General features: G+C 32.8%; 2 protein-coding genes and 1 pseudogene across 3 annotated transcripts; 1 reads left to right on the top strand and 2 right to left on the bottom strand.

Annotated features, from left to right (window-relative positions):
• Positions 1-4,279: 4,279 nt before the first annotated feature.
• Positions 4,280-14,188, bottom strand: LOC111401191 (protein EMSY-LIKE 3-like). Of its 2 annotated transcripts, XM_023028815.1 has the most exons (10): positions 13,876-14,188; positions 10,879-11,090; positions 10,676-10,785; positions 10,349-10,598; positions 10,051-10,266; positions 9,902-9,970; positions 6,394-6,630; positions 6,235-6,303; positions 6,082-6,145; positions 4,461-4,855 (listed from the first exon to the last, which is right to left on the bottom strand). In XM_023028815.1, the coding sequence occupies exons 1-10, from the start codon at positions 13,901-13,903 to the stop codon at positions 4,809-4,811; spliced, it is 1,302 nt and encodes a 433-aa protein (XP_022884583.1). In that variant the 5' UTR covers positions 13,904-14,188; the 3' UTR covers positions 4,461-4,808. The 2 variants fall into 2 exon arrangements, with proteins under 2 accessions (XP_022884584.1, XP_022884583.1); XM_023028816.1 differs by lacking the exon at positions 13,876-14,188 and having other exon boundaries at positions 4,280-4,855; positions 6,069-6,145.
• A 42,047-nt stretch (positions 14,189-56,235) lies between these two features.
• LOC111400272 (protein FAR1-RELATED SEQUENCE 5-like) lies at positions 56,236-57,136 on the top strand. The gene is made up of 2 exons (XM_023027690.1): positions 56,236-56,433; positions 56,516-57,136. Exons 1-2 carry the CDS (start codon positions 56,236-56,238, stop codon positions 57,134-57,136), a joined length of 819 nt encoding a protein of 272 aa, XP_022883458.1.
• A 2,630-nt stretch (positions 57,137-59,766) lies between these two features.
• LOC111400271 overlaps positions 59,767-60,040 on the bottom strand; it is a 15,422-nt pseudogene continuing 15,148 nt past the window's right edge.

Below are 60,040 nucleotides of genomic sequence, written 5' to 3'. Positions count from 1 at the left end.
TTTTTTTTTTCATTTCATTTATTTTTGTTTTATTTGAATAGAGAGGGTAAAATCTTCAAAAATAGATGAAAATGACCTTCTGCATAATAAAAGGTGAAAATAGGGGTAAAAATGTCTAAAAATGAAAGATAGAGACTTTTTTTACGATGACATTGAAATATATGGAAGTTTTGTGCTATTTACCCTTTTGAATTAACTATTTTAAAGTTTGTATTATAGAATATGTAAATTCACTATTTTAACCCTTATTGAATTTGTCAATTTGAGACAAAGTTCCAATTTAAGCATTAGACTAATGGAATTTTGGACGAAATTTATCATTTAGACTTTAGTTGCAATCAAAGTGAAAGGTTTGGAACTGCGATCGTAAAAATGAAAGATTAAGGTATATTTTGCAATAAAATAAAAGGTTTGGAACTCTATTACAATTTTTCTTAATTAATTTTTCATGTAAGGTTTCTTGCATTTATTCATAATTGCATTTTATGATCTATACATAATACCATATGAGCAAATAAGTCATTCAATTCAAAAAAATTAAATACAAACAATTTGGAATGTAAATTGAACCGACATTTTTTAGCAAATAGGCATGTATATTGCTCGTTCGAAATCCACAAGTATACGAGAACGTTGACAAGTAATAGATTAAACGAGTTGAGTTATCGTCCCACAAAAATTAATGATTAATTATGATTTACTAGTTATAATCAAATTCGATAAAGAGTAAGACAAAAGAGGTTGTTTCAATTTTTATACCAAGTTTAACTTTGAACGAAATAAAAGTGGTTTTATTAAATATGAGATGAATGTATTGAATTTCTGAAGCCCCTTATTAATGTTATTTTCAATTTTCGACCCATATAAGATATTATTTTTGTTAGTGTTAATGACAATCAATAATCCAATTTTATTTAATATTCTTTTCTAAGATATATTAAACATATGTTTGACATGACTTGATCATATTTCTAGTTGAAATTCATATGAAAATAGACATTAATTCATAAGATTTTATCATACACGATTGCATATGTTATAAATATTATTCTTAATACTTATTGTCTGTATGTTAAATATGCAGTGTTCTACCTAAGATGAGTCTTCCAGCACTATGAATAAGTAATAAGTTATCTAATGGTGGCAAATTATTTAAACAACACAATATGAATGCATGAGTAATAAAAAATCTCAAGAGAATCACTAATAAACAAATCTTGAATTGAAATGAACAACTAATAAGATTCATCATCCATCCAATACAAGAAGAATTTAGCCTAACATTCTTATAATTAAATTAAACAAGAATAATTGAAAAAATCAACCGAAAATAAAAAAGATGAAAAGAAGTAGGAGAAATTTATGTTTTTGGCTCAAATCTTGAAATCGAGCTATGAATCTTGAAAATTATTGTATGATTTGGATTGAATTGATGTATACACTTGTTATTCACTTCAAAATATGTAGAATATGATGAAATTTAAATCGAATGGAGGTTTCCACATTTTGGTCCTTTTTTTGTATTTAAAGGACAATAATAATAATAATAATAATAATAATAATAATAATAATAATAATAATAATAATAATAATAATAATAATAATAATAATAANGTTTCCAAACTTTGGATGTCTTACAATTGATCCATTTTCATCGTTTTCTCCAATTTCGTCGTTGTTCTCTATAATTTATCCGACGTAAGTTCCCCTCCATGTGAGGGGGAGAACATCACTATAGACATTGCATTATGTACAAGTAGTATATTCCAAATGGTAATTATCCTTTTTTAGTTTGTATTAACATAAACTTATTAATATATTACTAATTACTATCAATAAATATTTGATTTATGAAAATATAAGTTTCAGACCTGGTTTTCGTTAAAATAAGGATTTGTTTAATTTTCCAAACAAAATTGACACATATTTTTCAAATTGAAATCTTAGCAACTATTTCTTGATGGGAAGGAGTATATACGAAGATTTATGAACCGATGACAATGTTTCTTTATCTAGTTCTAGTTATATGAAGCACACGCTTGTCGTAACTAGAGATGTCAACATGAGTGGATCGAACTAGATAAATTATGTCTGCATATAGACCCAATTCAAGCTCAATGTCAACATGAAAAATCTTTATAAAAATATGGTCTGGGCCTGATTTGAATTATTTTATGAATTTAATGATCAGACCGACCCCTAGACCGTCAATATTACAATTGTCCAACCCTCAGTGTTTTCTATTTTTCGTTTTTCAAAAATTTATTACAATTGAAAATTTAAATCTTGATAAGAAAATGAATATCTTATTGATGTGTATACATTACAGTTTATGTATGTTCCAAGTTGGTGTGAGACACTGTGTGACAAACATAAAAGACAAATGAGTGTCCATAGTCACAACGATTCTTTAATTTGTATTTTACATTTTTTTTTAATTTAAATAGAGCTAGCAAAGTTGTCCTCTTGGATCATCGGACTATACAATCAAGTCCAAAATGATCATGTTCATTATGACAGACCGACCGATGAACTAGCATCGGCTAGGTTCACTTGTTTTCGATCGAAATTTTTTAATTGGACAAGTTTGAGTCTTGACTGTATGACCTATATTCACACCAATTATACCTTGTACTATACATTAGAAAGGAAGTTTTCCCACCTCAATTTGACCGCATTCTAGGAGAATTTAAAGATTGTCAAAAAATAAAAATAAAAAATTGCAAACTAGTAATAGTTGAGAAAGCTCAACCTTGAAAGTAGACGGGGGACAATTGAAATTTGACACAGTTGGACGTGAAAGTTTCTTGTCCTCTAGCTTGGAAAGATTAACATTTCTAATTTGTTAATCTAATTGAAGTTTATGCAAAATAAATAAATAAAAAATTCAATTGCTACAAAAATATGATTGATTTATCATATCCTGACTAGTTCTTTAGATCCAAATAATATGAAGTGATGAGAGACCAATCGAAAAATAATTCATAATTACAATCCACTTTGGAGTTCTCAATAAATAGAACTAGATTAACCTCGAACATCATCAATGTTAAAAGTAAACGAGCTAAAATTCAATCTATTCTATATTTTCTTAGGATTAAAATATTTGTATACACAAAGTTATATACCTTGATTGACACCCACACGTGTCAAAAATCTAGCAGTTGATTAAAAAAGATATTGTCAAGATCAATATACTAAAATCTACCAACTCACATGGATGTAAACCAATGTGTCAACCTTTATATACCATGTAACACGATCCATTTCCTTATAACTAGTCATACTAATGACTAGGAAATCACCCACAATGTTGAGATTGTCTTTAGAACATTCAAGAACAACCACTTTTGAAAAATAAGAAATCGGTCACGAAACGAAGCATCCAAACTTCAACAATCACTGTGCTAAGCCATTTGATGGAGCCTAAGAAACACATTGAGAGAATATGATAACACTTTACTAATAAAAAGAAATATGTCATTGAATCCTAGCAAAGGGAAAAAGATAGAGTTGTAGGGACCTAGTTCACAGGTCCTTGCCAGATGAGAGATGAAGTGGGAGAGATTAAGCGGGTGCGGGCCCCACCTTTTTGAAAAAGGGAAATGCTGAAAAACCTGAGATTATATCCCAAGTTCCGTTCCAGGGAGCAGATGTAGCAGAGCCTCTGCCCTTGATTTCGATGGCGAACCCCCCAAGTGCAGAAGATCAATGGCCGAGGTGGAAACACCTCGACCCTAGATTTTCCACCTTGACCCTAGATTGGAGCCCGAGATTTAAACTTTAGCTCTGTAGCACAGTCCTTTTTTTACTTCTTGTGGGACCTGCCCCCCTATAGCGAAGAGGCCTGTGTAGCCCCTGTGAACCGAACTCTTTAGCAAAGAAAGTATGTCCCACTCTAACTCCACTTTTTACAATATTAAAATCAATTTTTACGTTGTTGTCAAGAGCAAGTGGGTCCTGCTTTTATTGAAAAGGAGGTCAAAATGATGACAACACCAATACAATAATTGATTAAAATTCGGATGAAAATTTCCCCTACACAGGCGCTTAATATCTAAACCATATAATTTAAATGTGCAATGTAATTGTGCGTGGAACGTTGTGTTTGTGTGAGAGAGAGATCTAAAGGTAATTTGCAAGAACATAAACAAAAGAAATAGGCCAAAATAAATAAATAAATAAATAAAAAATCAGAGGGTAAATCAAAAAAGGAGGGGGAAAAGTACCAGCAAAACTGTAAAAGATCATGAAAAAATAAATGCACAGTATTACAATATTTACATGAAAGCTGAAAGTATTAAACTGCAATTGCAATATGTACTGTTCTAGTAGAGTAACAATGATGTGATAGGATCACTAGTTTAAATGAATATGGCCTATTAGGACACCATTGTATGCCTAAACTTTCCTGATAGATTTCAATTATTAACAAGCCGAGCATGATGAACACGGTAAAATGTAAATAAATTACCAGCGATCTAAAAGGGAAAAAAAGAAAGAAAAAAGACGAACTTTTACATGATCAGTTCACGGCAACTGTAACAATTCTAGAGACGCACTGCCTGTTAATGAACGACAAAAACACCATCTCAGCTATGAGGTGGCATAAGTTAAATAACTAAACACTAGCTAATATTGCTGAAAAATGGCATTATACAACAGACCCACCCCAGGATCAAATCTGGCTATTACCATACTGGCAATCATTAGATACAAAACCATGCCACCTGCCCTAAATGGCCACTATCTAAGTCTCCTTTGCTATCCATTTTGCTGGATAGAATTACCATCACTGTTCAATTCTATCATTCTCGGCCCATTGGTTGCTCATTCAAGTAACGTTCCTCTTCATCTGTTGAAAAGGAGAACAGGAATCACCAAAAACAATGTCGTCAAGAAATTTTATACGACTTGGTCCATCAATTACACTAACAAGAGCAATTTACTGTCAAAGTAAAGTTGAAAGCCAAATAACAAAAATTCAGAATAGTAATTATGGGATTAACAGAACCGCATCGTTAATATGGTTCCTGTTCATGATTAGCATACAAAGATGGACAATGCTCCATCAGAATAATGTTTTGTGACTTGCTTGTGGTGATAACTGCAGTAGTATTGACAACGATGACGACAATAATAGAAATAATGAAAACAGCTTGCTTGCCTCAATTGGGTTTCAATACGGGATACTTTTACATACACTATTAGTATTTGATATGTAAGCAGTTTACCACCAGTAACATACACATTCCACTTAAGAGATAACACCATTAGAAATCATATTACGTAACAAGGTTTTCCCATAATCTTAAAAAACTTTTCTATTTCTTGTAAAATAAATGGCCTTCCTATGGTTTTAAAAAGTTTTGCCATTTATTCCCTGGACATCATGGTTTTGTTTGAGCTCCATTTATGGGAAATATGAGTTTTTGTAATGGTGAATTTTCTGGAGAATATGTGTTTGTGGTTAAAAATTAGATAAAAGTTTAGGATTTGCATGTAAAGTTATTTTATTGGGAGAATACGTGGTTGAAAAAGAATTTGGAGAAAAATAGATTATTAGAGAAATGGGCTCAAACAGGAGCTATGTCAAACTAACTACAAAAAGACGGCTACTGGTTAAACATCCGAACTAGGTTTTTCATATTGTACCATATAGGAGATTGAGCTTTGCTGTCTGCCAGGGTAATTAATTGTGCACAAGGATTGTGCTAGCTTTGATTTTTTGGGTTTTGGTCGAGGGGGATGACAGGTTATCTTCTGGGCTCTTGGTACAGATACTATAGTTTCTACTCCCTTTCCCTTTGTTCCCAAGGGTCAAGATTCTTCCCTTTCATAAGTGCATGTCATTAAAAAAGTATAAATCCAATTTTAAGCTAGCATTACAGATGGCAGGACAAAAACATGTAAGCATCAAAGAACAAAGTATAATTTTTACCACAATCAACAGATAATAGTGCAAGTAATTTCCGGTCAGTCATCAAAGCAGGCATTGACAATTTGAAGCTACATCCATAAACTGAAGATAACCAATTTAAAAAATCATAGGATCATCATAAATGTACCACAAAGTCATACCACTTTCACCATCAGATATATCTGCAAGCCTTGCAAGGGTCTCGGTAAGCGCTTGTTCATGCTCCTGTTTTGATCAAAAGGAAGAATAATAGTAAACCTACTAGTAAGTGAAGTAAACGTGAAAAGACTAAAAAATTGAAGTGTATTTCGAACCTTCAGTACTTTCTTTGCCTTTTCCATCTCAGCCGGGTCCGGATGGCTGGCCCCAAATACCCTCTCCACCTGCCAAAGTCCACAGTCAGAAAACACCCACATTAAGTAGCACATCTGAGTATAACTATAATATATACATCTCAAGCAACTTTTACCTACCTCCTTAATTAGAGTATCAGTCTGAAGCAACTGAATGATGTCAGATCCCTTCTTTCCAATGCCATTCTGCGATGGTGGAAAATCCTTCCTGAATTTTGTCAAGCCCCTACCTCTTCCTGCACCAGGAGCATTACCTCGCCCAGTAGGTCGACTCATCCCATGGCCCGATCCACCATGACCTCCACGACGGCAAATTCCAGGGTCTTCACCTTCCCACTGTATATCGTCAGGAGAAATCTGCAGATAAGACATAGTACAAGATCAGACTAATACACGAACGTTTTTCACCCACATTATAATTTGTAAATGACCAATCAAACTTTCACCAAAGATTACATAGTTGTAAGACACGCAAGAATAAAAAATAAAAGTAGACGATCCGAAAGAGTAAGATATCTTGCAGAGCCACTAAGTGGGGTAAAACGAGTACTGAGTTTTAAAAACAAAAACTTAAAAGTGCAAGTTTTGGATGGCTTTCTCAAAAATAACTCACTGGAACAGAAGTAAAATTAATGTGGGGGTCGTGGATGATATGCAGTGGTCAAATACTAATTAAACATGGAAATTCTATGGAAACTAAGATTATGTCAAATAGTTAGAAAATCATTGGTGTATCAGTGTACACATAATTATTTTGAAATAAACTTTGACCAACTATTTTTTACATTATCACAAAATTTTAAATTTCACTTTCTCCCATAATCTAAGAGCATTAATTTTTCTGAATCCTTTACCCATGAAGCATAGATACGGACACGTGTCGGACAAACTGACACAATTTTAAAAAAAAAAGTACTGACACCGACACATAGCCGACATATAGATTAAATTCATTAAAATTTTTTCTTTATACAGTATAGATTTAGCTTTATACTTGTTCTTAATTTTTATTGTTGAAATTTTTTAAATATAAGTACCTATTTGTTATTTAGCCCATGCTGGACAACCATTATTTTCAAGTAATTTATTCTACATACTCATTTTCAACTACAAATTCACACAATAAAATATTATATACGTAAACCTAAAACATTTCCCTACCTTTTAACCAAACATTCTCCTAAAAATTACTATTCAAAACATTTTTCTTTTTAAAAATGATGGCCACCAAATATGGGCTTAATAATAACTTTTAGTTTAAAATATATAGTATTTTCGATAAAGAAAAAAATGATTTTGGTAGAGTGTCTGAGTAGTGTCCGTATTCAACACACGTTGGATATGGACATGCCAGCCTAGTTAAAGTGTCCATGTATAGTCCTTTACGATAATTTCAAAAGTTATACCTTGCATTTACCTTACATTACATCTTAATTTGACATCTTGATAAGCCATTCCCACCTAAAACTAGTTCAAGCCAATACAACATCAAATTTGAAATATAGGTAGCAGTATGTGCAATGCACAAAAATTTTTATAGAATAAAATTTAATTGTTTATATGTTATGTTTTGAAAAGTTGGGGACTAAAATGAAAAATGTTTTAAACTCCCATTTTAGTTAGGCCAAATAATTAGATATTGATGGAACAAGATTTAGTATACCAATATTGGACTTGTTTCGTAGGTTGTAATTAATTAGAAATTTTCGACTCAAGAAAAAGCTGATTCGGATATTTTAAGCACAAGAACTTGAGGTTTAAAGAAATTGTTATCTAATGGCATTTTACTACATTGGAGATAGCTACTTGTGCGTTGGATGGGTCCAATCAAAATTCTTATATAACTAGAAAATAGATACAATCCCAACATTTAGGTAGGTACTATGGAATTAATTGGTTTTGGTAGTAGGATGGACATGTACAAAGTCAAATCCTATCCCACTTTTAATAGAAAACTCATTTTATCCAATTTATTTTATTTTATTTTATAAAGTACAACCTATTCCTATCTAAAGTCTACTTTGATATCAATTTTAATTCAATATCTAGCAATATATAGTTCCTTACTCTACACACAACTCTATATAGGCTAAGTCATGATTACCTATATATACAGGACAAGATGGTAGAACTTTTACACACATATTTATTATATGCATACACGGCAATTGAGAAAAAGAAGCACAAGGAAAAAGGGTTTTCACGTTCATTATTTTATAATCCATTACAAGTTTTCAAATCTATCAAGTAAGATACTTTTGTGCGAGTGATTTGGTTTTTTATACTTTTATGTTCAATAATATATGCATGAATTGCCAATGGACCTTCGATTTCGACCTAACGGAATGTGAACTCTATTGGGCTCTTTATTCGAGAATTCAAAGTACTACCGATAAGTGTGTCGCTTGGTCATCAATATACTACATGAGAAATGTGATATGAAGTGTCTAATTTATTGTTATATAATTGTCTATGAAAATTATACGTATCTTACTGGGTATTTTTAAATATTCTCTGACTATAATTTTACAGGTTAATTCGAGTCGATTGGATTTATGGCAAGATGGTCATGTGGGATGCCAAGTGGATCAAGGAAAAGTAAAAATACACATTAAGTTTTTATATCTTTAAATTCTTTGTTAGTTTAAATTTATTCAAATACATGTTATTAAATTAATTAGTTGAACATGTTTTTTTTCTTTTTAAAATACAATTTCCATGTTTAGTTTTAAGTTAATGGATATTTCAGTTATTTATTCTTAAACAAATTTACTTTTATAGTTCTGCCTTCAATATCAAGAAAAGAAAATTTTTAGTAACACTTCAAGATTTATGAAAATTTGGGGTGTTACGCTATGACACATGACCCTTTGACATACAAATACAGCTCAGGTATTCAATCAAAATTATTTTTATCATTGAGATTTTCAATGCCAATTTGAAAACTCATCAATATATTCAGAAAATTGTAAATAACTTTTTGACTCTAGGCCCTTGATTGCGCTCCATTAAACCAAAAATACATTTTTTTTCAAAACTCATTTTCAAACATAATCTTCAATAAAATAACATGACACGTAAGCTCAAAACCTTTTCTTACTTTTTAAACATACATTCTTCAAAAAAATTACTATTCCAAAATACATTTTTCCCAAAACCTAATTAAAATAGAGCCTAAACAAAAGCTATGTCTTACATGAATAGAAGCAACATCTAAATCAAGCTCATTGGCCATCATTTAGATCATACTCCTTTCGTCCCATTAAGATATGTTTGATTTCCTTTTTCGTCTGTCCCAAATTATAAACTACTTTCCTCACTAAAAGTAAATTTTTTTTAGTTTTCTAATATGCGACAATTTAATGAATAATGCTATCAACAAATTGACTAATCATATTTGAACCATTATTTAATGCAGGGGTATATTAGGAAAAATATAATAAAAATTAATATTTCCAATTATATTAATTACATTTTCTTAATCTGTGTGAAAACGGTAAAAGTCTATCTTTATTTGATGGAGATAGTACAAGAACTGAATTTGGAATGCTCTCATATATAAGAAATAAAGCACTTGCCCATGTGTAACAAAAATATTTTTTGAATGTACCAAAAATCATGCACCTACCTCAGCAAGGTTGACCCATTCCCATGTTTCGTTTGGAGTACCATAATCATAAACTAGAGCATGTCGATCCTGGAAAACATTGCAGTGATAGGCCAAAGTATTAAATAAGGCCGACATGAAGTCAATAAATCATCACGAATCAGACCTACCTCAGCTGCATTGTAGTCAGTTATGACAGCTTCATAGAAATTATTGTCATCAGGCCATCTGGTCCTTACTTTCCGTCCGATAAATTGATTAAACGTAGCTCCTTCGCCAGGTTCATTTGGAAGGCCACCAGAAGAAATACGGTTACCAAATTGACCTCTTCCAGCTGGACCAGAAGAGGGATACTGCATTTTCATTGAGGACGAACCAGTAGGAATCTGACCTCATCAACGAAATTATAAATGAAAATTAGAATCAAAATTTGTAAAGGGGGCAAACTTCACAATAAATAATGCTTACAGATTTAGGCTTTTTCCCCTTTGTCCCCATCACTGGTCCACGCTTTGCAGACGATGAAGATGGCTGGTTTGCCGTGGCCATTGCCTGTGGGTGGAAAGGAGATGGCCCACCAAAGGATTGAGAAGGCAAAGAGGGGGCTATTTTCCGTTTCTTGCGAGAAGCTGATACAGAAGGACTGGGCACCGGATCGTTGACAGCTTGACCAGTAACATGCATGCCTGGTTGAAGCCCACCTGACTGTCTCCACTCTCTGATAACATTACTCAATTTTTGATGAATAGAAGAAACAAAATAGCACAATATCATTTCTACTAAATTAGAAGATACCTTATTCTTCGGATCGTTTCATCTGCATTAACTCTACCAAGAAGCTCCCTGTGCTCTTCATTTGACAGTCGTAACTCTTTCCTTAGTTCAGTTATTAAACTTTCCTTCTCCTGAAGAAAATACATTTTATTGGACAGTCATTTAAACCTGATCAAACAAATATGCTAGTCTTAGTTTCAAGGGTTCAACGTGACAAAAAGTACCCAAGTAATGGCATCAGCTTGTGCTTTAAAGGCTCTTAATATTGAACTGTATGCTTCTTGCTCAAGCTGGTGAATTTTGGCTTCCATATCAGTTTCATCAGGCATTCTAGGATATGGAGCAGCACCCATGACAGCAGGCCTTCCATTGCCAGCAATGCGGCCACCTCTTGGAATTCTATTTTGATGTGGTGGAGGAAGATCATCATCAGTTCCTGAAACACAACCGTATCAAAGCTAAAGGAAGGAAAGGAAAGAATATTGTTTTATATAAATAAATAAGCCAGTAAACCCTAAAATGAAATCAAAAGGAAAGCATTCCAGAGTGCAGAAAAATAAAGTTAACATGTCATCCAAAATTACACAATTAGAGAGCAGGGTTTAACTAATGAAGCCTGTTGAACAACTTGTACGTAAATTAGAACCTGCATATCTAAAAACTTAAGATTGGGCAACATGTATATCATTTAATATGATTTTCAACAAAGCCTTGAAAGATCAGGTTCATGGATCTGCTTTAGATAACTTAAAATATCTAGTAAATTTTTCTTTTGTAGTGTGAATTTAAAGTTCCGAGTTGCGACTGATTAATTAAATTCCTAGGGGATCTCTTGCCAACTAGTCCTCCAATTCATGCATCAAAAGACAGCTTTCTATGTTTGAACGAGGCTTATTCTTTTACATCTCCTTGTAGTGAGAATAGCACGTGATCTGACACATACAGCTCATTATGCAGCAATATTCTAGTAATACTTCTAGAAACTAATCATTAACAAAGTTAATCAAAGAATCTGGGGTCTTATTGTCCATGTCTCCATCTTTACATCTTATAAGAAAGTAGGTGTCCAAAAAAAGGACATATTATTGATTACGAGCATTTATTGCTAATGTAAAGGCTAATCGTAATCGTAATCGTAGCCGATAGAATCGAGACACCTGATCCTAAGTTTCTGTCATTATATAGAATAAGGAAGGAGAAAGAGAAATAAATTGCACTATAATGGGCAGGAGTAGACAAGCACATTTTCAATCAATTAAGCTTGAACAGGTTTTGGGTTTGCTTTCCAGTGGTCACCAATTCGAATCTCCTCAAGGCCACTGAGATGAGTACCCTATTGTAAACTTCAGGGCACTATATGATTAGTCGAGGTGCGTGTAAGCTGAACTGGACACCCACGGTCATAAAAAAAAATCAATTAAGCTTGAACACTCTTTCCAATAGCATGACCATAAATGCAAATTTTAGGATATTAGGCATGAGAAATTATTCTATGGCTACAAAGTGATGGAGAAAATATACGTACCCTATATTTCACTCATGTTCAAAAACTATTTATAAACACTCAAGTCATTTTTTATCCACTCATTTTGATGAACCCATAAATATTACCTACTTATCCCTCCCTCATTTCTATCTTTTTATAACTTGACATTTTGTAAACACTCCCAAACATGCTTGTAAATGAAGAGTAAAAGATAGCTTATTTAACTAAGTTCATAGGTTTATATAATTAAAGATGCCATTTGTGAAGATGTCGACATGGACATGCATTTAATTCGGCATTAATTTATGACTTCTTTATAAAGATCATAACAAGTTTGTATGACTATACCTATCAATTTATCTGCTATCAATTTGTATGACTATACCTATCAATTTAGATCCAAAAAGACAGATGCCATAACGCACGCGTGTTTCCATTTTTCTGTAAAAAGCTAAAGCATCCTGACCCAGAAAGGCGAAGACCGGTAGCGGGAATTTGGTATAAACAATTACTCATGCATACCTATTATAACATAAACAGTTCAACATTTCAATACATTTCTATAAATGTTGAAATGGTTCCATTTTAGAGAACATGACAAAAGATTAATCACAAAAAAATATAAGATTTTCATTAAGATAAAATTTTCTCACTTTCTCACAAAATAATTAATACTAATTCTTATATTCTCATTTTATAGTAGCTAAATTGAACCAGTATTGTTAACTCAATGGATTTATTTATACAGAAATGCAACTTTTCAATCGTTTTTATAAGAATTTCCAAAATCTTAACATGTTTTAGTTTTCCTTATTCCAAAACATGAAATGGAAATGAACTTCAAACCATGGCACACACATTCTAACGTTACCATGATAACATGATAAAAAATTCATAATCAGTATTTTACTTCTTACCAATACTAAAATCGTTAATCAAGTCCATCCCACTCCTATTTTCAGATAAGAACAATCCTAGCACTCTTCAACATTTCTACTTCTTAAACAAGTGGTAGAAGAAATTACAATCTAAAGTAAATTTCTAAGCACCTACCTCATGGAAACTTAGAGATATGTAATCATGTACATTCAACGGAGAAAGAGAGTCTTTTTGTCAGAGAGAGTCTGTAAGTTCTCAGAGCTCTCTCTCTTTTGCAAACTGCATCTGTAAACATTGTTACTTTTCCCCCCACACATTCAGTATAACAGAGAATAACCGTTCACAAAATTTGATTTCACAATAATCAATATATTTCTTAGATACTTCAGAAAGTATAACAACCCATCTAATGTGCCATCTTAACCTGGACTACTATCAAATTCTTATGGTAGCGTAACGGCAACAAAATAATTCAAACCCTCGTATGAGTTCAGAATTCTCCAATGTAAAATGAACTGTGAGCTAAAAAGTTTATACCTATTAATACATGAGGATAGATTTTCTAAGCGCTCCATGTCTCTCTTCTATAACAACAAAAAATAATCCAAAGTTTAAACATAAAAGGGGAAAAAAAAATTGACAGTGCAAAACCTGAAAAACCTAGGTAAACAATTCAGTAAATCAATTCTTAAAACAGAAGAAATTCAAGAACTGAAACTAAAAAGGACAAATTTTTTTACTTTCAATAGTGACCCGACTCGCCCCAAATTCACAAACAGCAACAATGCATATCATGATTACACGAAACCCTAACCTCAATTTACAAAATCCATCTGTTATCAGGAGAAATACTCACCGCTGCTATCATACGGCTCGTAGTCCATTGCCAGCTCTCTCTCTCTGCCGAAATTCACAATTTCTTGCAGCTCAAAAATCTCGAACCCTAAAAGAGTATTCTCAAGACAGCTCGAAATTATGCTCTTAAAACCTGAAAAAATCCTGTGAAAAGATTCGAACTTTCTAGAGTTAAATAGTTAATTCGACATGGACATGAAGTTTTTGGGAGTGGCGAATAGATTTGTGTGATTTGCAATTGAAGCAGTATCCCAATGAGTGTGCAAGGATACGCGGATGTGAAAAGTGTTTATAAACTTTGGTTAAGAATATAGAGGTTTGAATTCCGAGCTATGCTTTGTTATACGGAAGTGTTTTGAGTTTGACTACGTGGGACGGGTTTTGGACACGTGCGGATTTATTTCATGAAAAATTCACAATTAAGTGGTTAAAGTTGTTCCAATTATTGATTGGCATCAACCCTAAATATTTGCCCCTTAAAAATGAATTAATCCTTCCCACTGGAGCTCCATATCACAAATTTCAAAATTAAGAATAAAAGTTGAAAATTTTAAAATTCAGATATTTATTAAAATTCATTTATGATTTAATTAGTGAATTATATATTTTATTAATTAAAAGGATAATTACAATAGAAGTCCCAAACATTTGAAACTTTACCAGGCTTTTTCCAAACTTTTCATTTGTTGCAGTCGTTATCCCCAACATTTCCAAACGTTGCATGTGAGGAGGCCCTTTTGGATGGTTTCCGTCAAAGATACCGTTAGTTGACCATCAGAACAAATTTTGACCACCGTTTAATTAACTTTAAAAGGGCAAAATTGGAATTTTCTATTTACTACATTAAACAATTAAAAAACTTAAATAAATAAAAAAAAAGATCTTCTTCTTCTCTTAACCCACCACCCCAGCCTACACCACCCCTCAATCTAAAACCAGTAATAATAAAACAGTGGACTACTTACCAATAAGGTTGGGTGGAAACAACCGAAAAGTCGATGGGTGCTTGAAGTGGAGCTGGAGCCTGGGTGGAAACAACCGATGAATGGCTTACCAGCGTGACGACAAGACAAAATTGAATAGGGTAAGTTTCTCACTATGATACCATAAGCCCCATCAATATCTTGATCTCGTCAGCTTCGTCTAACCTACCTGCTTGAGCGTACATGTTTTTTAGCAGTACATGGTTTTCGGGGTTCGTAGGCTCGATTTGGAAAAGAATTTAGCAACTTCTCCACCAAGTTCAAGATCCTCATATTTCCAGCAAACTCCGAACAATGCTTCCTAGATAGATATATCAGGTTCAATTGGCATTGTTTCAATGAATTTCTTAGCTTTGAGTAATTTAACTGCATAGAATTTGGAGCCGGTACTGAAACATTAGAACTAAAAGTAGTAGGTGTAGTTGCCACATGTATTGTTGACTTCGCCGATGGAGACTGGCAGAAACCATTAGTAACTAGATTGAGGGGGTGGGATGGGGGGTGGAAGAAGATCTATTTTTTTTGTGGGGGGGGGAAAAAAATTTTTTTTTTTTTTTTTTTTTGGTTTTTGATATAAGCTTTTCAATTGTTTAATATAGTAATTAGAAAGTTACCATTTTGCCATTTTAAAATTGATTAAAAAGTGGTCAAAGTTTGTTTTAATGATCATTTTTTTAGGGAAATCATTCAAAAGGGCTTCACATGCAACGTTTGAAAAGGTTATGGGTGATAGTTGTAACAAATGAAAGGTTTGTGAAAAGTCAGCTAATATTTCAAATGTTTGGGGCTTTTGCTGCAATTATCCCTTAATTAAATATATTAATTTCATAGATATATACAATTTGGTTATAAATTAATGATTTAGTTAGTTATATATTATTTTTCGATCACAAATCATAATATTTATATGTCACAAATTATTTTACGGTCACAATTCAAAAAATTTTATAGGTCAAATTTTGTTCATCATTCTCAAATATAAAATGTGTGATACACAATTTATTTATCGATTACAAATCATACATATTATGGATCACAACTTATTATACAATCACAAATTATCAAATTATCGATCACAAATCAACAATTTTCTAGGTCACACTTTATTTCTTAGTCACAATTTATAATTTTTATTGGTCACATATTAACTAATTTAATGGTCACAATCAAACAAGTAATTTGTGACTACTATTAACACTTGTGACCACCTTTTCACCATTGCCTCTAATAGCACCACAACCTTCCCATCTTCGCCATAACCACCATCATCACCTCTGATAGCAACACCACTGCAATGACCACCATCACTAGAACGCACAAAATCACCACCACAAAATATTGACAGCACCACCACAAAACCAACTTTAAAATACTACAAAGCGACCACTAATCACCACAAACCACAACAAAACAATGCAAGATCACTGTCAGATTGCCATTGCAGCGGCACTTAGTTCACCGTCGTTGCAGCGGCGAACTGAGCATCGCGGCTAAGAACAATGACGTTCAACGGTGATCTAAACTTCTTGCTATTGCTTCGACCTCACAATTGCTTCGTTCGAGAAGAAAGAAAAGATGGTGAAGAGACAAAGTATCGCTAATGTCGAAACACTGATGCTCAGATTTGCGCGTCGCTACTTCGGCCCTCATGCATGCACCGCTCCGATGAAGAAGAAAAGAAAAAAATATTAGAGAAACAGAGCACCACAGTAGTGGTGGTGGCGTCATCACAGCGATTGACGACGATGTCGTCTTCATGAGAGGAGATAAATGAGGAATAGAAAGAGAAACGGGATGTGAAAGGAGGGATAAAGAGAGAAAAATGAGAGGGAACATTAATTAGGGTTTGAGATTAAATTTGTATTATAATATTTAACACTTGAATAAGAAATATCTGATTTTTGAATAATAAAACTTTCACCAAGATTTTAGAATATTGATCTTTAAAAGTAGGGTGGGATGTAATTTTCATTTTATTTTATGGAGATCCATTTCAATCATGAGGGAAAATATAGTGATTTTATTTTTATTTTCTTTATTATTGAAAACTTATCAAATATGTTAAAAACATTTATATTTTGAAATAAATAATTAATTTGTTTTTTGTAATGAGACATGCTCATAAGGTCAAAATAAGTCACAATATTCTATTCTTTAGCAAAAGCAGCAAGTACAATCACTAATATAAAATTTGGGAAGTCACAAACGAAGATGTATCCCTAGGACTCGAAACTTTGTATCGTGCTACATCATGGGCTACTTTATTGACATTTCATCCGATAAAGTTAAGTTATAGTGGGGAAAAAAAAAAAGAAAAAAGATGATAGCATAAATTCAAAATTATTATGTACAAGAAAATTCTCTATCTTTGGCTGAAGTTATGGCTTTAAAATTAGGCATGAAGTACTGTTATTTATTAGAGGTAGAAAGGGTGATAGCAGAGACGAACTTGTATATTGTTGCTAATTGTTTTAATAATTGTGGACTTTCTCTTTGGTCCATTCGTAGTCATTGGGAGGAGGTTAAGGTTTCGAGAGACTATTTGGATGTATAGGTTAATCATATTTATAGGGAAGCGAATATGGTAGCTGATTTTCTATCTAGCCTTGGTGCTCGAGGATACTCTTCCCTTTTATGTTTAATCGACCTTAACCATAGGGGTTGTCATTCCATTAGATTTCATAAATTATCGTTTTTACTATTTGTTTGTTTTGATATTGTTCTTTGTCCCTTTTATCTATATTGGACTTGTTCCTTTTATCTAACCACGATATTCTCCCTCCCAAGTAGCAAAATTTTCTGTCAAAACAAAAATCTCCTAGATTGTAAACTGCAAGTACCTTATCCTTATGTTAGACACGCACCATCCACACAGTAAAAATCCTATCCCTCGATAGTTGCATCAACATTAAGCTTCAATTGATTTTTCGATCAACAATATGATGATGCACAATGGCCTTTAACATTCTCAAATACTATGTCCCTACCGTATTACAGCTTATTAGATTTTAGATTTGTAGAATTCAATTTATTTAGTTGCAGAATAATGTTTTTAGCTTATTGCATTGTGAAACGATAGTTTTGCATAGATTTTAAAACAATAGGATGAATAATGTAATACCTTGTCAAGTAAGATATTGGGACATTGAATCCCTTGAATTCATCTCTTATTGGCAAATCCAAAAATATTATAATAAATAACTCTTTCACAGACTTGAACAAAATCCTCAAAGCTGCTCAGCTGCTTACCAAATGACCTGGCGCAAAAAAAAAAAATAAAATAAAATAAAATAAAAAATATATATATATATATATAAACTGACTTCCATATAACCTTTGATTCTGGGTAGCAAAATGAGACGTGTAGAATCTTAATTTCCCTATCGTTTTCTATTGCACAAAGTCTCAATTGGCAAGAACGGAGAGATGGGACAGGCCTATGCTTTACTCCAAGCTTGTCCCAAGCCCAATTGGTTTTCTTAACTAAAATTTCTTTATTAATTTTTTTATATATCAATCTAGTACAAAAAATTTATTGTTCGCCTTGGCTTGTCTCTGTCAAATGGGATAATGTTTGTTAAGTAAAGAATTTCATCTACATGGAATGTTGAGGTTGAAAAGGAAATTCCATAGTTTTTGAAAGGGTTTGAATAAGAATGCGCGTCACAAATTTTTAACTACATTATTAGCCAATAACCAGATGTCTCTATAAAACTTGCATATCTGTTAAATTCCCCACATTGTTAATGTTCTCTAATAAATGTATTTTATATACTTATTTGGACCTAAAAATATAGATATTTAATAATTTTTTTGAGATTATAGCCTAATTTATATTATATTTTGTTTGTTAGGTAAAACTCGATGAATGGAAGTGGAATTGAAAGAAGCGAAAATTGGCAAAAAGAGGGGGCAAAATCCAATGTTTGGAGATTAAAGTGTAAATATTAAAAAGTTGTGTCGAACCTCATGATGAATATTCGAGAATGCTAGGTGTGAGTTGGATATAATTAGAAGTCAAAAGGAATGAAATATGACCAAAATATTTTCACAAATCAATGTTCAACCGTACCAGGACGCTCCAAATTTTTAGCTCAAGATTGAAACTCATTTTTAACCGAGTAAACATTCAAATTGGAAAAAGGTTATTTCAAGAAAAGTTTTAACCCTTTGAGTTATCTTTACAACCCAACTTCAATTGCTTCCATCGAATATCGAGAGAAAAAGTTATAATAAAAATATTAAAGGCAGTGCAGTCATAATTTCCTCCAAAAGGTGGCACCGTAGCACCACCGCTCTATCCTCGCGGTGCCACGACGCTACTACATGGTGCTGAGGCACCGCCTTGTACATCTAGAATGCATTTTTGGCCCATTTTCAAGCCCATAAAAATCTTCCTTTCTACACAGACGAGGTGGCAATTGTATATACAATTTTTCCAAACTTTTGTAGGGGATTCTACACTTTGATAGGAAGAAACACACTTTGAGAGTCAAAGAAGCGATTTAAAGGAGGAAAACAACAATCAATTCACCTTTTGAAGCATTGATTGGAAGATGAAGAAGATTTTGGTGCAAAATTGAATTTTTCTTCTACGTCTATACTAAAAATTCGATGATGTACTCTATGACGATTTATTATTTTTCCTCTTTCATTATAAGTAGCTAAAAGTTTTTGTTAGGACAAATAATGTAACCTTCTTGGGATCCTTTATTCTTTTAATTAAGATTTTTGTTCTTTATTTTTTTCACGTGTTGATTTTACTATAAGTTTAATTAACTTAATGATATTGTGAATCTTTTACGAATTGAGAGGTGAGTTAAGGATTTAGACCGTATGGTAAAATTTGATAAATTGATACAACGTGTGGAGATACTTATACTAATTATTGCAGTCATAATTGAATTTCTAGAAAAGAGAATTCGTTTAACTGAGTTTGATTCACATAGAGATATGAAATTGAATTAGTTAAATAGGTTCAATGAGAACTCAAAAAAGGTAAATTGAATACAATAGGAGAATTCGACTGAACACTACATTAGATGTGAATCTTGATTTAAAATATAAAAGTGATCAATGGTTGAATTTATTATGTCCTAATAGTTGTTCATTATTTAGTTTCTAAACCAATCTTGTATGCATCCACTTGTTTTCACGTATTTAGATTAAAAATCAAACAATACAAGTTTTTATCTGCTTTCATCAAATAGTGATTAGAGAAAAATTAAATTAAATGCTAAAATATAGCCCTCATGGGAACGACAATCTGAATTCTTAGGTCCACTTTATTACTTGATACGATCCGTACACTTGCGAATACAAAATTAACATCATCCTCTAGGAAAAATGGAAAAAAAAAAAAACTATTTCTGTATGGGCATTCAAATCTCTCCATAAGATCCTGCATCCAATAACTATGCAAATGCAATAAATTAGTTGCACTGAGTAATAAATTGTTGGAAGAAAATGGGTCGTTCATGTGGATTGACTCGACCCGATTTGTATGGGATGGTTTATAGAAGGAGGAGTTAAATTTTTAGTTTAAACTTTAACCTTCCACTACTCTCAACCTCTAATATAACCTCGATTATACAATAAACCATAAGGAATACATGCAAAACCTGGTTTTCAAATTGAGAGAAAAATACATAAGTGTGATGGCTTGATTTTGGAGGTTTATCATCTCTAAATTGGTTCTTGAATTGTGGCTCAATCAAATTCCTTCATTTGTGATTGAATTTCTCATTAAGGAGTGAATAAAAAGTAGTGTAGAAGACTAGCAAACCAAAGACAAGTAATTCAACCTCAATTTGGAATTTCAAGTAAGGTCTAAAACTTGAAATTTGGTTAGAAGCATGCAAGCACATTTAACCTTGGTATCAAAGCCTAAATAATTTGTTTTGTTGCTTAATTACATGCTAAAAATGTTTTAATATGATGAAATGCAATTAAATTGTTTTTCTTTCAAAACTTGAAAACCATTAATGGCAACTTTTGATATAGTCCATATAAATTCATGAGATTTACACAATAAGTTCATAATATTATATAGAACATATCTAGAAAATTTCACTTCGTCTGAATATGTATTTTGGGAGAAAAATTGAGCCCTAGTTTAGAAAATCGACACTTCATTGCATAATAATTTATTGCATGTTAAGTTTCATGCTAACCATTAGAAACGGTTGGATAGAACTTCTTATGACCTTTCTAACGGTATAAAGAATAATAATTTTGATCTTGATATGAAGATGTTGTAACCTCCGGAAGCTTGGATAAACTTCTGAAAAATTTTCCCATTTTTTGGACCAAAAACAGTTAAAAAAAAAACATTGAAAATAGAAATTATTTTGTACATGAGGTTGTGTGAATTCCAAATGCAATTTGAAAAATTATATGTTGGTCCCAAATTATATTTGGATGTTGATTATTTCAATACTAATTTGAAAAATTGTATGTTGGTCCCGAAAACTATTTTTAGATGTTGATTATTTCATATGAATTTGAAAAGTTGTAAGTTGGTCCCCAAAACATTCTTTATTTTTTATGTACAATTAAAATTATTTTCAGATAATCAAAAATATTTTTTTATTATTTTATGATTGAAATAAATTCGTAAAAAGCATTCAAAATATTTTTTTGACTTGCTCAAATTTTGATTTTTTTTTATGTAAATCAAGAATATTTATTTAGTGGTATTTGCCTAGTGAGATTTTTTTTTATTAAAATGAAAAATACTTCAAAAGTGTTTAAAATACCTTGTTTTGTATAAGTTTATTAGTTGAGAGGATCTTAATTAGGTTATATCATGCATTGTGACTAACCTCCAATTTTTTGTTAATCAGATATGACTGAGTAATTTAGCATCCTTCGAAGTTGGTAGAGCACAAGCTGTAGAATGTGTTGAAAAATTGCATGCTTATCGAAACTATGAAATGGATCCATGACATGACTTCATACAAAACATAACATATCTAGAAAGAATGTGCCAAGTAGTGATGCATTTGAGACATCCCATATGTGAGATATAAAGTATGTTTCATTTAATAAGGGCTCTTTCTAAACATTGGTATGATAAGGCTATTGAAGTTCTGGATAATTTACCACCTTTATGCTACAATTATTTGATCATAATTTTGATTAGAAAATCGAATTTAGAGAATGAGAATTTTATAATAAATTTAGATATATATTGTTAGATCAAATTGTTGAATATTTACGTTATGTTCTTTTCATATCTAGTAGTTGAATATAGAAGTTTATTCTCTATTCATCTCTATTCAAAATATCTTGCTTACTACATACTTTATTGTTTAATTGAGTGGAAGTTAGAAGGTTGAAAGAGTTTCATTAATTCTAACCTAAAACTTATAAATTTGATTTGTGAAATTAATTTTGTAATAAAGAAATATTAGGATAATGGACGATGATTGGAAAATTAGTGACTTTCGACTCCATTCTAATGTTAATTATCATAAAACTTAATTTGCATGGGTGCGACATGATATGTATGGAAAAAAAAAGAATCCACTGCTCATGCAATTTTGGTTACTTCCATTGTGGACGATCTCATTCACGAGTGTGAGTAGTACTCGACTGCTCTTAACATCTGGATATATTTGAGAGAGAAACATGGTGGTACTAATATGACTAGATTCAGATAGCTAACTATTAAATTTGACACTTTTTAGAAAGTTCTTAATCACAACATTACATAGCATGTGAGGATTATGTCTATTATGATAAGCGAGCTGAAGTAGGTTGGTCACATGTTCTCTAATGAATAGCAAGTTTAGGCTTTGATCAGCTCTTTTCTTGATAATTGGAAATATCTGAAAGTCAATCTGACTCATAATGATAGCATCAAAATATTTGCTGTTGATGCTCGCCTTGTGGAATTAGAAGATAAGTGCTTTGGTGCAGCTAAATCTATGGAACATGTTTTTTTTGGCTAAATCTAGTTTTGGAAAAACTTCATGCTTTAAGTGTAAGAATAACTGGTTTAAGGAAGAGAAAGAAAAGGGAAAAGAAAATATAGAGGAACCTAAAAAGAAAAATTGAAGCACAATAAGAAGGATACATGGTTTGGAAAGAAAGATAAGAGCAAGCTGAAATGCTTCAAATGTCAGACGCCAGGTCGCTTTGCTTGGGAATCCATGAGACGAAGAAGGTAGCTACTATTTATGTTTCAAGCACTGTTATGCTAATCGTATCTTATTCTATGTGGATTGTAAGCTCAAGAGTGATAGATTATGTAACCAGAGATCGAGAAGCTTTTGTGGAGTTTCATCGATTTTTAGTTGGTACAAAGTGGATATACGTTGGCAACGATGATAGAATGGAGGTGAAAGGGATCGGTACATACAAGTTACATTTGCATGGTGGTTGTGGTATTCTCCTTCATGATGTCTTGTTTGTATCAAGCATACGAAGGAACTTAACTTTCATTGTTGTTTTTTTAAGATTAGGTTTCAGTTTGAACTTTTATGATAACTCTTCGTATAAATAATTGTAATGTATTTTATGGATTTGGGCATGTAGAAGGTGATTTTGTAGTGTTAAATTGTGATCCAAACATTTATAATTATTATGTTGATTTTAGTTTTTCTAAAATGTGTGTGTGTGTGTGTATATATATATATATATTGGACAAGAGAGAATGAATAGGTTAGTTAAAGAACGCTTGCTTTGTTTAATCTCCAAGGTTTCGTATAAGAAAACTATTTAGTAAAAGATTAAGAGCCGAACTTCTATTGCAATTAGTGCATTCGGACATCTGTGGCCCCATGAATGTAAGGGTAAGACATGGAGCCTTTTATTTCATTTTTTATAGACGATTTCACGGTTTAGAGTTAGGTTTATTTGATTTTTCATAAGTCAGAAGCATTAGAATACTTTAGACGATATTTAAATATGGTGGAAAATCAAATAAATAGAAAGGTGAAAGCCTTAATAACTGACCTATATGAACCGTTCAAAGAACTATTTAAGGATAAGGGAATTATTAAGCAATTAATTATTCCCAATACACCCAAACAAAATGATGCTGTTGAGATGATGAATTTCGTTGCTAGAAATGGTGAAGTCCATGATGACATATGCTAACTTACCTATTTTCTACTGCGGAGTTACTTTGTTAACTGTAACCTATATTCTGAATAAAGTTCCTTCTAAATCGGTACCTATTACATCGTATCAACTTTGGATAGATAGAACCAGTAATTTGATTTTTCTTAGATCTTGAGGATTAACTACCTATATCCATGATTCCTTATGTAAGTTTGGAAAATTAGATCCACGAGGCAAGAAATGTATCTTTATGAGATACTCAGACCAATCCAAAAGGTATGTGTTCATTGGTAAAAATTAGGATGTGACTATAATTGAGATTCATGAGATGTGATGTAACGCCCTAAACTTTATTGACTTAAACTTTGTGGCGTTATTGATATCATTTCATAATCACACTTGAAGCGGAAATATTTATTTGGAAATTTAAACCCTTTATTTATTTGAGTTATCACGAAATTAAGAATGTTTAATGGAAAAAAAGGAAAAAGAAAACACATAATACCTTAACAAAATTTATTGTTGAATGTTCTCCTGAAAATTTTACTTGGCAACCTGCACACCTCTTAGCCACCATTCACATTTGACCGATCTAACTTGAAACGTTAAAATTTGAAAGAATGAGTAATTTAAACTCAGTAGGATACGAGCGTCCAAAATAATATAATAACTTTTTAAAAATAAATTTATAACATTCCATACCATCATTTCATCGAGAGTAATTGCAGATCAATCAAATGCTCTAACACAGTTCTGTGCAAACAATTGAGAAAACTCGAAGGATATCTCACATTTCATGTCATTAAGGCCCACAGGTCAATTGGCATTTCATAAAATTAAATTTCGTAAAAAAATTATAATATTGCAATGATAGATCAATTTGCACATAGTATCCTAACTTGATTGATAAAAAATTAAAAAAAAAAAATTGTTGTAAGAAAAGTTAGAAATTCACGTTCCCAAAATCTTTTCTCCTTGCTGTGTCTATATGCCTGTTCCTCCTCCCAAAAAAATCATCCATAATATTTATATTATATTCGAAAGTCGTACGTTTTCATTATAAAATGGCTAAATTTGTTGATTGCCTTTTTTAAATTATACACATGCTTGAAAGCCAGGCAATTTACTTAATTATAAGGCAAGGGCAACTGACACGTTGATAGTACACGGTCATGATTTCCATGTATCATGCCAAGAAATTTGTCCAAGAAATATAATATATAATAAATCTTTCCAAACTTCTAAAAATAAAAAAAGAAGCTACTTTATCTTTCCATCAATCAAGTCATAGCCATGTAAGAAAAATAGTCGTCAATTTCAACTTGTATACGTGGTAGCCATCTCTATCCGTTTTGAACTAAATAATTTTAACTTTAATCATAAACTTATTAATAACAACTTCTTAAAGTGCAATAACATAGACGTCGCTTATTCGAATCGAATTTTTCTCTAGCCTAATATGCGTAACTCATTATGAGTTATCCAACGAGTCCAATATTGATATATTTATACTCATCCTCTCAAAATTTAATTATTTGACCCAAAAAAATATGAATTTAAAACGTATTTCATTTTTTAAAAATATAAGAATATAAAACAAATACATTTTTATTCTAAATTTTTCGAGGTGTTACAATTTTCCCTCCTTAAATTAATTTTGTTCGCGAAATTATCTCATCTAGATGAAAAATCTCCAGACTTCTAAAAATTGACCTTTTTCTTAAAGCTTCATATTGTTGCATAAATGTTTCCCAACCAATCTATTCCTAGAATGGCATAAAAAAAATACTTCATTTCTAAAAATCATATGTTAGCTACAAATTCTCACCCATTCATCTTGAATGAGGAAGTCATCGACTGGTATTAAGTGTATTGTCTAATACGGTAGTAACTTCTAGAACATCAACGGCTTCTTCGCAAATAGTATGAGATTTAGTAATAGTATAAGTAAGGAATGAGCAGCCCTGTGTATATAAGAACATAAGCAAGCAGTGCAGATATTGATAGGGTACCTATCATTACGTCTTAATTGTCAGTTGTCTCCTGTTGGGTTAAGGCAAACATTCTGGTTGTTCCCTTTTTGCTTTGCTCATTGTCCCGTTTTGGTGGGGATTCATGGCAATTAGTAGCAATATGTCAATGCTTTCCACATCGATAGCACACGTTATTTCCATACAAACACTCGCTTATATGGGTCTTATTACACTTAGGACATGGAGTAAGAACGTTATTTGGCTTGCTTGATCCTGACCACCTTTCAAAGCTAGTCCTCTTGTTTTGTCCATTTCCTTTACCTTCGTTCGCCCATTTTATTTTCTCTTTCCTAAAAATTCAGTGCTTTCTTGAATTGTCCGATCAATTTCTAGTCAATTTGAAATAACTTGAGCTCACTGTAGAACCTGACTATACATGGTGAATTCATGAGATGCCATGATTCTTCCAATTTCTGGGTGAAGTCCAAGTTCAAACCTTCTAGCTTTCTTTTGCTTTGTATCTACTAGATGTGTCGCATACATAGAAAGTTGTTTGAACTTCCTCTCATAATCAATCAATGCCATCATTCCTTACTTAAATTGTAGAAATTCTGTTTCCTTACGATCTCTCAAAGCTCATGGGAAATATTTTCCCATCACTTCCTCTTTGAAATGTGCCCAAGTAAAGTTGCTTTGTTGTACCTCAGTCCTAGTGCATGAAACAGACTTCCACCAGTAGCTTGCTGCATCGACTAGCATGAACTTCATACATAAAACCTTTTGGGCATCAGTGCAACTGAGTTGCCTGAAGATCCATTCCAAGCTCCTTACCCATTCCTCGACTGCCAAAGGACTAGCCATCCCATTAAAGATAGGGGGCTTATAACGATGAAACTGTTCCACGACTGAGCTCGTGGTGTTGGAGTTAGTTTGTGCATTCTAAGGGGGCACTTGTGTTTGCTGCTTACCAAGATTTTGCACAGCTCTCAACAAATCCTTAAATAGAGTAATTTTTGTTGGTTGACGTGCCATTTCCTTCAAATCAACCAAAGAAATTACGTTTTAGAAATAGTCAACAATGTCTCAATATATTCGAATGAACAACTCAGTTTATAATAGTTTAAATCCTAGAATACATGAGGAATGATTGAAAGGATTAAATCATAGAAGACGAAGAAAAACCTACAGATTATTTCAAATACTGATTACATCCCCCTCTTTTTTTATGGGACGAAATTATTTATTTTAACTAAACTATCTCTCGGTTGCTAATCTTCATCTTCGCTTGTTCAACCATTTTTAATCGTACAAAGCTTAGATGAAGGGGCTTCATCATCCAAAGATATGCATGACTCAGGCTCAGATTCCTGGTTAACCTCTAGCTCAGTGTCTAGTTTGAACCCTAGCTCATGCTATGGTTCTGGTTTTGTTTCAAGCTCTGGTCCTAGTACACACTTCGGGTTGTTCTCTAGCTCTGACATGGATTCATAATTCGGCTCCTCTTCTGGGTTCTCCTCCGCTTCGGGTTCAGGCTCCAGAGTAGAAATTTACCTATCTAGGAAAGTTTCATAGTACAGCTCGAACTCGATTCTTTCTGGGTGCTCTGAAGGGTTACCCTCTAGTATTTCATCCCTAATCACAATGCCCATGTCTCCCCACTGAGGTGGTAGTGTATGGGTAAGGCTATTAACAGCTTTGAGGGGTATAATCTCATGTCCTACACCTCTTGCTGTAGCTCACCCAATGAAGACTTCCGCCACATGTTCAATAAGTGTTTGAGTCGATATGCTTCGTAATTTCGTAGGCTTGGATAACTGTTGCCCTATAGTTTAGAACAACCCCACAAGCCATTGTCTTCCTAGCGGTCTCTTTAATTCCATCCATGTCTGTCACATACACGCCAAGTCTAATTATGCAAAAAATAAAAAAAAATAAAAAAAATAATAGTGATAACACAATGTCTTCTATGCTTGCATAGTTCATTACACAGAAAATATAAAAATATTATACTTCTATCGAAAGTTGGTTAAAATTAAAGGAGAAAATAATTCATAAATGGAAGCAAACATATTCCACATCATGCTCACAATTTATACTAGAATATAACATTTCATTCCTGTATTAAATGTAAGAATGCATATCTCATGCTCAAAATTAAATTTAAATAAAACATATTATGTAATTCCTTCGGTCTGTCGGATGGTAGTTGATTGGTGAATGCTAGGTGCCAAGAACCTTGTTATAATACTTGTTTCTTAAATTGTTTATCGAAATTTTCATTTCTCACTAATGGGCTTGCCGATACTTGAATACAAAATTTGCTGAAGCTTAGTACTTTGATTTATATGTACGGATAATGGATCATACAAGGGGCACCTAGTAAAGTTTAACATATTATATATTAACTTGTGGAATTTAAAATTTAAAGGCTATGTGAATGTATGCATGTCAGTGACTAACCTCCTCATTTTTTTTGGTTGATAGCATATATCATATAATGCACATGGACCCATGCTACATGATAATTTTCCACTTTTCACAGTTCAAATTTATTTATTTACTTATGTTTTTATAATAACATTCTTGATTTGTCCCATCACATTTTATTAGGGAAATCCTAGAAATCTTTGCCATATGTATATAAAATCAACTTTTATTTATTAATTTATTTATTTATACACAAAACATCACTCAAAAGTAGAGCTAAACAAGAAAGGAATAAGCCATTTGTACAATGGATTTGTACAACATGCTTGACAATGATGTAGGTGTCAAAAAAATGTTAATGAAAAAGATAAAGTATTTTTCAAACTGTCCAGTGTTAACCTGCCACGTAGCATGTTGCCAAACTTGTTGTAAAAATCATTGTACAACAAGCATTGTCCAACAAGAAAATATGTTTAGTGTAAAACATGGGCAATGACAAAATAACAATTTAACTTCAAACTGTCATTATTTTAAAAGTATTGTTTAAAACACGAATACATTTAATATCAAACTTTAAAAATAAAATTTGTCTTTTTTATATGCTGAGTTTATTATTATTATTATTATTATTAATTAATTAATTGATTTATTTATTTTTCTAAAAAGATCTACAAGAAAGTAGAATTGTGCTCTAATACCATAATGTAATGCCCCAAACTTTATTGACTTAAATTTTGAGGTGTTGCCGATATTATTTCATAATCATACCTGAAGCAAAAATATTTATTTGAAAATTTAAACCCTTAATTTATTTGAAAATTGATGTACTGAATTAAATAAACGTAGTGTCATGAAATTAAAAACATTTAATGAAAATAAAGAGAATAGATAATATTTTAACAAAAATTAATGTTGAATGTTCTCCTGAAAATTTTACTTGACAACCTGCACATTTCTTAGCCACCATCCATGTTTGACTGATCTAACTTGAAATGTTAAAATTTGAAGGAGAAGTAATTTAAAGTCAGTAGGATACATGCGTCCAAAACAATATGATAACTTTTTAAACATAAATTTATAAAATTCCATAACTTTTCTCGAGCTTAGTAGGCGTAATTAATTATGAGCTATCTAATGAGTCCAATATTAATATTCTTATACTCATCCTATCAAAATTTAATTATTTGACCAAACATATTTCATTTTATTCCTTAGTTTTCAAAATATAAAAATATAATATATAAAGCAAATACAATTTTATTTTAAAATTTTTGGGGCGTTACATGTGACAATTTTTGAAAGTGATTTTCCTAGTGTGGGAGAAATAAAAAAGGGAGAATCTTTATTTGAATTACATGATAGAGTTGTATTTGATGGATTAACTGAGGTGCAAAAGGAAGCACTTCTACCAGTTGATCCAAGTAGAAGCAATTTATTTCCGAGTGATAAGGTCACATTGGAACTTGCTCTTCGTAAGAATAAATGAATAAATTATGCATAAACGTCATTATAAGATTGAAGGGAAGGTTTTTCTAGTATCTCTCGAAGATGAAAAAGAACTAAAATTAGTACAAGTAACTTTATGATGCCCTACAAAGGAAAATTGGAAGAATACTACAAAAGAAAAGATGGAGTCTATGAAATCGAATGAAGTCTAAGACTTGGTTGATCTTCCATCTCGTCGAAAAGCGATTGGGAACAAATGTATTCTCAAGATAAAGTGAATAGCTGATGGGACTATAAAGAGATATAAGGCTCACTTGGTGACAATGGATTATACTTCACAAGAGGGTATAGATTATGAAGAGATATTTTCATTAGTAGTGAGATTTATTTCAATTCGCCACTCGTAGCTATAGTGACACGCTTAAATTTAGAATTACATTAAATGAATGTGAAAACTATCTTTCTCAATGAAAAATTGGATGAAAAAATCTACATATAGCAACCAATTTATTACATTAAAATAGGCCAGGAAAGTAAAGTTTGTAAATTGAATATATCATCTATGGCCTAAAGCAGTCTTCTAGACATTGGTACTTGAGTTTTAAAAAGCAGATATTTCGTGCAACTTTGTCATGATGGATGAAGATAGTATTTATTTAAGCAGGTCCAACGAAAAATTTGTAATTTTATCTCTCTATGTAGATGACATTTTATTGGTTGGAAATGACAAGGAGTATATTAAAACTATTAAATAATTGTCCTCAAATTTCGAAATAAAGGACATGGGTAAAACAGATTATATAATAGGTGTCAAAATCCATAAAGATAATCCGAAAAGACTTCTTGCTCTGTCACAAGAGCCATGTAAAAGAAAATTCTTGAATGTTTGACAATGGAGAATTGCAACTCCATTGATACTCTTGTATCGAAATGTTAAACTTTGATTCTTCACATGTGTCCTAGGACATTTAAGCAAAAAGAAGAAATGTCTAGAGTATCATATTCCAATACTGTTTGGAGCTTGACGTACACTCAGATATGTACTCATCTTGACATTTGTTGTGTCATTGGTCTGATCAACAAATATTAATCTAATCCCAAAAGAGAGCATTGGAAACCTATTAAGAGGATATTGAGATACCTAGAAGATAGTGCTAATTACTCCATCTGTTATCAAGGAAATGATTTGTGCTTAATAGGAGATACAAATGCTGATTGGGATGGAGATCTAGATGAGCACAAATCAACTTCAGGACATGCATTCTTGCTTAATAATGATGCCATCTCTTGGAGTTGCAAGATATCCTTATCTACAATGGAAGTCAAATTTGTAGCATGTGTTTCAGCTGCACATGAAGCACTTTGGTTAAAGAGATTCTTACAGAATCTAAAATTCATTAAAATTGAAATGTGGGACCTACATTATTTACTGTGATATTCAGGCAGTTATTGCATATACAAAAGATTCAAAGTATCACAGCTGAACTAAACATATTGATACAAAATATAATTTTGTAAGAGACATTATATGAACAAGGAACTGAGTTTACATTACATTTCCACACACTAAGTGGTAGCTGATCCATTTACAAAACCTACCACTAGAGATATTTTTATTATTCATGTTAAATCTCTGAGATTGAGTAGAATTTGAATTATGTACTATGTAAACTTTTCATATAAGTCTATTAATAAACAATGCTTTTAGTTCATATGCTAATAGTAAATTTTTGTTGTGATTTTTAATTTCCTATTTAATGTGCACACATAAAGTATGTTAGATTGATTGAGATTGGTTCACTTAGATGAACAAATGCTTCAAATGCTTTGGGGTGCTGAGATGAAAGGCAGTGATCATTTGTGTACACGATCCAGTCATCTTGATGAGATATCAAAAGAGATTACAAGAAGTTATTAGAATGAATTTCGCTATCTATTAGACTTGTTCAATAGCTAGATCGAATTCTAAATTGGGATTGCATAGAGGAATAAACATAAGAATATTTCAGGTTAGATATTGAAGAATATTTGAACTATGATTTGAACGGAGTATTTAATTTGTAAGATAAGATATACATACTAAGAAAGGGAGAAAAATACCTTAATACACGTTTCATACCAAGTGTGCTTTAACAACCAATGAGAAATAAAAGAATATCACCCTATTTCTTTATTGTGTGAGTTTTCGAGGCACATATGACCTCATTTTCATGCACTTACAACTTTTGACTTTTTCACAAAATCTTATTGCCAATAACTTTAGTTGATTTGATTTCATAGAATATGTTTAGAGAAATAGCTGACTTGAAATTAAAGGATTCAAGTAGGAAATGAAGACTATTTTATATAACACCTCATCTTAATTCATCATCAGACAATTGTGTGCCGACAGGTGCACAATGTTGTGTGCTCTTAAATTAACTTGATGGTCACACGATCTATTTACCTATATGAACTTGGAGATTTTGAGATAAATGTAATTGATATTATATTAGGATCAGATCAAACCCACTATGTGTGAATGGGAAATATTTGTAGAAAACAAGTTGCCCATATGGGTCGACTAGGCTAGGTTTGTATGGGATAGTTTTATGGAGAGAGGAGTTAAATTTTGAGTTTAAAATTTAAGCTCCCACCATCCTCAACCTCTAATATAACCTCCATTATACAATAAACCATGAGAAATATATGAAAAATTTGGGCTTCCAAATTGAGAGAAAAGTGCATAAGTGTGTGACTTGATATTAGAAGTATATCATCTCTACATTGGTTCTTGGATTGTGGGTGTCAAATTCCTTCATTTGTGATTGAATTTTTGACCAAAGAGTGAATATAAGGAAGTGTAGAAGACAAGCAAACCAAAGGCAAGTGATTTAAACTCATTTTGGAAATTCAAGTAAGTTCTTCAACTTGGAATTCGATTAGAAGCATGTAAGCACGTTTTACATAAATGACAATGGCTTGGTGTGATTGGAGAAAAGAGTTTGAGTAAGGAAGCCACGGGACACTACATACTGAAAGAAGTTTGCCATTTTCCAAGGACCATTGAATTCAATCTGATAATAGCTCAAGTCCCTATTTAAGACATTGTCATAAGTAGAAATACATCTTGGCAATCAGCGTGTAAAACTGCAGTTTGAATAAAATATTTCTCTTTAGAATACTTGCCTGCAAGGAGTCATTCTATAGAATGCATCTACATTATATTGACAACAATGCCAAGTACAAGGCCTGCGGCCCTAAGCATATAATTATAATGAGCCTTTAAACAAAATCTTTTTACAAGCGTAATAAGGGCTAATGAAAATTATAATGAAAGTTTAAAGACCAAATTGCTATGTAGGCAATAAATTATGAACCTATAGTGCAACTTTATTATTTATTTTTTACCCTAAGAACTTTTTCTCTCTTTCTTGATTAGATGAAAAAGATTCACCGTGGTATTTCCTTTACCTTTCTCCAGACAATCTTTTGCTCTACTAAGTAAGTTTCTCTCTCTATTTCCTTTCTTATAGGTAAAAATTCCATTTTCTTTTTCAATTGCATCCTTCTTATTTAATTGATTATATCTGTTCAATTACTTTGCTGCTATAATAAGGGAAAATGATGAAATGATGTTCCATTTGGACATAACAAATGAAGTTTAGAAAAAATTATTTGTGAGGTATTAATTTTCCATTTTTGGAGAAGCACCATAAGAGTTTCGTTAACACAGCCTTACATTATTGGCTGAAACTTTCAAGATCTATTTTTACTTTGAAAATGGTGAAAAAAATGCTTTTTCTTCTATTCTTTTTCATATCCCTTTTTTTACTTTAGTTTTGTTGTAATTTTTTTTTTTGGGTTTTTATACGTTTTTGACAGTTTTTATCAATCCGCTTTAGATCATTGATTGCTCCATCAACCACCAAGATTTTTTTTGAAGCACCTTAAGATTGGTGGCCCTAGGCCATTGCCTTAGTGGCTATGGTCTAGGGCTAGGGCCGAGTCGGGCCGAATAAAAAGACATTCAAGTCTTTGAACTCCAAGTCTTCCTTAATTTTGGTGTGCAATTTTATGTTTTACGTCGGCCTTACTCCACCAATGCAAAGTAATCAGTTTCTTTATGTCCAGGCGTAATCTCTCCAAAAACAAAACTATAAGTTTCAATGTTTCTATTTATTTAATAAGTAAAATTGATATTTAAAGAAAATATAATGTCAAAATCCACATTGAATTATTTATCTTCAATACATTCTTGTATAGATAATATTGGAAAACACAATTAACGACATTCTACTTATATTTTTCCTTTAATGTTGTCTTAAGTTACTGAGTTTGGACAGGAGCAATGACAGTAGGAGGTGGTGGTTCATGTATAAGGTCGACATCCCGTTGACATGCAATGTATTTTTAAAAAAAATAGACGAAATAGATATTTAAGCATTTTTAAAAGCGTCATCTAAGTGTTCATAAGAGATTTACACAACTGAAAATTTTACTAGAAAGTTAAAAACATTTCAAATCGTCGAGCACTTGCCACTATGCCATGCCTCGAGTTAACCTGAAAACAATTATAGTAGGAATGAGTACCACAAGTTATACTCAGTAGGAAACACTGAAGTAAATGTTGAAAAAAAAAATTCTAGAAATGAAAACTTCGATTATTTGTGTCACCGTCAATTTTTGCAAAGCAAACCAGTAATCAGGCAGTTTGCTTACTTTCAGATTTTAATAACCCCTTTCAAGTAAACCGTCTCTTTATATCTTATTTGAACCATCAAAGGGTGCTTCCATTTTCTCATGAGTAACACAATAACACGTTTAATGCAAATTGAAAACAACAAATTTTTTACTTCACTTACAAAAGTGCCGAAAAAACCTTACCTTAAATGCTTGGACTTTGAATACCCTTTTTGTGTCCAATTTCTAATAAAATGCAACGTCCTCCTAGCTTTTCCTTCAAATAACTTCTAGATTCAAAGGTGCCTTTAGTGTATAGAAAAGGGGTAAGTGGAAATTATGTGTGTATAATTTTGGTTTGTGAGACAAAGGTGGCTAAAAAAGTTGAAATTTGAATTTTCAAATGACGGGTACAATTAGCATTTCAATTTGAATAATAACATGCATTTGAAACAAACTTGTGACTTTTAAAATAAAAGGGACGGTTTCTTGGCAGTTTGCAAATGTGGAAATTAAAATGGTAAGTGGGAGTGCATTTAGTAGGTAGGTTGCCATTGATCAAATAGAAGTTAAAAGCGTAAGTGGGGAGAGGGGGTTAATGTTTTTAAATACAAAATGAAAACGGAAATTGGTAGTTAACAAAAAATGGGAGTTAAAATACTAAGTGGAAATTTTTTGTGTATAATTGGTGAATTTGATTGATGAATGTGCAGGTGGCAGTTTTTTTTTTTTTTTGATAGCTAACAATATGGGTTTTAAATGATAAGGTAATTTGGGATGGTTATGGCATTATGTAATAAGTTATCTAATCTAAATTTTATGGATTTAACACATGTGGTAATTAAACCAAATAAGAAATTTGGGGTTTAAATTAGAATTCGGCATCCGACGACAATTTCTAGACAAATGAGCGCAACATTGCTATCGTGATGAAAACTTTAATTTGGACTCTTAGGAAGTGTCGTAGCGACGTAGTAATATAACCCAAATTATTTTCGAATTCTACTAGAAAATTTCTTCTAAAACGAAATAAAAGATTTTTTTTCTGTCGCTACAACTCTCCCCACTTAAAATAATTTTGTTCTCGAAATTTAACTTACTTCTTTAAAGAGATTGGGATACTTGGCTCAAACGTCTTATTCTCTTTCCCAAATTGTCTCATCCTCACCATGTTTATCCCGTTGGACTTTGACTAGTGGAACCTTTCGATTTCTCAAAACATGGTCCTTTCTCTCTAGAACCATTGAAGGAGCTTCTTTGTATGTCATATCACTTTGGGCATCTCGAACATTCACAACATGGTTAGGATTCAGGATATAATTTCTCAACATAGAAACGTGAAATACATTATGCACTGCCGATAGTTTGGATGGTAATGCTAAATAATATGCTACCTTCGCCAAAATTTTCAAGAATTTCAAATGGATCGATAAATCTAGGACTCAATTTTCCTTTTCTTCCAAATCTTAGTATTCCCTTCATCGGCGCCACTTTGAGAAATACTTTCTCGCCAACCTTGAAGTCAACTCTTTTATCCTTTTGTTGGCATAGCTCTTTTGACGATCTTGTGCAATCTTAATTCTTGATATAATGTTATATATAGCCCATATAGTCTTCTTGACCAATTTTAGACCCAAAACTCTTCTTTCACCAACTTCATCCTAGTATAATGGCAAACGATACAAAGCCTTATATGGTTCCATGCCAATAATGGCTTGAAAGCTATTGTTGTATGCAAATTCAACTAACGGCAAATGATCTACCCACTAACCACCTAAATCTAGGACACAAGCTCTCAATATATCTTCAAGAACTTGGACAGTTCGTTAAGATTGTCCGTCAGTCTGAGGATGGTATGCAGTACTAAACCTTAACTTGGTACCCATACTTTCTAAAGGCCTTTCCAAAACTCCAAAGTAAACCTCGGGTCTCTATCCGATACAATAGAAACTGGAATACCTTGAAGCTGCATAATCTCTCTGACATAAATCTATGCAAGCTATTCCAACTTATAGGTTGTTCGAACTGCCAAGATATGAGCAGATTTCTTGGTCAATCCACAATCACCCAGATTGCATCATGACATCTTACTGATCTAGGAAAACCAACGACAAAATCCATTGCAATCTTTTTCCATTTCCATCAGGTATGTCAATGGGGTTTAATGGACCAGATGGCCTCTGATGGTCAACCTCCACCTGTTGGCAAACAATGCATTTGGATACAAACAGAGCTATCTTTCCTTTCATATTTCTCTACCAAAATGTGTCATACAAATCTTTATACATTTGCAACCACCTGGATAAGTAGCGTAAGGAGCATAGGAGCTTCAACATAATCTCATTCCTTAATACTTCATCCTTTAGCATGCACAGTCAACCCTTAAACATCAGGGTTTTATCTTTGACTATGTTAAATCCTTTTCGCTTCTTAGTACCCACATCAGCCCTGATCTTTTTCAAAAAAGGATCATCTTTTTGAGCAGCCACTATTCTATCCCCGATTGTCATTTTTATAGTAAAGCTTGCTAACATTGACGATTTCTTTACTAGCGACGTTAATACTTCAATTCTTAGGTTTTCAAAATCTCTGATTAAATGATCCTATCTTGTACATAGTGTTGACAATTGTCCCATGTTTTTTCTACTTAGCGCATTAGCGACTACATTGCCTTACCCGGATGGTAAAAGATAGTTTAGTCATAATCCTTCACTAATTCTAACCATAATCAGTGTCTTGTATTCAACTCCTTCTAGGTGAAGAAGTATTTGGGACTCTTATGATCGGTATAGGTCTCACACTTGCTCCCATATAAGTAGTGGCGCCAAATTTTCACGGCATGCACTATCGCTACTAGTTCGAGATCATGTGTAGGGTAATTCTGTTTACATTGTTTCAATTGTCTCGAAGCATAAGCTATCACTTCCCATGTTGCACCAATACACATCCTAAACTAAGTTTGGATGCATCATTATAAGTTACAAAGCCTTCTAAACCATCAGGGATAGTCAACAATGGTACAGATTGAATTTGGCATATATTTTCTCTTTACACAGTGTTTCCATAACTATCCTCAGATGTTCGTCTTTGGTATATCAACCGACTTAATCTTTAGTTGAAGGTAATCCAACTTCGAGAATACAGATGCACCCTTCAACTAATCAAATAGATCCTCAATCCTGGGAAGGGGATACTTGTTTTTGATCATCAACATATTTAGTTCACGATAGTCGATGTACGACCTCATAGTACCATCTTTTTTCTTTACAAAGAGTACTAGAGCTCCCCATGGAGATACACACGATCTAATGAACCCTTTGTCTAGAAGTTCTTCTAACTGCATCTTCAACTCTTGTAATTCTTTTGGTGCCGTTCTATATGGAGCTTTGGACAGAAGAATAGCTCATTGTACCAATTTATCGTGAATTCCATTTGTTTATTAGGCGAAGCCCTCTGTAGATCATCTGGAAAAACGTCGGCGTACTCCCATATTATTAGTACATCATCTAATATTTTCTCTTGAGAAGAGGTGCTAGTAAGATTGACAAGATACCCTTGATAATTAGATTTCCTCAACATGCTCTCTGCCCTTAAAGCGGAGATGACTTGAGGGAGTGAATCATTGATCCATAAAATCTGAACTCCTCTTTTCCCGATTTTTGAAAAATTACATCTTTTTCAAAACATACTATTGTGGCTCGATTTTTACCTAACCAATATATACCTAAAATAATATCAAAATCTTTCATCTCCATAACATACAAGCCGGCCTCTAAAGTTAGTCCATCAAAATTTTTCTGTACCCCTTTTGTTATCCTATCTATACCAATAATTTTCCCTGATGGCATACTAACCTCTAGTATACTATCATTCTTCTAATATGAAGCATGAATCTTAGCTAGGCATGCATTAGATATGAACGAATAAGTCACATCAGAATCAATAAGGACGTAAACAAGAATACTAGAGATAGATGAAATATTTGCGATTACGTTCGAATTTTGGGCAACCTCGTCATGAGTCAAAGCAAACACACGTGCTTTTCCTTTCTTCTCTTGCTCGGGTTTCTTAATTAATGGGCATGAAGAAGCCACATGGCTAGGTTGAATACACTTATAGCAAACATACTTTCCATACAGACATTCACCTCTGTGAAACTTGTTATACTTTGAACATTGGGATAAAGGATTGCTTGGTTGACCCGCACGTGTCTGCTTCTTAAACTATTCAGTATTCTTATTCTTATCCTACTACTTCTTCTTTCCGAAGTCATTACGCTATCTTGATTTACCAACTTTATCGCCGAGTAGGTCACTGTCTGAGCTTTCTTTACCATTGCCTGAAAAGTGCTGAGATCGTGTGTAGGCCCCTCTTATAATGTTTTACTTTCATGAGCTCAGTATTTAAAAGGTATGGGGGCATATTATGACAATTTCTCAAACTTGCTCTCATGCTTAGAAATTTCCATATCTCCCTGTACTAGTCTTAAGAAGTCTGTCTCCTTATGGTCTCACAGAGCTTGTGGGAAAAACTTTTCTGTTAGCTCTATCTTGAACTAAGTTCAAGTTAGATTATGTTGTTCCTCCTTGGTGCGAGTGCATGATGAAGATTCTCACCAATGGCATGCTCTTGGGATTAGCATAAACTTCCACATAATATTTTATGATTTTCTGGATAAGAGATGTGCTGGAAGAACTTCTCAATAGTATGCAACCACTCCTTAGCTGCCAAAGGGTCTTTCCCGCCATTAAAGGTAGGGGGTTGATATTTGTGAAATTGTTCTACCATCGAAATAAGCGGTGTATCCAGATATGTTGGTAGTACCAACAGTGCTTGGGAAACTGGAGGAGCCCAAGGTGTAGCCTAAGCAGCCAAGGCTTGTTTCAATTCATCAATCTCCTGCCTTAACTTTCTAATTGTCCTCAATTGCGCCATATTCCTATATACCAAAATAATTGCAGTCTCATTTAGAGGCATCAACGATATTTGCACAACATAGGAAAAAAAGATTTATAGCTTAGCATCTTTCATTATTATCTCAAAAAATCCTTCTAGAAGAACACAAATAATAAATGAGCTTCTTGTGCTAATCAATAGGAAAGAAAAAGGAATCCTACTAGAAATCAACAATAATTAAACCTAATAAAATCCATTAAAATTACATTCCTCTATTCATCATTGTCATTATCGTCACTAATCCAGCTTCCGTGAACCCTAGATTTCTTAGAAGGCTGTACCTCATTGTCTAAAATAGGTGAAGTTGCATCTTCACGAATGTACATCTCAGCGAGTACACTATCGACCTCGAGGATTGCAAGTCGGGCCAACTCCCACTAATCAATCAGCTCTATGCAAAAGGCTACATAGTCAATCTCTCGAGGCAAGGTAGGCACATCAACTCTCCATAAATAATTGTAAATCGATTCAGCCATCTCTAGCCACTCTTCTGGCAAAGTATCAATAAGAAGGTAGGTGGCTCGATGACCAGTGACCATATGGCCTAGTCGCCTCACCTCCCTCCACTCTACTAACATCTCCCAAATGTGCTGGCCCGTATTATGCATTGGATTCCACTGATACTCTTCATGTTGCTTTACGATCTCATATTGATGGGGCATCAATGCACTCGTCTTCCTACAAGTTTTCTTAGTCTGTAGCATTTGTGTCATACTAATTATTCGAAGTCCAATTTGTGGGCACCTAATAAGTTTCAGTCAATTCTTAAGTACTTAAATAAATATTTAATTTGGTCACGTTTTTAAAATACTTGGTATAATAATGATTATCTACAAAAAGTATTCAAACTCAAGCATATACTGATATTCATACATACATTTCAAATGTTGTATCTAGAATAAACTTTCTCGTACTTATCACATAGATACAAGCATATTTATAAAACTTTCTTTACCTAAAAATTGGCATAGTGCGGCTATGTTAGGCACAATGGTCAGGATCCTCATTAAAAAAAAAAAAAAATGATCAACTTTATATGCATCACTATACACCTAAGATATGATTTCTATTGCAAGTCTACAGAAAATAAACTATGCTCTGATACCAAGTTGTAGCATGCCAAATTCTTGGAACTCAACATGTTAAAAAAAAATCTTAGTTTGAGCCATTTAATGTTAACCAAAACAAATTGTAAATAAGACAAATTTTGGAGTTTGAAATATATATAAAAAAATATATATATATATTAGGTGATATTTGTCCATATAGACTTAGACAATTATTGTATAAATTGATTTTAGAAAACATCAGGCGAAAGTTTAGTAAATATCGATTACGTAGCAGGGAAAAGAAAAATATGTTTGACCTAACAAACGTTGATCAAAATTTATAAATTTTAACAGAGACTATAACATTCCTATATGTATAGTATAACATATAAAAAAAAATTGGGGTCTCGACGATAATATTTGAAGCTCAAGAATATTTTTCAACTATGCTGGACAGAGATTTCGAAACTGACCCAACGCAGTCTACCAAAATTGATATAACATTTTCTCTAGGTAATATTTTAAGGTAATTCCAAAGACCACCATTAGAAGACTCATAAACCTTTCCCACTAGTTTCACTCTAAAACATGCACCATAGCCCAAGTTATTTCATTTTTAAGTAGGAGGATAGAATCTAAAAATTCAATTAAGCAGTAATTAAACTTCATCATAGTTAATCCAACAATTCTAAATTATAGTGGACATGCAATGTATTTAAAAAAAAAAACTAGACGAAATTGACATTTAAGCATTTTTAAAAGCGTCATCTAAATGTTCATAAGAGATTTACACAACTTAAAGTTTTACTAGAAAATAAAGAGCATTTCAAATCGTCGAGCACTTGCCACTATGCCAAACCACTACTATGCCTCGAGATAACCCAAAAACAAGAAATACTCAGTAGGAAACATTTAAGTAAATGATGAAAAAAATATATTTTCTAGAAATGCAAACTTTAGTTATTTGTGTCACCGTCAATTTTTGCAAAGCGAACTGATGATCAGGTAGTCCGTTTACTCTCAGGTTTTAATAACCCCTTTTAAGTTAATCATCTCTTCATATCTTATTTGAATCATCAAAGGGTGCTTTCATTTTCTCATGAGTAACACAATAACACGTTTGATACAAATTGAAAACAATAAATTTTTACTTCACTTAAAAAAGTGCCGAAAACACCGTACCTTAAATGCTTGGAGTTTGAATACCCTTTTTGTGTCCAATTTATAACAAAATGAACGTGCTTCTAGCTTATCCTTCAAATAATTTCCAGATTCAAAGGTTCCTTTAGTCTATGGATAAAGGGTAAGTGGAAATTATTTGTGTATAATTTTGGTTTGTGAGACAAAGGTAGTTAAAGAAGTTGAAATTTGATTTTTCAAATGACGGGTACAATTAGCATTTCAATTTTAATAATAACATGCATTTGAAACAAACTTATGACTCCTAAAATAAAATGGACGGTTACCTGGCAGTTGGCAAATGTGGAAGTTAAAGTGGTCAGTGGGAGTGCATTTAGTTTGTAGGTTGCCATTGATCAAATAGAAGTTAAAATTGTAAGTTGGGAGGGGGGAGGGAAGGGCATTTAATGCTTTTCAATATAAAATGAAAATGTAAATCGGTAGTTAACCAAAAATGGGAGTGAACATACTAAGTGGAAATTTTTTGTGTGTAATTAGTGAATTTGATTAATGAATGTGCAAGTGGCAGAATTATTATTATTATTATTATTATTATTATTATTATTATTATTATTATTAGTATTATTATTTTTGCAATATGGGGTTTAAATGATAAGGTAAGTTGGGATGGTTATGGCACTATGTAATAGGTTATCTAATCTAACATTTATGGATTTAACACATGCGGTAATTAAACCAAATAAGAAATTTGGGGTTTAAATTAGAATTCGATATCCGATGACAATTTTTAGACAAGTGAGCACAACATTATTATCGTGACCGAAACTTTAATCTGGACTCTTAGGAAGTGTCGTATCAACATAATAATATAACCCAAATTATTTTCGAGTTCTACAAGAAAATTTCTTTAAAAACGAAACACAAGATTTTTTTCTGTCGCTATACAGCTAATTAATAACCACCATGTGTCATTAGCATAAAGGACCTAATTATCCTCAGGATCTCATTAGAAATCTATAAATAGATGTGTCTAGGAAAAAATTGAGATATGCAAAATTTAGTAATTTTCTTACAAATAGCCATTTCTCCTCTTCCTCATGCTTGAGCATCAAATTACAGAGTTCATGAGGGGAAAACATCGTATAGATGAGGAAAATATATTGATCTATTTTATGGTCAACATCTTTTTAATGAACTAGGGTTTCTCATGTGCTATTGTGGCAATGACTACATGCAAGACCAAGACTTCTCGGACAATAAACAAGAAGGTTGACACCAATGATTTTGATTTAGAGAAAATCTTCATTGGTACAAGTCATCTTCTAATCTGTCAGAGCTTTTCTATATGTGATTTTGATTATTTGTCTTAATTGGGGTTGAGAAGAACGGATTCAGAAAAAGAGGCTTGGATGGCATGGAGGGGGTTATTCTAGGACATTCATTGATTATATGTCGGGTTAAGGGAAGGGACACAACAATCTACTGATAATGTAGCCAAGAGAGTGAAATTGAGCACGAAATCAACACCACAAGTAGCTTTTCTACTCTTTTCATTTCATTCCTTGCTTCTTCATCATTTTCCTTCATTAATTTGTCTAGTTTCTTTTTGCTGTAGCAGTTGTAGGCTCAATCGGTTATAGCCTCATCTTCTTATCCCATTGCAAATACAGTACTTGGCTTACAGCAAAATGATCTCGAGCAACATTATTCCAAAGCTACAAACGTCGACCTCACCATGATAGAAGCTTTTCTTAACCATTGGGGGTGAAGTAACCTAATGTGACCTAGCTTTGCTCGGCCAACAAAAGTTGTGCTTATCCAAAGTCGACAGTCTTAGGTGTGAAATGCTCATCCAAAAGTATGCTTTGACGCTTTACATCACCGTGGATTCTGTGTGCAGTATTCTTTGTGTAAATAGGTCAGACTTCTTGCGATAACACATAAAATCTGCACCCTTTGGTTCCAAAGAGGACAAGATATCCCCAAGAGAAGGGTAGCTAAAGACCCGCTACTCATTTATTCATAAACTAAAAGCCGATTGTCTCCTCCATCACAATAACCAAGTAGAATAATAAAATTCGTATGATGAGTCCGTCCAATTGCATTTACTTCTTCTTTGAATTCATTAACGCCATCTGGTTCAACTTTATTCAGCATATCAACAGAAATATATCTCTTTGGAATTGATGGATTGACACCTTTATAGACCGTTCCAAAAGCTTCCCGGCCTAGTTGCTGCTTGAAGCACCCACCTAGTTACCTCCATGAGTTCTTTGTATGTTATCGTCAATTTTATATCCTAGTGACAAGAAATAAAGTTCAAGTGAGCTCGAGTATTGATCGCATGAGGAATAAGTAAGCTTGGTTCTCAATTAACTCTCTATAATCAAATGTAAAAGCACAATAGAATAAATAGGTGTGGTGGTGATTATTCCAACTTAAATTGTAAATAATCTAACTAACATAATCCAAGTAGTTGGAAGTGGTTATAATTACTTTATCACTTTATAAAGCATTTGGACCTGTATCTCCCTATATTAATCTTAACATCAATTCCACAATTTCGACAATAATTATTTGATGACCAATGTTCCCACCTTCATAGTTGCCTCAGAAATATTCCTATCCCGAAAACAAATATGCAAAGATGAAGATGCATTAAGAATATAAGAACATCAATCGGATTAGCAGGACTTCGGCAATTATTCCTAACATCTTTTAACTTTACAATGAATGTTATCAAATGATATCTTCTCTATTCCTTCTTTCAAATGTCGACAGGAATCTTACATCGATTCAATTAGTGATAAATTAATTAAAAGTATTAAGAGCATAACAACCATTCAAGCCAAACAAGTATCTTATTGTCAAAAGCTTATAATTGATGTCAAAATAATATTATAAAGTAGGACTCAACATTATCCTAGCTGTTAAACATCTAGCCAAACATCATATAATTACAAGAGCACACACTACAACAAAAACAATTGCCGAAGGTCTTTTGCAATGTTCGGACGCATGTTGCAAATCTCGATATTGCCGTAAAGTAGAAGGATACGACAACGTTTTTTGAATGTTGCGAATAAATTTTTTGCAACATTTTTTAGTATTACTAATAACATTTTTGCAACGTTGCTAATAACCTTTTTGCAACATTTGTTAAGGGTTGCAAATAACCTTTTTATAACATTGTTTAAGCGTTGCGAATAACCTTTTCGCAACATTTTTTCTGTGTTGCAAATAACCTTTTTGCGATGTTTTTTGCCTGATGTCTATGATTACATCCTTATTTTTGGAAACATTTTGTTGATCATTGTCGTAGGTCATTTTGCCCTTTTTAAATTTTTTATTTGTAGAGCGATTTAATACAAAACAATATCAAGCAACTCCAATAATCATTATTAATACTCCAAAATGTAACAATATTCATACAATCCCTGTTGAGTTCTTGTAGTGGTGTTCTTAAATGTTAAAATGAGACAGAACTTTCAATGGTCAAAGATAAAATCACGATGAAATTCATATGATTAATCTGATCAAACCCAATTCATCTAACTTCTCCGCTATCTCCATTTCCTAGTGTTTAAAAACAAAAGAAACATCGTAAATTGTTCAATGGACAAGTTTCCCTTCATCATTTCCTAATTTTAACGCTAAGAATCCATTGAACTTTACCATCCAAATCATACACCCAACTGCAAATCCCATAGCACATAGCAAGAACTTGTTGAATGCATCATCACATATAAAATGATGGCACAGCTACAGTAGGCTGCATCAAGAAAATAAATTAATTGTCAAGTAAAAAACTTAAAACATTCATACAAGATAAAAGGAAAACAAGGGAAAAAAATGGACTTAGATAGTTATCAACAATTATAATTACAGTAACCAAAAGAGCAGCACATATAATCACAGTATATACTTTACACTCTAAATATAGACACTTCGGTAGTTATCAATATCACATTAGCATCATATAATTACATTGTTTACAAGCAAAGGTATCATGTTTCAGTACTGATGAAGGCATGAAGCTATATAAAATTTTAGATAAAAAATGCAAGATTAAAATTGTAAAATATAATGCTCTTATTTTTCCTTTTTCATAAGGGTTAATATTGCAATAAGAAATTAAATAAAGCTATATTTTTCGTAGTAGGTAACTGTAACTCATGTCAACAACAATAGAATCTTTGAATCTTTCAAAATGAACCCAAGTATTCTCATATTTTTAATTTTAACATTAGTAGAAGACTATATAGATGAACACTAATAATTTTCTTTTCTTAAAAAGTATAATTTAAATTCATAGCTCGTCAAACAACCAATATCAATTCATTCATTACCCAATGTAATCATGGAGAAACCTCACTAAAAATCCCATATAGAAACAAATTTGAGCAATTTGATAAAATTAAAATCTCGAATTTCGATCGAGAAAATAAAAGATGTAGAATGCAAGTACCTACAGTCCACCAACTCCAAACGAGCGATTCGATTCGATTAAGTCTCGAAAATGAGATTACGAATTTTAAGATTGATCTGTTGAAACAAGCCACCATCTTGTGGGATATGTTAACAGATATAATCTCACATTTAATAAAGATGAAAACATAAATTAACTTATAAGGTCTTGAACTAGTCCTCTTAATATGGTGTCACCCTTTAAGATGGAACCCCAAGTTTTAATAAACATCAGCAACATAATTTTTTTGAATGATTATAGTGCCTAAAAACTCCATCATAACCAATTCTCGCCATGTAAACATTGTAGCAAACTCATGTCTTTTATTCATGATAGATTATTTCGCTATGTATGAAGTAAATATAATCGGTCTCTTCAACAGTAAATCGGAGTCAGGATCAGCGCACACAGTTCCAGTAGTAATATAACTCCAGTTGGCAAAAATTCAGCGTAAAATTAGGACGCAGCTGAAATTTCCCTTTTTGTATAATTTGTCCCAAATTGATGCAAATTAAGATTTCCACTCATGTTTAGGCCTAGCAAGGAAAGATTTTATCCGTAGGTAATTTTAAATTCTCTCATATGAAATTAGATCTCCATTTATCCGCACAAAGTTCCCAGAATTAAGCATGGAAGCACAAGTGGATAAACCATGATTAGTTTGAGCCCTTCGTTGTTACCATGTCTGAGGATTGGAGAGAATGAGCTTCCTGTTGGAGAAATACACCAATAATGTGCATATTATATTCACAAAAGGCATACCGTTTATTTGCGAGAAGTCGAAATGTAATTTTGACTTATTGAAAGGGGATTTGAGAGACAAAACAATAATTTACTGAATCCGAATGTATGAATATAGATTTATCCCTTTCCTTTCTTGAATGATCGAACCTTACCATATAAACATATAAATTAGGTTAATCATTTTCTGAAATCGAACCATTAATAAAGAAATTAGAAAATGAAGAAAGAAAATGCAAGTGATGGGTTTTTAGCTGAAGCAAGCGTTGAACACTTTGTCCTTAAAATGAATTTGCCCCGAACGGCGAACTCGAACACAATTCTCTCTCTACCATAAACATGACTTGGATGCAAGATATAATAACTTCTACAAAGTGTTTTATGCAATATGACATGAAATGAATAATATGGAATTATGTGGAATGAAAATAAACGTCCAAGGGGTCCTATACATAGAGCATGAAGGGTTATAGGTGAAGGGACACACCCCAAATTCAGCATTTTTCGTGAAATTTTGCAACCCAATTGTCGTTAGCTTTTCATTCGCGTGTCACTCGAGAGACAAAAACAGTGTGCCTGTCGCTCGCTTTTTGCTGACCCGTTGCTCAAGCGATGGTCATACTCGCTAAATTTCGATTTCCTTCAAATATCGGTCCAAATTTTTCATTCATACAAATTGGTCTCCAACCAATTTCTAACAATCTCCCACATGAATGGAAATTTCACATATGCAAATTATAATGCAGACACTAGTAGAGAGAAAGAGAGTAGAAAAAAACTGCATCAGGTAAGGTAGCATTTTGCTTTGAACCTCCCTTAGTGAAATACCATCGGATTTACTAGCTAATTGGTGAACGCAATATCTTGAATTATCAGCCATCGATGTAAATCATGACAATAGTACTCACACAATTTCTCCCCTAAACCGTTCATGGTTCTCATGGTTGTGTCCATTTTGGTCCTGGACAATTCTTGGTTTCATAAGTATTTTAAAAAAATTAAGCTCCAAATATATTTTTAGAAGCGGCCCCATGTCTCACTTATATAGGTGATCTCCTTCCTTTTCAATTCAAGGTATAGGAATCATTACAAGTCTTTCACTTATCCTTATACACCTTAATCATAGCACTTCAAGTTTGGGAATGGGAGTAAGTGCTTTACTCCGAATCTTTTATGACTTAGTTGTTCCATTGAACCAAAATCTTGGGATCTCCAATTCACATGGTTGGGTTTCCGCCATAATGATTCTATTTGATAGGCTTTAGGCCCATCTCCCTCAATAAACAGTATTCTTGATCTCTCGGTAAATCTCTTAATGGTACCACAAGTTTTCATCATTGAGATCAACTGCTTAACGGTATTATGTCTTTGACTTACACGTCTAGACCGTTACATATGATTTAGTATCTTATTAAATATAGCTAGCCAAAGATCGATTCATTTAATAGATACACATTGTTACCAACAAGAAATCCTCTCATGAAACTACATGCTTCTCATTAGTTTTATCTAAAACTTTGTCAATTTCCAAATAAGATTGAAGGACTTATATCAAATTATTACACTAGTCAATCATATTTATTAGTGGATTTCAGAATCATGGGTATTTATTATCATCATTGAAACATTACAATGCATTCGAACTTTATAAATATTCTTCAAATATTCCATTGTTCTTGCATATCCAAATCGACGCCATAATCGGATTTCATCCCACTTATCCACTTTAGACTTAGTGTATATCATCCTTATAATTAGTATAAGGGCTTCCTTCATTTCTACCTTCGTAGATATCATTCTATAGGGTATAGAAAATGTAACTTTAAACTAAGTTATCCCCACAAATCCTCAATTAGGAATAAATGTGCAATTAGTAGTATTGCACCCATACATCTTGAACCTTTCACATAAGTTTGCAAACACTAATATTAACCCCAACATTCTTGGGTTATAATTGAACCTAGAGTTCAGCAACTCTTTTCATAGTTCAATTCATTTACTCGTGAAAGTCTAAGTACTTTCACAATGGTGGTTGTTGCCTCACACAAATGGAAAATCATTTTCCGTTTGAAATTGTACTTCAATCAATTATAATAGTCCGATCATCCAAATTAAATTAATTTCGTCACATAGAATAACAATGCTTTTCCAAGCAAAAACCAACTTAATTGGTTTCACGATTGAAGTCAACTTTAACAATGAAGAAGACTAAGCATCTTGCTTTACAAGAATTGCAACTTCTCCAAATTTTATCACTTTGTGACATTCACAAGATAGTGTATCATTCACTTCAAATAATAAGGCAATATTCACCTTATTCACCATATTCAATTTGAATGAATGAATCAACTATCAGTTGGAAAGTTATGTTTTCAAAAAATACAACCCTACGAGAGGACACACCTTTTAGAATTAATCTCTATGAAGAGACATACCCGTTGAAAAGTAATCATGCCAAAAGTCATGATTTTCCATATGAAAAGACACATTTTCATCTAACTCGATCTTAGAATATTTCATAATATTCTTCACAATTTTTGCATAATATAGTTTTTATCCTTTACAAATGAATGTCATTCTACAATCACTATTTTCAAGGATATTTGGCACCACCGCCAAGTACAGACACTGTTTGTGCTCTGTAAAATATTTCCATATCCTAATAATTGGACACTATTAAAATAATTAGGACAAAACCACATTTTGTTATGATTTTATGTTCATATAATTTTGTATAAATCATCTCATTTAATTTATCAAATTAATTGAGGTTGTCATCAAGGCTAGTATAATTTTCAACAGAATATGAAAATTTAACCAACTAGGCCATTTTGACCAAAAGGTCTACCCAAAATTCAAACCCTTGTATGGATTCACCAAATAAATTCACTATTTGGAATTCACATCTCATAAAACATATTTTAGGTTCCAGGCTTATTCAAAGTACTCATACCTGTAATCCGCTTTTGTATTTTATTATCTATCAATAATCAGATCTCCAAAGAAATATTAGTGATATAATTCTTTAAGGAATTTAGCACCAAAACATCGAATGAGTCCACACGCAGATCTAAGAACAAATGAGTGGATTCACTTCTAATCCATCAATTGGAAATTCAATGGATGCAAATAAAATTAGGGATGGCAACGGGGCGGTATGGGACGGGTTGGCTGTTCCCACCCCCCGTCCCATCGGTATTTTTGTTATCTTACCCTATACCCATACTCGGTTAAAGCGGGTTCGGGGAGGGATCGGGTCGGGGTAGGGTAAGTCTCTTACTCCATTTATCGCGCCATTTATTTTTTACTTTTTTATTTATTGCTTTCATTTTTTATGTCCTTAGTTAGTAAATAGTATTATCTTTTTACCAATTTGTTAAAAAGAACTTATGTTCTCTTTAAAAAGAATGATAAATTTATTATTTTTGTTTGATAAAAATTTAAATTTGAAATTAATATTAAATGGGGCGGGTCATGGGGTAGGGATTATGTTTCCCGTATCTATCTCATACCTGCTTAGGCGGGTATTACCCATCCCATTTGGGGTGGGGCACCACGGGTATCGAGTTGAACATGTTTTTTGCCATCCCTAAATAAAATTGCCATTTCATACACCAATTCATGCTTTCCAATCAAAAGCCACAACAAATTGTTTTCATTGCATTTAAAATGGAAAGTCACGTCATTCCAAACATTTCCTTCAATGGGACATCAAAACGTATTCCACAATTCTATGCAATTGGAATGAAAAATTACTTGTGGAGAATATCTATTACGGAATAAAATTTGCTAATTCCTCCCAGAAGTGTATGCAAAATTATTAGCCCCGAACAGTCACCAAATAGATCCTTTTGTCGCTATAATGATTTAAAATGAAAAGTCATCATTATATCCATTTGATAAACTACTTAAGATCAGATGCACTTGTTCAATCAAACCAATATTTCCATCATTTAGTAAACGGAACCAGTTAGATTGCCATGCATATATTATACTTCTTTTTCATTGTCTTTCCGTATTATGATAGTATTTCCACAAAATACAAGAACCGCCTTTTCTTTTCAATTTGTCAAGGGACAGAAAACATATACATGGGCACGATAAAAGTTGATTGTCGAATAAAATTCATGCATAAAAAATTTTTTTATCTTAAGATTGTTAGGAAAATACACCGATAATGTGCATATTATACTTCCAAAATGCATATCATTTATTTGCGTGAAATTGAAACGTAATTTTGACTTATCGAAATGGGATTTGAGAAGACAAAACAATAAGTTACCGAGTCTAAATGCATGTGAATTCATCCCTTTCCTTTCTTGAATGATCGAACCTTGCCATTTAAACATATAAATCAGGTTAATCATTTTTTGAAATCGAACCATAATTAAAGAAATAAAAATGATGAAAGAGAATGCAAGTGATGAATTTTTGGCTGAGGCAAATGTTGAACACTTTGTCCTTAAGATGAATTTGCCCCGCATCGGTACTAATGGTTTTTCAACAATCATTTCCCAAGATACAACGGCCACATTAAGTCATAGTAGCACTCCAAATGACTTCGACCAGCAAACTCCAATGGAATTTTCTCTCTACCATAAACATGACTTGGATGCAAGATATAATCACTTTTTACAAAGTGTTTTATGCAACATGACATGAAATGAATAATATGAAATTATGTAGAATGAAAATAAACTTCCAAGGGATCCTATATATAGAGCATGAAGGGATGTGGGTGAAGGGAAACACCCTAAATTCAGCAATTTCCATGGAAAGTTGTAACCTAATTGTCACTAGCTTTTCGCCCGTGTGTTGCTCGAGCGACAAAAACAACGAGCCTATTGCTCATTTTTCTCTGACCCATCGTTCGAGTGATGGTCTTACCCGCTGAATTTCGATTTCCTTCAAATATTGGACCTAATTTCTCATTCATACAAATTGGTCTTGAACCAATTTCCAACATTTCCTTCCATTCGTCAATTGGACTTTTGATCTTCATGGAACTGTGTTGTTCTTTTTTCGACCAGACAATAGCTTGTTCCGATATTTTATAGAACCCAATGACTAATAAGAGATTGTCACTGTTAGATTGAGATCCTTGAAGGGGCTTAAATCCAAAGGCAAACTTTCCTAAAGGTGAGCTCCATGGATCGTTAGAATCTCAGTGTATAACATAGAGAACAAACGCCAACATGAGAGAGAAAGAAATGAGTAGTGCCATTTTAAGGAGAGCAAGGAAAGTTTAAAGACACCATCAATAGTGTATAACTCTATCTTTGTATACTATTTTTTTTTTTTTTGAGAAAGTTAAAATAATATTCATAAGCTATGGCGATGGTTTTGAATTATAATAATAAAGAAAATTTATGTAGCGCTTTTCATCTTAAGGGTTGCCGATAAATCATTTATTACTATTTAGTAATCCCAAATCACTACTAAGCTCTTGTTTGTCATCATTTAACAAATTAAATTTTTGCTACAATAACATTCTTCACCACACGTTCATATAATAAAATATCATGCATACAAACCAATAAAGTTTTTTTAAAATTTCAACCACACATTCTCTGAAAAATACTATTCAAAACTCTATAATTTTGTTGGGAAATTTCAATTATTGCAAGAATAAATTTTCCAATCCAAACAATTAGTTAGAACGATTAACTATGCAAATGAATAATCCAAACAAAAAATAAGAAAATGCAACACTAAATTTTTATGTGGAAAAAACCCTCTAGTGTAGAGGGAAAAAACCATGAGGCAACTCCGACCAAAATCCACTATAATTAAAATATAGATTACAATATTCAAGTTTATGTCTCAAATCTTGAATTCTCCACAAATTGGAATTACCACAATAACCAAACTCTAAGACAACAATTTATCTTACCACAAATCACCAAATTGATTAATCTTGTGAGAACCCACTTTGAATATTACACCTATGAAGTATCCAAAATACAACTTAGAGAAAATCCTAATTTGTATTATGTAGAGAAAAAAAATAACCTGTGTGAATCCACACCCGAATTGAAGAAAAAAAAAACCTTCTTCAACAGCAACAGTTTATTTCTTCTTCTTTTTCACGCACAGCCACAGTTTTCTTATTCTTCAATTGTAGCCACCTTTGTTGACTTTTCTAATGGTAGCTTTTGTTTTTCTCTGACACAATTTTGAAACCAAGAATTCTATCTCTCTCTACCACCCAGCCACCTTTTTTTTTGAAGAATACATATATATATGTATGTATGTTTTTGTAGCTACTTTTGTTGACCTAAATTAAAATAAAGAGACTTGAGCTTTTTTTTCCTCATGGGTTGGACGAGCCAATCTCCCCCTTGAGCCCACTGAGGAAGGAGATTATACTCTAACAAATTAGTTAGAGTCCATGCCGACCAATCTGGCAGAAAGCTCAAGCTTTTCTCTGGTCACAATCTTTGTCATAATATCAACTGGGTTCTTTTCTGTACGAATCTTCTCTAACAATATCAATTGTTCTACCACTACAAGTCGTTGTCAATGATATCTCACATCTATATGCTTCGTCCGAGAATGTTAAGTAGCATTCTTGCTCAAGTCTAATGCACTATGACCGTCACAATTAAGTACATACACATCTTGCTTCAAACCTAAATCTTGGAGAAACCATTTCATCCAAAGCATTTCTTTTGCTGCTTCAGTCCCTACAATATACTCAGCCTCAGATATAGAGAAGGCAACAAACTTTTGTAATTTTGACTGACATGAGACAGCTCTCCCTGTAAAAGTAATCAAATATCTTGAAGTTGATTTTCTACCATCAAAATCACCAACCATATCTGCATCTGTAAATCTCTCCAAAATTGGATTTGAACCTCCAAATGTCATGCACGTCTTAGAAGTACCTCTCAGGCATCTAAAAATCCTTTTCACTGCCTTCCAATGATCTTTACCGGGATTAAGAAGAAAATTGCTGACTAACCCAACTACATGAGTAAAATCTGACCGTGTACAAAACCATGGCATACATCAAACTCCCAACCGAAGATGAGTAAGGGATTTTTGCCATTATTTCTTTATCTTTCTCCTTAGAAGAACAAGTCACCTTACTCGATTTGAAGTGACTACCAAGTGGTGTCCCGACAGGTTTAGCATTATTCATGTTAAACTTTTCCAGTACTCTCTCTACATGTTTCTCTTGTGATAACCATAACTTTCTGGCTTTCCCATTAGGACGAATATGCATTCCTAAGATTTGTCTTGCTGATCCAAGATCCTCACGTCAAACGACTTGAACAAGTCTACTTTCAAATCGTGAATTAACTGAACATCCTGTCCCACTATCAACATATCATTTACATATAGCAAAAGGATAAGTTACCACCATGGAATTCTCTAACATAAACACAATGATCTGCTGTCTTGGTATGACCATGACCCACCATAAATGAATCAAACTTCTTATACCACCATCTTGGAGCTTGTTTCAATCCATACAAACTATTTTCAACCTGCAAACCATATGTTCTTTTCCTCTTACTTTAAATCCCTCTGGCTGAACCATGTAGATTTCTTCCTCCAAATCACCATGGAGAAAGGCGATCTTGACATTTAACTGCTCAAGCTCAAGATTCAGACTAGCTACTAAACTCGAAACTACTCAAATAGAAGTCATTTGACAACAGAAGAGAATATCTCATCAAAGTCAATCATTTTCTTCTGACCGAAGCCTTATACTTCAGTAGCTTTTCACCATCTTTCTTCAGTTTGAATACCCATTTATTTCTCAGTGCCTTTTTACCTTTAGAAAGCTTTATTAGCTCATAAGTGTTATTCTTCTGTAAAGAATTCATCTCTTCCTGTATAGCCTTCACTCAACTTTGTTTGTCCTTATGAGATTCTACTTCCTAAAAACATTCTGGCTCCCCTTCATTAGTTATCAATACATAATCTGATATTGGATACCTGATTGATGGACGATGTTTCCTAGTAGATCTTTTGATATGAGGTTCTGATGTAGTAGACTGCTCCCACTGGTCAACATCCTTTAAATCATCCTCATTAACCCTTGCTGGCTCATCAGCATGATTATCGACGTGTGTCTCTACCCCTCTGAGTGGCACTGTCTAAAGGGACAGAGACATGTGTAAGGTCAGTGATACCCTCAATAACACGTCTTTGATTCCCAGATTTCTCAACATCTGCCAACTTCTAATTTTCATAAAAAATCACATCTCTACTTCTGAATATTTTCTTCTTTTCTAGATCCCATAATCTATAACCAAATTCTACATCTCCGTAGCCAATAAAAATGCAAGGACTAACTTTCTCATCTAACTTCAACCGTTGTTCTTTAGCCACACGTGCAAATGTGTTGCATCCAAAAACCTTCAAGTGATTTAGCATGCTGTTGGGCAATTTCAATTATTGCAAGAATAAATTTTCCAATCCAACCAATTAACTAGAACATTTAACTACGCAAATAAATAATCCAAGTAAAAAATAAGAAGATGCAACACTAAATTTTTACGTGGAAAAAACCCTCCAGTGTAGAGGGAAAAAACCACAGGGCAACTCCGACCAAAATCCACTATAATTAAAATATAGATTACAATATTCAAGTTTATGCCCCAAAACTTGAATTCTCCACAAATTGGAATCACCACAATAACCAAGTTCTAAGGCCACAATTTATCTTACTACAAATCACCGAATTGATTAACCTTGTGAGAACCCACTTTGAATACTACACCTATAAAGTACCCAAAATACAACTTAGAGAAAATCCAATTTGTATTATGTAGAGAAGAAAAATAACATGTGTGAATCCACACCCAAAGTGAAGGAAAAAACATTCTCCAACCGCAACAATTTATTTCTTCTTCTTCACACACAACCACAATTTTCTTATTCTTTAATTGTAGCCACCTTTGTTGACTTTTCTAATGGTAGCTTCTTTTTTTTTCTCTCACACAATTTTAATCATTAGTACAGGACCCGCCATTTGCATTTCCCAAACAAATAAATTCACACGGTAACTAAGAAAGAATTTGTAAGTTACATGTATTAATAGTATGAGGCCCACCACTACCTCACAAATATAAAATAGTATATTTAAAAAAAAAAGAATTTGTTTTATATATATATATATATTGTTTTATATTGTTCTTAGTCACCTTGATCAAGAACTTTATGATGCTTAAAATAATATTGGATGTTAACTGGGGCGAAATTTTTCATTCTAATTATATGAAGTTTGCAAGCAAAGTATGATGATTAATGAAAATAATCATAGTTGGTTTCGGTACAATTTGTTTATATTTTAATTGGGTTTGATATTGGAAGGTTTAGAATGTTAATTAACGGGTTCTTTTTAAGGAAAACAGTTTCTTTGTGTCTTCATACGGTAATAGTATTTAATTAAATTTTTTTTCCTGAAGGTCAATGTGTTTAGACGTATTGAGCATGGAAGAAGAAATTACAACTCAAACATTCACACCGCGAGTTGAGAAGGAACACAAGCCTAAAGTTGGTCAAGAATTTGAATCAATTGAAGTTGCATATGAATTTTATAACAACTACGCAAAAGAAGCTGGATTTAGTGCTCGAATGTCAACTACTAAGAAGAGATCAGGTGCAAATGGGCACATCCTAAAAAAATTTGTATGTTACAAAGAAGGACAGCAGATGAAAATTATTAGAAAAAGTTGAAGCACGCTATTCAATGGAGTGGTTAAAGAAATAGGGAATTGTTCGTGTGGCTTGCAAGGCTAAAATAATTGTGGTTAGGAATAAATCATCTCCTTATTGGATTGTTAGTAGTTTATTGGAGACACATAATCATGCACCCACGACTCTATCTAGATTACACTTATTGAGGTTGCATTGCCACATTTCAAATGCGAAGAAGGCTTTGGTACAACAATTATTTGAAGCAAACGTGTCGACCAATCAACAGATAAGTTTGATGGAAATTGAATATGGAGGTCCTCAAAATATTGGATGTATAGAGAGAGACATCCGAAATTACGAAAGAGATTTGAAAGAAGAAATTAAGGGAATTGATGCAGAGTCATTGATAGAGACATTTGCTTTAGGGAAGGAAAAGGATTCAGGTTTTTACTTTGATTTTGATAAAGACGGTGATGATAGATTGGTTAGGTGTTTTTGGGTTGACTCTTTCTCAAGGAGGGCATATAACTTTTTTGGTGATGTAGTTGTTTTCGATACTACGTACAACACAAATAGATATAGGATGATTTTTGCTCCATTCATCGGAGTTAATCATCATGGTCAGACAATATTATTTGGTTGTGGATTTTTAAGTGATGAGACAATTGATTCGTTTGTTTGGTTACTCGGTTAATGGATGAATGCCATGCCTAGGGAAGCACCACAAATGATCATCACAGACCAAGATCCTGCATTGACAAGAGCAATTGCACAAGTTATTCCGAATACATTTCATCGTTATTGCATATGGCATATCCTGAACAAATTTTTTGAAAAGCTTAACACGGTAATTTATCGAGACAACTACCATTTGATGAAAAACATTATCATGAAATCAGAGGATAGTGAAGATTTTGAAACTAGTTGGATGAATATGTTACAATCAACTAAATTGGGAGATAATGATTGGCTTTAGCAAATACATGAGATGCGTAGTAGATGGGTCCCTACATTTGTTAAACATATCTTTGCAGTAGGAATGTCGAGTAGTCAAAGTGTAGAAAATTCTCATTCATTTCTCAAAAGGTACATTTCAAAGAAAAACTCATTGATGGATTTTATTATACACTTTAATAGAGTCCCTGGACACCAAAGGCATCATGAGTTGATGGCTAACCATTGTGATATTAATGAACAACCAAGGATGAAATCCTTATGGCCAATGGAATTTCAAATGTCAAAGATTTATACAAGAAAAGTTTTTCAAAGTTCTCAAGAGGACACATTTGAGAGTCAAGCCTACGTCATACATAATTTATTTGAAGATGAAGCTAGTGTGATTTATACAGCTACAAGGGTGGAAGAATCTTCCTCATCAAAATGCCGAAAACTTAATTATAGCAAGTTTTTAGATATTGTATGTTGTAATTGTCAACGATTTGAATGTGAAGGAATTCCATATAGGCATCTGCTGGCATATTTCAGGATCAAACAAATTTTACAATTGCAAACTCAATATATTCTTCAAAGGTGGACCAAACATGCGAAAGTTGGCCAAGTATGGGACAAGGATCATGAAGAATTGAATGACATTCCTAACCAATCATTGATGTCACGGCATTCAAATTTGTCTCAATTATTGTCGGTTGTTATTGATGATGCATCTCTTACTGAGGAGGGAACTAATCTCTTGAGGAATGGGTTGGAGGATCTTTATAATAAAAAAAAAAAAGGAGATTAATATTGGTAATGGTGTGGAGCGGGTATTTATGGGACAAAAAAATCCTCGAGAAAAATTTCTCATCAATGAACAACTATGAGTAAGAGCCAAGGGGTGTGGAAAAAGATTAAAAAAATCAAAAGAGAAAAAAGTGAACAAAGAAAGGGTTTGTTATGGATGTGGACTACGTGGTCAATCGCACGATAAGCGAAATTGTCTGACATTACTTGAAAGGTATTTTCTAATATTTTCATGATTAATACTATGTTCTTGTTTTTCAGTTTTATATCTTTTCTTATTGCTTTCTCGTTTTGCAAGTAATTCAATTTGATTCACAATGTGGAAGGTCAAACATTTTGGAAGGAAACTAATTTCCAGATGTTGTAGTATTGGCAATTATGGGAGAAATGACAGTATATTCTAGACTTCTTCGATGAAATTATTGTATTTTGTTGTTTCAATTTTTTGCAGTTGAACCTCATTGCTATGAAGAATTTTTGCATGCCTAATGTCAGTTAGATGCTCTATGTAATTTGTTTTATTGTTGAACCTTTACAAATGCATTTCTATTGAATTTCGGAATCACTTTGCCAATGCATTCCAGTTGTACCATCATAATTTAGGAGTCACTTTGCATTTTGTTACAATAACATAATTTCGGATGGTGTGAATTGAAATTAGGTTCTTGATGTAATAACATTTGTAAAGTGATTCTAAACTACAATGTGGTTCGAAAACTATGTTATTGAAATTAATTTCTCGTAACAGAAATATTAAATAAATAAAATAATTAGGTGAAAATATTTAGCCCAATCTTTGAACAGTAAAATAATTAGTCAATGAATAGATAAAATAATCAAACAACTAAAATTAACCTAATCTTTGCACATGTATAATTTAACAAATGGCGTTAATTAGGTTTTTATATATTATTATATATTTGTGAGATAGTGGTGGGCCCCATACAATTAGTACATGTAACTTACAAATTCTTTCTTAGTTACCGTGTGAATTTATTTGTTTGGGAAATGCAAATGGTGGATCCCATGCTAATAATTAAAATTGTAGGTTCATGGGTTGGACGAGCCCATATAACAAATTTCTCTCATGGTGGGAGACAAATATGCTCTAAATAGAAGGACATATATATGAACAACTGCGTATGAGACGATATGTTTAGAAGTCGTGGCATCATTGAAATCATATTAGAATTTCCACGAGGATATAGAATAGGTTGATCTATACAAAACCAACTCATCATTCACTGCCAATTTACAAGCAAAATAGGATTCTGAATAGATTAGTCATTTCAGAAACATAATTGTTCAGTACACACTTGGTAAATCCTATCATTTTTGTACTCATTTGAACCTTATGTTCATCCAAATGATATGATTATATCCCTTTTTTCCAATGAATTTTCAGTCACCAGATAATTTGTGGACCAATAAAAAATTACTCTTTTGCTGTAACTTTTAGTAAGATGGATTGAAGAGGACGACACACGCAAGCTGACAGATTTAGTCACGCAGTTCTCTTCTTTAAATTATTTAGTCAAGCATATAAAAGATGCCATTTTTGTGCAAGTGATCTAAATTCATTGCTGAAAACTAAGGCATTAAGGCTACTAGATAGAGTAAAATTTTACATAGAACTCAAGAAAGAAGGTTGCTTTGCTTAAACATAAAACTTTGCAAGCAAAATTCTAGTCAAGCCATACTCTACAAACAGCAAAGTATATATCTATATTATCATTTATATGAAATCAAGACTGATAATTCAAGACGAACTAAATGCTGAAGGACGAGGAGGGATGGGAACTTCAGCAACTCCTTCAAGCATCTGCGTAATTCTTCTCATGGAAGGCCTTATTGAAGG

Source organism: Olea europaea, chromosome 10, assembly GCF_002742605.1.
Source record: "Olea europaea var. sylvestris chromosome 10, O_europaea_v1, whole genome shotgun sequence".
Lineage (NCBI taxonomy): Eukaryota > Viridiplantae > Streptophyta > Magnoliopsida > Lamiales > Oleaceae > Olea > Olea europaea.
This window is presented reverse-complemented; position numbering and strand designations above follow the sequence as displayed.

Excerpts from the sequence above, each read along its gene's own strand:
- LOC111401191 (XM_023028815.1), bottom strand. The coding sequence starts at position 13,903 with ATGGACTACGAGCCGTATGATAGCAGCG. Across the intron at positions 11,091-13,875 it reads CGAGCCGTATGATAGCAGCG|GAACTGATGATGATCTTCCT; the intron begins GTGAGTATTTCT and ends GTTGTGTTTCAG. Across the intron at positions 6,631-9,901 it reads AATGGGTCAACCTTGCTGAG|ATTTCTCCTGACGATATACA; the intron begins GTAGGTGCATGA and ends TCTTATCTGCAG.
- LOC111400272 (XM_023027690.1), top strand. The coding sequence starts at position 56,236 with ATGGAAGAAGAAATTACAACTCAAACATTCACACCGCGAGTTGAGAAG. Across the intron at positions 56,434-56,515 it reads GGCACATCCTAAAAAAATTT|GGAATTGTTCGTGTGGCTTG; the intron begins GTATGTTACAAA and ends TTAAAGAAATAG.